This window comes from Nansenia antarctica (assembly GCF_963989245.1).
Source record: "Nansenia antarctica genome assembly, chromosome: 1".
NCBI classification, from domain to species: Eukaryota; Metazoa; Chordata; class Actinopteri; order Argentiniformes; family Microstomatidae; genus Nansenia; species Nansenia antarctica.
Genome location: NC_137674.1, coordinates 104,498,444 through 104,569,305, shown reverse-complemented (window position 1 = coordinate 104,569,305; position 70,862 = coordinate 104,498,444). Strand labels below are relative to the sequence as shown.

At 45.6% G+C, this 70,862-nt stretch overlaps 11 protein-coding genes across 12 annotated transcripts; 2 read left to right on the top strand and 9 right to left on the bottom strand.

The window, feature by feature from the left end:
• Positions 1-197: 197 nt before the first annotated feature.
• Positions 198-830, bottom strand: LOC308175704 (histone H1-like; the record flags this gene model as incomplete). The annotated part of the gene is made up of 1 exon (XM_080550259.1): positions 198-830. The coding sequence occupies one exon, from the start codon at positions 828-830 to the stop codon at positions 198-200; it is 633 nt and encodes a 210-aa protein (XP_080406385.1).
• A 2,187-nt stretch (positions 831-3,017) lies between these two features.
• Positions 3,018-3,392, bottom strand: LOC308155673 (histone H2B-like; the record flags this gene model as incomplete). Its single annotated transcript, XM_080529047.1, has 1 exon — positions 3,018-3,392. The coding sequence occupies one exon, from the start codon at positions 3,390-3,392 to the stop codon at positions 3,018-3,020; it is 375 nt and encodes a 124-aa protein (XP_080385173.1).
• Positions 3,393-4,025: 633 nt separating this feature from the next.
• On the bottom strand, positions 4,026-4,337 carry LOC308175750 (histone H4; the record flags this gene model as incomplete). The annotated part of the gene is made up of 1 exon (XM_080550298.1): positions 4,026-4,337. One exon carries the CDS (start codon positions 4,335-4,337, stop codon positions 4,026-4,028), a length of 312 nt encoding a protein of 103 aa, XP_080406424.1.
• A 20,196-nt stretch (positions 4,338-24,533) lies between these two features.
• On the bottom strand, positions 24,534-27,648 carry LOC308155662 (histone H2A-like; the record flags this gene model as incomplete). The annotated part of the gene is made up of 3 exons (XM_080529036.1): positions 24,534-24,732; positions 26,478-26,602; positions 27,379-27,648. 3 exons carry the CDS (start codon positions 27,646-27,648, stop codon positions 24,534-24,536), a joined length of 594 nt encoding a protein of 197 aa, XP_080385162.1.
• Positions 27,649-30,629: 2,981 nt separating this feature from the next.
• On the bottom strand, positions 30,630-50,577 carry LOC308175657 (histone H1-like; the record flags this gene model as incomplete). 2 transcript variants are annotated; one of them, XM_080550254.1, is made up of 2 exons in its annotated part: positions 30,630-31,004; positions 50,320-50,577. In XM_080550254.1, 2 exons carry the CDS (start codon positions 50,575-50,577, stop codon positions 30,630-30,632), a joined length of 633 nt encoding a protein of 210 aa, XP_080406380.1. The 2 variants fall into 2 exon arrangements, with proteins under 2 accessions (XP_080406380.1, XP_080406379.1); XM_080550253.1 differs by lacking the exon at positions 50,320-50,577 and having other exon boundaries at positions 30,630-31,262.
• On the bottom strand, positions 33,604-33,981 carry LOC308175757 (histone H2B-like; the record flags this gene model as incomplete). The annotated part of the gene is made up of 1 exon (XM_080550305.1): positions 33,604-33,981. The coding sequence occupies exon 1, from the start codon at positions 33,976-33,978 to the stop codon at positions 33,604-33,606; it is 375 nt and encodes a 124-aa protein (XP_080406431.1). The 5' UTR covers positions 33,979-33,981.
• LOC308175749 (histone H4) lies at positions 38,421-38,732 on the bottom strand (the record flags this gene model as incomplete). Its single annotated transcript, XM_080550297.1, has 1 exon — positions 38,421-38,732. One exon carries the CDS (start codon positions 38,730-38,732, stop codon positions 38,421-38,423), a length of 312 nt encoding a protein of 103 aa, XP_080406423.1.
• Positions 47,448-47,858, bottom strand: LOC308173380 (histone H3.2; the record flags this gene model as incomplete). The annotated part of the gene is made up of 1 exon (XM_080548396.1): positions 47,448-47,858. One exon carries the CDS (start codon positions 47,856-47,858, stop codon positions 47,448-47,450), a length of 411 nt encoding a protein of 136 aa, XP_080404522.1.
• On the bottom strand, positions 48,839-49,225 carry LOC308173363 (histone H2A-like; the record flags this gene model as incomplete). The annotated part of the gene is made up of 1 exon (XM_080548376.1): positions 48,839-49,225. One exon carries the CDS (start codon positions 49,223-49,225, stop codon positions 48,839-48,841), a length of 387 nt encoding a protein of 128 aa, XP_080404502.1.
• Positions 50,578-65,878: 15,301 nt separating the features above from the next.
• On the top strand, positions 65,879-66,514 carry LOC308175637 (histone H1-like; the record flags this gene model as incomplete). Its single annotated transcript, XM_080550251.1, has 1 exon — positions 65,879-66,514. The coding sequence occupies one exon, from the start codon at positions 65,879-65,881 to the stop codon at positions 66,512-66,514; it is 636 nt and encodes a 211-aa protein (XP_080406377.1).
• A 1,017-nt stretch (positions 66,515-67,531) lies between these two features.
• Positions 67,532-67,915, top strand: LOC308161764 (histone H2A-like; the record flags this gene model as incomplete). Its single annotated transcript, XM_080535835.1, has 1 exon — positions 67,532-67,915. One exon carries the CDS (start codon positions 67,532-67,534, stop codon positions 67,913-67,915), a length of 384 nt encoding a protein of 127 aa, XP_080391961.1.
• Between the last annotated feature and the right edge of the window lie 2,947 nt (positions 67,916-70,862).

Below are 70,862 nucleotides of genomic sequence, written 5' to 3'. Positions count from 1 at the left end.
GAGAGGCCGTTGTAAAGCGCTTTGGATAAAGGCGCTATATAAGTCGGTCCATTTACACTGGTGTAAAATACTTTCTAAAATAAACACTCGACTTGTTCTGTCGTCATGGATGATAATGCGTTTTTACGAAAATGTGGGTGGCTCTTAAAAGAGCCTTTTAGTGGTACAAATTGTGTCGGAAAGAACACTTTGAATGTTTACTTCTTCTTTGGGGCTGCCTTCTTTGCCTTGGGCTTCACCGTTTTGGGTTTGGCTACCTTGGGCTTGGCTGCCTTGACGGCCTTTTTGGGGCTCTTAGCCGGAGCCTTCTTGACCGGTGTGGCCTTCTTCGCCTTCTTGGGGCTCTTGGTGGCCTTCTTGGTGACTGCCGCGGGCTTCTTTGCCTTCTTGGGAGACTTCTTGGCCGCAGCAGCGGGCTTCTTTGCCTTTTTCGGAGACTTCTTGGCAGCGGCGGGCGTCTTTGCGGCCGCCTTCTTGGGTTTCGGGGCGGCGGCTTTCTTCGCCGGCTTCTTGACCGCCTCGGTGGCTTTCTTGTTGAGTTTGAAAGAGCCGGAGGCCCCGGTGCCCTTGAGCTGGAGCAGAGTGCCCTTGGTGACGAGGCTCTTGACGGCGACCTTGACGCGGGAGTTGTTCTTCTCCACGTCGTAACCACCGGCCGAAAGCGCCTTCTTGAGCGCGGACAGGGACACGCCGCTCCTCTCCTTGGATGCGGACACGGCCGTCACGATGAGCTCGGCGACGCTGGGGCCAGCTTTCTTGGGCCTGGCTGCTGCCTTCTTCTTGGGGCTCTTGGCCGGCGCGGGGGCTGCTGCTGGTGCGACTTCTGCCATGTCTGTAGAAAGTCTCGTTCGTTCCGGTAAACCAACTAGTCTGCAAAGCTGCTCTGTGAGAATGAAGCTCAACCCGGAGCAGGGGGCTGTCCTTAAACGCGGCATGAGAACCGTGTAGACTCAACCATCCCTGCTCAGCAGTCGCTGCCGAAATGTTCGGGCGCCTGTGTTTTCTCCCCGCGAATAACGGGCTAAAAGTCACCGGTGGTGCCAAGTTGAGGTCCAAATGCAAACGAGCCAGCGAGCAGACTTGACTCCGGTTAGAATAAAGTCATGTGAGCCGCGAAGGCCTCGTGAGTTTTGTTGTGACTCGATCAAAACCCCACCGTTGCACCGTCGGAGGGAGCGGTGCGCACAGCTTTTCCTGTGTTATTTGTCTCCTAAAGTGGCTAAAAGTGCATATGATTGCGACCAGCACTCGTTGTCCAGGTAGCCAGGTTGTTTGGCAATGGAGTACAAAGGTTGAGGGTCCCCCGATGTGGTGCGGGGTGTTATAAATATGAGCTCTTTTGGTGGTCGTGAAACACAGTCGCGGGGATGGGGCTGAGAGCTTGTCCCTATAGGTGATTTTTCAGATGGTGTCCCTCTCCCTCCTATTAAATCTAGACAAGACAGGTGAAAGCCATAGATAGACTATGGACTATGGTTGCTGCATGTCGACTCTGAGGAATCAATTGCGATATTATCACCAGAATTGTGTCGAGGACATCAGCAGCCTTATGATGAATATGTTCGGCTACTAAACTAGTTGGTAAGCTGAAATTGCAATCATAACTTTGTTTGTAAATAAATAAATAATAATAGTAATAAGTAAATTCAATAAATTAAATGTGCTTATGTATGTGTTGTTTATCGATGGTGAAGTAGTCAGCCTGCCTCCTCTCTCTCCATGTGTTTGTGGGTCTTTGTGGACCGGGGTGTTTAAATTACATCACATTTGTAATGTAACATAATATAATATAATGGTTCTGCCGCTGCTTGGCTGTCCTTGAGCCTCGTATTAATCGTATTAATATTCACCAATAATACAATATGCTTATGACACTGTTGTACAGTATGCTATTGCCCCCACGACTGACCAGGCTCTTTCTGAGCTACAGTCTGCATTCACTGTCCTGCAGAGAGCATTTGGTGGGCTGAGAATGAGAATGATACCTAATGTTGGAAAGATAACAATCTATGTTCTACCATATCACAATGTGTTTTTATTTGATTCATGTTTGCATCTTGGGTGTGTCCCGCCACCTGGGCAGTTCGTTCATGGCGGTGTTTGATTATCGCTTTATCATAGATGATAGTTGTTATCCTCATCATTGCATTCTGTATAAATGGCTGGCTGGACCGTTAAATCCTGTAGATCTATTCATAACTCATTTTTGTATATAAAGCCCTACTACATAAACAAAACCCGCTACCTAGTGGTATTATTACAATTCAAAGACATGCATGACCGAACTCGTTCACATCATTGGTTCTTGAGGTTCTGTCCAGGTAGCTGACTAGTGAGCCTGCATCAACCTTAATGCTATTCAAGTGCAAGAAGATTACATTTGTCTTCGCCGTTTAAGATACACACATTCATCTGCTGTGGAGCAGTAGCAGGCGGTCTGATTCTCCCTGGAGGTGATGGTAGATCCACATGTGAACGCCGTTTAAACTATTATTATATGTTATTATTTATTTTAAATCCACCTGTCCCGAGACATTGGCCATGCGTATGTATGCAGTGTAGTCACTCCTGTCCATTATATTAATAGAGGAAACCGTTTTAGACAACTAGTGAGCAACAAACAAGTGAGGAACAAAAAAGGCGCGCAAAACCTCCTGCGCGTTCAAGGACTGGAGTCTTTGAAAATTGTGAAATTGATATATTATGCCTTATACATGCTTGTTATGTTATGTATGCTTTCTGCCTGTTTTAACCTGCTGTGACTTTCACTCCTGTATTACTATGTTTTATTTGTGTTTTATTCCTTGTTATGTAAAGCACTTTGAGACCCTTGGTCTGGGAAAGGTGCTGTATAAATACTGTATAATGTTACTTACTTGTTACAATCAGTACAGCATATACATTCGACTGATTTGTAGCACGCGAGGGCATCTCACTATGGAATTGCTTTCTTTTTTGATAGGGTGGGTGGCTCTTAAAAGAGCCTTTTGGGGTAAGCAGTACAGACGAAAATCTGTTTACTTGGAGCTGGTGTATTTGGTTACGGCCTTGGTGCCCTCGGACACGGCGTGCTTGGCCAGCTCACCGGGGAGCAGCAGACGCACGGCGGTCTGGATCTCCCTGGAGGTGATGGTACGACGCTTGTTGTAGTGGGCCAGGCGAGAGGACTCGCCGGCGATGCGCTCGAAGATGTCGTTGACGAAGGAATTCATGATTCCCATGGCCTTGGAGGAGATGCCGGTGTCGGGGTGGACCTGCTTCAGGACCTTGTACACGTAGATGGCGTAGCTCTCCTTCCTGGACTTTCTGCGCTTCTTGCCGGTTTTGGTGGCGGTCTTGGTGACGGCTTTCTTGGAGCCCTTCTTGGGCGCTGGCTTGGCAGGTTCTGGCATGTTGATAGTGGCTCGTTACTTCTCAGAAACGAATGAAGAGGCGGCAAACGCACACCCGTAATATAAAGGTGGGGCTATGCAAATTAGGCGGCTGCTGACATCCACTTCCAAAGCTCTAGTCTGCCTCGCGTGTAAATACATTATCTGCGCACGCGCGGGCTCCTCCCCCCACCCCTTCCTTACTTTTTCACCCGGCTGTCGGGTTGCCTTGTTTCCGATGGCGATATGAACATGAAAACGTCAAGAGGAAGATTGAGAATGATATACATAGAACACCAAGTCCCCCAAACTACCAACCAGCCTAGCGATTACTACCAGGAATTGTCCTTTTGGGATGGTACGACAAGGGCATGCATTATTATTATCACTACATGCGCAATAGAAAAAGGGGCTGCACTGTGTTGTGTGCATAATACAGGCGCCCATAATAACCATTTTCTTTCTAGGGTGCACATTTACTTGCGTTGACATTGATTTGGCAACGTATGTTTTTTTTCACGACAGCTAAACCCGTTGAATGTACAGGCCTGACAAAATGTGTTATAATAATGGAATCAACTCTCTTGTGTGGAGATGGGTGGCTCTTAAAAGAGCCGTTGTTTTTTGTAGGGGGTGGTTGAGTTTACGAATAGTTTAGCCGCCGAAGCCGTACAGAGTACGTCCCTGGCGTTTCAGAGCGTATACAACATCCATGGCGGTTACGGTCTTCCTCTTGGCATGCTCGGTGTAGGTGACGGCATCACGGATAACGTTCTCAAGGAACACCTTCAGCACACCACGGGTCTCTTCGTAGATCAGACCAGAGATGCGCTTCACACCCCCACGGCGAGCCAGGCGGCGAATAGCGGGCTTCGTGATCCCCTGGATGTTATCACGGAGAACCTTGCGATGACGCTTGGCGCCTCCTTTTCCGAGTCCCTTTCCTCCTTTGCCTCTGCCAGACATGTTGAGTTCAGTAAGATTATGACCTCGGTGAAGTTGTGGGGTGAATTTATCTCAGCTACGAGGACGTGATTGAGACCAGGCTGTACAGGAAGCGCGCGCTATCGCTTGCCTCTTTTTTTCTTTTTTCTTGTGGGGAATTTTTGTAGAGGGAGGAGCTTCTGCTAGGGACAACGTTTGGCATTATGGGCACTCCTTAAAGCAAAAGGACATCGCACGCACACACACACACACACACACACACACACACACACACACACACACACTCACGATCAGTAAATGAACATAACATTAATCAAGATGTTTGGAATGGTCTGATAAGATTGACTCCTTACAACAGCACATGGTCAAATTTAGACACTATTATGACTGCAACCATTTCAATCTTTTAGCAATGTTGTAGTAGGAAATGTAGGCTCAACTGTTCTATTATGTGGAGCTCTGCCCCATAGGAGAGCTCTGCTCCTATTGGTTTACTCCTATAGGTAGCCAATGACTGAATTATTTATTGATTTATTCAGGGGGGGTGAGAGAGACTTTTTGCCCTGCCCAGTAAAGACAAGGGCACTCTGAGAGGAGATCGCGAATCTGCTGGCAAAGGGTGCAATGGTCCTAGTCCCCAGGGACCAGTGGTTTGTACTCCCCCTCAATCTGCTGGAGCTTGAGGCAGTCAGACTGATTGCTCAGCTCAACAGCTAAAAAAAAACACTTCCCACCTACACTTAATTTCCCGCCTATTTGCACACGCCTTATATGGCTCTCCCACTCTATCTCTTCTGATCTCTTCTTTCTCCTCCCAAAATGAGAGAGAGATAGAGATGTACTAATTAAAAGTCACTCAGACCAGTTGCAGCCTGGAGTCATCCTTAACTAGCCTAAACCTGTCATAGCTGACCATTAGAAGAGGGGGAAAGCACACACTGAAATATCTTATTTGATATAGGCTCCTACAAGGACAATTTAAGGATTTACTAAACTTCTGTGCAGGTAACAGCTGCCGTTATAAGCTGTTATCCAACTTTTTATTGTCTGTGTGCATCTTGCTCTGTTATCAGTTCAAATAGCCATACCTTTCAGATACACATTTAATAGATACACAGACAGCTGACTGCACCTTACATGAATGTACCCGCTTTGTCTCAGTGTTTGTGAGGTCAACATGAGCCCACGTTCTTCAGTACAGGGCCTATTGTAAATGCAAATTCCCAATAGTTGGTATTGTAAATGTAAATGTAAATGTATTGCAGATCAGACTTGGGTCGAAATAATTGTGTATTTAAGTATTTGTAGGTACAATTGAGATCCACAATTGAGATCCACATTGATAATTTGAAAATAAAAACCTAAATCAATTATACCTCTTGATTACCTGACACCTTTGCTGCAGAGAGGGGAGGTGGGATTTCCTGGGAGATGAAACTATGTTTGTGAGGCGCGCGCTCGCACACACACACACACACACACACACACACACACACACAAGAGAAATGTGAGACATGGTACAGCAACACATGTAAAAGATGGCTATAGCTGAAAAGATTGGATACTCACCCAGTTCCGAAAGGCTCAGCCCTTTCAATCTCCACCTGGACAATTAATGGCCATATCCGAAAAGATAGTGAGAGGAACAGAGTAGAGGGAGGGGCAGAGATAAAGAGACAAGGAGTGAGAAGACATGATAAGTGATTACATAACTGATTCAGATCAGAATCTTCTGGGAATCAAAAAACTGATTTGCAGCATGTCTATATAGTGTATACTCACCAAGTCAAAACGCTGCCTGTGAACTCCAGATCAACCAACACAAACGGAAAAATACCTTTTGTTCCACTGGATGCATGCAATTCTTTGCTCTTTTTAATGCACTCCTCAAGATGCTCTTTGAGGCTAACATTGCACTTTCCTATTATAAGGATGAGCTCCAAAAAGTTGCCATGATCCAGGGTACTGTCGTCCCACTTGTATGCTGCCTCGTTCTCCACATGCCTGTAGCTCAAGCCCCTCTTGCCTATCACCTTCACCACATCCACAACACACTCCAAAACCTGGCGTTTCTTTCTTACTTGCTGCCTATGAGCAGACATCTGACTGCCAGCAAACTTGCTCTGGATATCTCCTTTTCTACTTCTTAGAAAATAGGCTTCAGCACACTTTCGGTGTGTAGCACTCTTTTCATGCTCCTCCACATTCTGTTGCGCACGTCTCCATCCTGTCATTCCAGTAATACATTTTCTGGGGTCAGTGCTATTGCCAAATGCCATACAGACAAAACAAAACAATGTATGCTGTTCTTCGCAATATGTGAGCCACTTCCTACTGGTGCCATCTGCACATGTGAAATACTTTTGTGCCGCTGTATTTTTGGTTCTCTGCTGAGGGTGGTAATCTAAAAAGTGATCTAGCATGGAAGGCTCAGGACAGGCAAAGTAATTGAAGTCCTGAACGTGGCACTCTGTTTCCTCTGTTTCATCTTTTTCTCTCTCCTTTTCCTCTCTTTCCCTGACACTCTGCTTTTCTGGGGAGGGCAGCAGCAGCTCAACCTGGTTCAACAAGACATGGACAGAGAAGTAAACTAACTGGTTGTCAAAATCAGCAAAGTTCTCATTTACATGTACACACAGGCTGCATGATTGCATTATGTTACACCAGAAGCCCAGTCATTTCAAATGGAAGGTTGCAAGACAACATTATTGGGTTGCAGACTGCATGAGTTTTATTTCTCCATGCAATAAAAAGCATTCATTAGTTCTGAACTAGGCTAGTGTAGATTTTTAAAAAAATATATTTTTATTTTCAAATAAAAAGTATTATTAACACCCATTGTTGGTATTGCATTTATGTCAGTGACAGTGATACCTCAACTTGCTAGCTAGCAACAAAATAGAAAGTCACAAAATGCAGAACACCCCCATCTAACGTTAGCTATAGAGTCCACAGCCAAGCAGCACTAACGTTACACCACGAGAGAGATCACTGTGTGTGCATGAATTCCAGCCAAGTCCTGGTGAAGCGCAATGCAATCATGCTGCCTGTACGGGTTAGCATAAGTCATAAGACATTCTCTGCTGCTGCTCCCTTAATCTGGCCAATGCAAGCGACTAACATAACTTTGCTTTTGTAAAACCAAGTAACAACATTGCTTACCTCTCTAGCTGTGTCCTCTGTCTCCTCGATCAATTGCTAACGGCACATCAGTGCTAACGTTAGTTAGCGGTAAAGATGTTGCTGTGGCAGCCGCAGCTGTAGTAGGCCTAGCCCCCACAGTCGATGCAGAGAACATATCTGTCAGTTTCTGACATTTTGAGGCATCCTCTGCTAGCTTCTTACTTTTTTTCTGTGACCTTTTTTAGGTTCATGACAGCTTCTGTAATTAAATAAAGCAAAAGAAAAGTTATTTTCACAGAAGAATCCCATTTAAAACTTTAAAAAGCTAGAGTAAAGAGCCAGATAAATTGTGGATTGCCTACTATGTGCCAAAGAAAATGTAATATGCTTGAATGTCTGGTGCCCTGTAGCTCTTGTTCCTATAGTGAGCAAATGTTTGACACTCGCCACAAAATAATCTGTAGTATGCTACCACCCACCCTAGACCCCCGTGTATGGATAGTAGAGTTGAAGCCGTTGCTATAGACAACAAACCTTTAGTGCACACCTTTTTGATCAAGTCAAGTTAGCTGATGACGGTGCAGGCCTGATCAACAACAACATGGCGGCCTACAGTACAGAGATCAAAGTTCTAAATTGGAATCGAATTCATAAGTGGACAATTCTAATGCATTTAACCAGGTTTGATGTGTGTTGAAGATCAGATGTCTGTGAGCACTGAAGACAGCTGGTCTGCACAGCGCTTCACAGAGTACAAACCACTTAACACAAATGGATAAAACTCCATATAGCCATGTAATTACCTCATTGACAATGTTGTTACTAGTTATAGTACTATACCGGTATAGAGGTTATTAACTTACTATACGGGTATAGAGGTCTTCATGTCAAATATAAGGCTTTTGTTTTGGACGCATCCACCTACTTTAGTGATGATGCCGGTAGGTATATTTAGCCAAAAATAGCTAGTGTTGTGTATTTATCTTACTGGTTATGAATCAAAGAACAGTTATTGAGTTTAAGACGATTTAATGAAAGTACAAAACATATACACGGATACATACAGTTGGAGCCCGGTGGCTGGGCTGGTGGTCTGCTGGTCGGCTGGAAAAAAGAGGCCGAACTCCTCTGCCCTGCTAGTTTTGTTCCCCCTTCTCTTATGCAAATATCTACCAGTGGTCCTATCAGTCTCCTAGATGTCAAGAGGGCCGTCCCCTGTGATGTCACTATGGCCTCAAGTCAGGGGGCTGGTCAGATTACAAGAGCCATTGCACAACACTCAGGGGGCTATTTGCACAACATTGCACAACACTCCCCTTCAGCATATATATGGCCCCTATCATACTATCTATGCATGTGTGTGTGGTTAAGTAGAAATATACGACACATCCCCCCTCGGACCACCCAGAGGGTGTTCCGAAAGTAAACGACCACAAAACAAAAACAAAAACACAAAACCCCACAAACCGCAACTAAGACACCAAAGAATTTTTTTTAAAAAATAAACAACAAGACAGAAAAACTACACCAACACACAACACAAGAAACAAAATCCTAAAAATAACAATACAAATTAATCTAAACACAGTACACCTTTCCTAGTCAGGAGCTTATTCTTCGTTGCGCTAGGAACAGAACTTCTTTCCTATCTTTGTATAACCACCACATCACTTCTCAACTGACCTCAATCACATACGATATAGAAACAAACAAACAATACACAAATAATGACATTCAGTTATCATAACACATAATTCCCCAACAGTAAGCATAGGACAAAGGGAATGCATTAATGCATAGATCTTCACCTCAGGTGAGGACTAGTCTTCTGAAAAGTTCATCAACGTGGACTGAGTGACTGATTTTCCAAAAACAGTCAATGAGGCCCTGTCTCCTAAGAAAGTCAAAAATCATGTCTGCTATAATAGGTGCTCCTATCTTAGCAAAATAAGTTTCCCATGCCCCTAAGACCGTTTCCAGCCATGCTATCATCTGCTGTCCATTCCCGTCGTTCCCTTTGATCTGCTGCTTCACTACCCTATTCATAGTCTTTAATCTTTTCCTAACTGGTCGTCGTCCGTCAGTGTCATTGAGGTTCAGGCAGCCGCCTGGTCCCCTCCCACGCTGATCAAGGTCTGGGGAGTTGCCCTCAGCATCATCTGAAGCATGATGCAGGCACTCGCCAGCATCCCCAGTAGCACAGGTGTCCAGGCTTTGGACACCCCCAGGCTGGACCTCCAGACTGTCAACACTCTCTGCTTCGTTGGTTTCTGGTTTATTGGCATCTGGACAGCTTTCCACTGTCCCCTCGGCTTCAGGCATTGCCGGTAATATCAATGGCTGTAACGCTGGCATTGCCACTGGCTCAGGCAACACCACAGCATCTCGTCGTAGCTCCTCCTTCTCAGGTTCTCTGGGGACCTCGGCACCTGTTGGCACAACATCCTGCCTACTCTGTACATCCACCCCCCTGTCCACCACCCGTGGCCCTATTGGGGTAGGGATATGCCCAGACACCACTGGTGTACCCACTCTGATGTTGTTTCTCCAACAGACCCCACATTGACCTAAAGCATGGTCAATAAATCCTCAAGTGTGACCATGCCCTGTAATTGCTTTTCATGTGTGACCAGAAGACCTTTACCTGCCTTGTCTGCTCCTGCCTTGTCCTGCTTCTGATCCGGGTCACGGCACCAATGCTCTTTCTTACAAAACAGACTTATTACACTTTATCAAAACACAATTTTACACACACACTCACGATATTCCGTAATACCATCCAAACAATAACTATTAGTTACCAAACTAATATCTTAACACCATTTTTACACAAAAAAGCGAATTACCAAATTCGGCTCTCTCCCCAACCCCAGCTTAAAGACTATGATCTATTCCAACAAGATACTCTACTTTAAGGTTGTTTTAGTCACAAAGAAAATGCTTGAAAACACAGCTGTTGCACACGCGCCCCTAGCGGTTTAAACAGAAAATAGCGCTATTTTCAATTTTACCGTCTTCAGAGCCGTGGTTTCAGCTTAAGTTTTCAAACGTAGGTTCCTCTTTATAGACCTCCTGGCTGGCTCGCCATCTATGTTGTGTATTTATCTTACTGGTTATGAATCAAAGAACAGTTATTGAGTTTAAGACGATTTAATGAAAGTACAAAACATATACACGGATACATACAGTTGGAGCCCGGTGGCTGGGCTGGTGGTCTGCTGGTCGGCTGGAAAAAAGAGGCCGAACTCCTCTGCCCTGCTAGTTTTGTTCCCCCTTCTCTTATGCAAATATCTACCAGTGGTCCTATCAGTCTCCTAGATGTCAAGAGGGCCGTCCCCTGTGATGTCACTATGGCCTCAAGTCAGGGGGCTGGTCAGATTACAAGAGCCATTGCACAACACTCAGGGGGCTATTTGCACAACATTGCACAACACTCCCCTTCAGCATATATATGGCCCCTATCATACTATCTATGCATGTGTGTGTGGTTAAGTAGAAATATACGACACTAGCTAGTTAAAAACAAGAAGACAGAGTGGTCTTGGAAGTTATATAACTCCACAATGTTGACATATAGAAAAAGCAAACAAGCCAATGCTAAGCCGAAAGACTTGATAAATGTTGATAAAAAGAGTAGATACATTTTAGTATAGCTGAACTAGCTACTCACCCTGGGAGAGGTACTGCAGCGCAGACAGGAACGGGTCAGCCTCGTTCTTTCTTCTTTCTTCCAATCGCAAACTTCTGTTACTAGTTCGACTAGAAACGGACAGATTGCTCTCAGATGATGAAACCAATTCTGACCTCGACAGGTTAGACATAGTTTTCTACATAGTTCCATTAAAAATCCATTAAAATAGGCATTCATATTATGACGGTAAAATCTCTGGCCAACAACATTCAAATCTTGCGCGCGACCGTTTGCTGGCTGTGCGCAGGCGCAGTGTAGTAGTTCCATGAGTACCCGCGGGTAGGTAGACGGTCGTTGTAGTTCTCAGCCTCTTTGTTGTAGTTCAACGTCACTGCATCACTGATGTGCTATCAAATAAATCGTGTGGAATTTATCATTTGTTATGAACGGAATGCAAATGATCCGCCATTTTCACGTCCACTGTGTTTTAAATGTTTTGTAATAATGCTCATTTTAATTGAACTGCAAAAAACACAGGCCACATGTTACTGTAAGAGTTAGCTGTTAGTTATTGTACACTGGTACACTGTTATTTAAGGTCGACGTGACCTGTTATTGATTTGTGTTTGCTGCCGTTTGGTCTAGTTGTTTTAACCTGTTATAGCCTACTGAATAAACGCCGGAGTCATGGCAAGAAGGGCTAGCTGTGTCGATTAGTGATGGGCGAAAATGAACGAACTAATCTTTTTGAACGACTCTTTTTAGTGTCCGATACGTGCCGAACAGTTTGTCAAACGTCCGAGTACTATTCCCACCGTTATTAAATCCCTCTAAACTGTCAGAATACGTCCCAGACGAGTTGATACATCCAATTGTACATATATGTGTGCTGGGCTGGCGCTGGCAAAAAAGTATCAAAACTCGAAAGGTTCGATACAATTGGATGTATCAACTCGTCTGGGACGTATTCTGACAGTTTAGAGGGGTTTAATAACGGTTTTAATGCATTTGAGATAAGTAGAAAATATGTTTAGACACAGACCGCATTTATCTGGGTTAAAGGACAGCGATGTATAGACGCAATTTAAACCACCTCTTCTGCATGAATAACTATGCTAGACTACATGGAATCTCAGACTAAATGACGGTCTGGTACATCTTTTGACAATCTACAGGCGTTTAGGGTATTAATTTAAACTCAACGTGCTGCTAGACTAAAACAGGTTTAGACACAGACCGCATTTATCTGGGTTAAAGGACAGCGACGTATAGACGCAATTTAAACCACCACTTCCGCATGAATAACTATGCTAGACTACATGGAATCTCAGACTAAATGACGGTCTGGTACATATTTTGACAATCTACAGGCGTTTAGGGTATTAATTTAAACTCAACGTGCTGCTAGACTAAAACAGGTTTAGACACAGACCGCATTTATCTGGGTTAAAGGACAGCGACGTATAGACGCAATTTAAACCACCACTTCCGCATGAATAACTATGCTAGACTACATGGAATCTCATACTACATGACGTCTGGGACGTATTCTGACAGTTTAGAGGGGTTTAATAACGGTTTTCATGCATTTAAGATAAGTAGAAAATATAGCCGTAATATAGCTGGTTTATATTGGTTTATATTGTAGAAGCGAGGTTGAAAAGACGTCTATTGCTCACTGGGAAAGGTGAACGCTTGACGCAAACATCTTTTCTTGAGCGTCCAGTTCAAAAATGTGTGGTACTAGTGGAGAGTTCCTGAACTATCATTGAAATAGTAACAAAACGGAAGCCGTAAACATTTAGAAATAATGGGTTGGTTAATTGAAAGTTAATTTCCATCTTATAGGAAAATTACAGGATTTATTGATAAGGTAAAACATGTGGTTAAGAAAATATTTGTAATTTGGTAGGCAGTGTAACTGTCATAGTAAAGAATCAATTTTCTTATTTTCTTAAATGTAAAAATATAAAATATAGAAATGTATATGTTATTATATGTAAGGAAATTGTTATTGTTGTAAAATTATTGTTTTATTTTGTTTATCTAAACTTTGTAATTGTGAGGTGTTGATGACACCTCACTGTTCATGTACTGTGGTCACGTGATAAAACTAGATGCGCATATATTAAAAGCTAAATGTGAAAGGGTTTCCGTCACTGTCTGAAGATAAGTTTGAAGTTTAAGACTGTACATAACTATTCTATCTACTCCTGAGGTTCTGAATAGAAGGCGCACACGGTATGTCGTTGTTTTGTTTGTTACTGTTTGACTGTGCATTTTGATTTGCCGTTTTCTCAAGTAATTTCTCACGTGTATGTGATGTCGGAATGTATTGCTAGCTAAAGAGGTGGTTAATATGTTGAGTGCGTAGCCTACTCGACGTAGCCTCATTTTGGTTTCATTGTGTAATCAATACTTTATTTCACATTGCAGTTTTTCACGGTGTTTGTGTGTACGGTGTCTGCACACAAAAAATAAAGAACATCAGTATCAGAATCGTGGGTTGCTTGTCTAACAGAAGAACACCTTCGGCAAGCCCGGATTATCCATATGTTGCATCGGGTGAACGCCCTGGGGCACCAGCCAATGGGGGGGCACCAAATTATTCGGACAATGAAGAGACCTTCATTTTGCGCACATTTTTAAAATATAGGCTATATTTACTGGAAGTCATCCACACAGGTACAAAACTAACGGTTATATTTAGGCTATCATGTATAAAAAGATAAATAATTGCGAGTTCGGTGTAAGTGCCCCCCCCCCCAGTCACAGACAAGTGCGCGATGACGCAGGGCCGTGTGTGTCTACGTCTGATACAGCATCACGAAGGTGAGCAGAGCGGCAGAGAGAGGCGCTGTTTATTTCCATAATACCTGTAGTACGCTTCATTAATGCTGACAGAAAATATGTTCTTATTCTTATATGCCTGCAACAGTCGTTATTGGACTTGGTTGGTATTGAGCTTGTTTTATTGTAGTATACAGTATGTGCATTTCCCCCCTTTGTTATGGTTTAGCATGTAGTCTCAGGCCATTTATGATGGAAATAATTAGCCTATATTTAGAAAGTCGTGTTGCATTGTGATGTGAGTTGCATTCAGATTTGAGCATCAGCCTGTACTGTAGTTATATGCTCTTGTAAATCTATGGGTTTTGTAACCATAGTAAATATCACACTTTCACTTGCAAAGTAGGAGGGTGTGTGTGTGTGTGGGGGGGGGGGGGGGCACACATCAAGTCTGGTCACCCTAGGGCACCCTAGGGGGTTAATCCGGGCCTGACCTTCGGGAGCAGTTATACTCCCTCTCTCCTTTACTTTCCTTCCTCTGATTTCCCTCTCTCCCTCAGTTGTTAGAAGCAGGAAGGACTCCTGACCTCAGTGCCTCATAAACCATAACCATAAACAAGACAAGTACAACACCACTATGGGGTTGAAAGTCCCCTCTGTGCTGTGTTCCAGGTAAAGGTGTGTGTGTGTGTGTGTGTGTGTGTGTGTGTGTGTGTGTGTGTGTGTGTGTGTTGCGTGTGTGCGTGCGTGCGTGCGCGCCTCACAAACATAGTTTCATCTCCCAGGAAATCCCCCCTCCCCTCTCTGCAGCAAAGGTGTCAGGTAATCAAGAGGTATAATTGTTTTAGGTTTTTATTTTAAAATGATCAATGTGGATCTCAATTGTGGATCTCAATTGTACCTACAAATACTTAAATACACAATTAGTTCGACCCAGGTCTGATCTGCAATACATTTACATTTACATTTACAATACCAAATATTGGGAATTTGCATTTACAATAGGCCCTGTACTGAAGAACGTGGGCTCATGTTGACCTCACAAACACTGAGACAAAGCGGGTACCTTCATGTAAGGTACAGTCAGCTGTCTGTGTATCTATTAAATGTGTATCTGAAAGGTATGGCTATTTGAACTGATAACAGAGCAGGATGCACACAGACCATAAAAAGTTGGATAACAGCTTATAACGGCAGCTGTTACCTGCACAGCAGTTTAGTAAATCCTTAAATTGTCCTTGTAGGAGCCTATATCAAATAAGATATTTCAGTGTGTGCTTTCCCCCTCCTCTAATGGTCAGCTATGACAGGTTTAGGCTAGTTAAGGATGACTCCAGGCTGCAACTGGTCTGAGTGACTTTTAATTAGTACATCTCTATCTCTCTCTCATTTTGGGAGGAGAAAGAAGAGATAAAGTGGGAGAGCCATATAAGGCGTGTGCAAATAGGCTGGAAATTAAGTGTTTTAAAAATTAAGTCTTCCCCAGGCACATCCGTATTCATCCTGACAGCACTTGAATAGAATCCCCATGACCAGGGTAATCCAAGTGCCTTCCCCACTACATCAGTCATCAGCAAAACTGAGGACAGAATGAGAAAAGGATGAGGAAGAAATATCTTTCATGTAATACCGTATAAAAAGTGATGGCGACAACCAAGACGCCGCCACACATATCTCCTCCACTCCCACTCCCCTGAGAATGGCCACTGATGTGGCCATGCCCCTGGTGGAATGAGCCCGAATGCCAGTCGGCACGGGCTGCCCCTTCGATTCGTATGCGAGGCTAATAGCCTCACAAATCCAAAGGGACAGCCTCTGTTCGAGAGTGGTGTCCCGGCTTTCTGTCCGCCATAGCAGATCAGAAGCCGGGGAGAAGATCTCAGTCCTGCCGTGCGCTTCACATATTGTGCCAACGCGCGCACCGGACAATACAATGTAAAACGCCTCTCCCTCTCTCCGTCGTGAGGAGGAGGAAAAAAAGGCGCTCAGAGCACAGCTCTGAACCCTTAACCCACGATTAACCGTAGGGATAAAAGCCGGGTTAAGGCGTAATACAGCTTTTGTTTCGTCATCAGATATGATCAAACAATCTGCCCGTGACGAGAGAGCGCACAAATCACTCACTCGCTCAGCCGTAGTCAAGGCGAGGAGTAGACTCGTCTTGAGAGACAATAAAACGCAACGACACAGTGACAATGGGTTCGAATGGGGGCACGCACAGCGCCTCTAGCACAATCGACAGGTCCCATTTTGGCATTAGAGTCCTATGAGGGCGTCTAAGCCTACACACTCCAGTCAAAAAACGCTTAACCAGCGAATGACTGAAAAACCAGTGTCGTTGTCGCAAAACCCTCATGACAAGCTGAGATGGCAGCCGCGTAAACTTTAATAGTTCCCGCCGCCAATCCCTTGTCAACAGCGACTGTAAGAAGCACAAGAACGTTTCGACCCGACAACAGACAGGGTCAACGTCCTGTCCCTCACACCACTGTGTAAAACTCGCCAGCGCGCCGCATATCCCTTTGCAGTGGATTGCGCGCGCGCACTCTGAATGGTCTGAATGACCGCGTCTGTCAGACCCCTGCGTTCTAACAATCCCTCTCAGTAACCAGGCCATGAGGGGGCCCCCCTCATAGGCGGCCCCTTCACCAAGCCTCCGGCTTGAGAGAGTGCATCTTGTCGATGAGGTATGGGCCATGGGCCCTCTACCAACATCTCCATCAGTTCCGGAAACCACAGGGCTCCGGGACGGTCCGGGGCTACAATAATTAACTCTAGCCTCTCTGACCTCACTCATGCCAACAGTGGGAGGATAGATGACAGGGGTGGGAACGCGTATAACAGGACCCTCGGCCATGGGTGGTGTGCGAATGTATCGACTCCCAATGGCGAGTTGTCCTGTTCGCGCAGGGAGAAGGTGACACTGCGCATTCGTCCGTGACGCAAACAGAACCACTTCTGCTTGCCCGAACCGTGCCCAAATCAGCGACACAATGGAGGGTGCTAACCTCCAGTCGTCGTCCCTCGGGCCTCCCCGTGATAACAGATCTGCTCCTTCGTTGAGCAGACCTGTAATGTGGAGAGCTTTCAGCGAACTCAGGCGACTCCGCGCGGGTCTCCCCAGTAGCTCAGGTCGGTTTTGACCGATCTCTGTATTACAATCAACTTGCGATGGCGTCTCACTGGAACCAGTCGCAGTCGTGCGAACCGCCTCTGCAGTCCGCGCATGTGTAACAGGCCTAATGGGACCACTACATGGGCTGCAGACATCAGTCCTAGTAAGGACATCATTGACAGAGCGGTGATTGTATTTGTCACTCGACACACCCGGAGAGCTGACGTCAGTGTCGCTCTCCGTGGTGCCGATAAACTGGCCCTCATCTCGGCAGTATCCAACTGAATGCCTAGATAGGAAAACTGTTGAGCCGGCCACGGAGCACTCTCTGTCCAGTTTACAGCTAACCCCAGCTGAGTGAGGAGCTGCACCAGTGAGGTTGCGTCCCGAATGGCTCGATTTGGGCATTGGGCCAAGACCAGTAGGTCGTCGAGATATGCTAATATGCGTATCTCGTTTCGCCTCAGTGGTTCGAGTGCTGTCTGCACGCATTTGGAGAAAAAACGAGGAGCAAGCGCGTACCCGAAGGGCAGGCGCGTGTACTCGTAAACCTTCCCTTGGAAAGCAAAACGTAGGAATTTCCTGTGCCACTCTGTGATTGGCACCCGAAATACGCGACCCTCAGGTATCTACGGAAGGGGCGTTTCGCCACTCTCTCGTTGAGGACCCTGAAATCTAGTATGGGTCTCATGTCTCCCGAATTCTTTGGGACAAGGAAATACGGGGAGTACCATCTCATGTCCCACTGGTCCCTCGGAACCAATGTCACTGCGCCCTTTGTTAGGAGATTCGTAATCTCCTCCTGGAGCGCACGTGTCTTTATCGGGCAGGACAAAAAACAGTCTCTCTCACGCCCCTGAAGGGCGGAGGAGGCTGAATGAACTGTAGTGCATATCCCCTCCTCAATGTCCTTTCTAGCCAGCCCGACAGAATACCTTCCCCTTCTAGCCATTCTGCATAATGCAACGACAGCGGCTGGGCCGTCTGTTGTGGTGCAGTCGACAGAAAAAAACTTGAATTTCTGTATGATCCCAGCCGCCGCTGCACACCGAGGAGGTGGCACAGCCCAAGGTGGGGTCATTTCGAAAGGGATGGGCTGCCGTCTGTAAAGAGTGTTTGTTATGTGTAACAATGCTCTTTATTGACGCAGGTTTATTATGCCTGATAATCAAAGAACCGGCCGCACGCTCATGAGCTGGGCCAGGTCTTGATAGACATGGAGGGTTTTTTGATGTAAATAACGGTCCCTCTATACGGCTACATACAGTGGTGTTTAATCCGCTACGTGTCGTGATAGGGGTAAGTCCGTTAGGCAGAGAGCTGGCCACACGCCGGTAAGCTGGGCCAGTCTCCGGTTTGTTTCTAACCGGTAGCGAGTCGACCACACTCTGACAAGGCAGGTCGATCTCCGCTCTGGTAGATAACGGTCCCTCTATACGGCTACAGACAGGGGTGTTTAACCCGCCTCGTGTCGTGATAGGGGTAAGTCCGCTAGGCAGAGAGCTGGCCACATGCCGGTAAGCTGGGCCAGTCTCCGCCTTGTTTCGAACCGGTAGCGATTCGACCACACTCTGACAAGGCAGGTGGGTCTCCGCTCTGGTAGATACCATGGAAAATCCTCCTTAGGGATGGTTTGCCGTCTGTAAAGAGTGTTTGTTTTGAGTAACAATGCCCTTTATCGACGTAGGTTTATTATGCCTGATAACCAAAAAACTGTCCGCACGCTCATGAGCTGGGCCAGGTCTTGATAGACATGGAGGAGTTTTTGATGTAAATAACGGTCCCTCCATACGACTACAGACAGGGGTGTTTAACCCCCTTTGTGTCGTGATAGGGGTTAGTCCGCTAGGCAGAGAGCTGGCCACACGCTGGTAAGCTGGGCCAGTCTCCGCTTTGTTTCTAACCGGTAGCGATTGGACCACACTCTGACAAGGCAGGTGGGTCTCCGCTCTGGTAGATAACATGGGAAAATCACCTTTACTGAAAAAGTAAGGTGGGGATTTTCCTTCCTTTGCCTCTTCTTATGAGGTAGCAGCCATGAAGAGGAAAAACTGTGGTGGGGTCATTACCGACCCCTCCGCCCGTGAAACCGGGTCACGCTGCCATGGGGGACCGTAGCGGGCCCTCCCAGTGGTCAGCGTGCGGGGGCTGGGGATGCCGAGTGGGGCATGGCTCCGTCGGTAGAGGTGGAGCCAGTGCCGCATCACGCCGAAAACTCCGTTTCGCAGCCGTTGACGGCCTAGTCGTCACCACGGCGGAAGAAGAAGAGGTGGAGCTTGCTCAGAAGCTCCGCCTCCGCTGCAGACAGACCGTTGGGTCGGTCTGTGGTGATTTTCGCAATGGCGGCGTTAAACACGGCGATGTTATTCGCCTCCTGCGCACCGAGCTCATCAGAGCTTTCTGATTCTGACACCGGCACCGACCACTCAGCTGGGTGAGGGCGGCGTGATGTCAGGGCCGGCTGAGCGGGCGGGACCATCCCTACTTGGGGAGGTGCCTGCCCAGAACGCCGCTCTGGGGCCTGTCCGGACGCATCATCGGCAGAGCTATTCGAGTCGGATAGCATCCCCGAGATAGCGCCCGCCAGGGGAACGCTCTCCTTGAACCAGGCCATCCTCTTTCGCCTTTCCGTGACGGAAAGGAGGTGGAAGGGGAGGCAGCTGGGGGAGGCGACCAACGCCGCCTCGGCATGTTCGGGGCCGAGGCAGACGTGGCAGAAGTCGTGCTTGTCCTCCGCTGCTAGGAAATCGCAGCGGCAGGAGTCCCGGAGGAACTTCTTCGTGGTCGGCGGCGGACGATCCATCGCTGAAGGGAAAAGTCTCCTCCGCTGAAAAGTGTCCTCCGCTGCTTGGAAGTCGCAGCGGCAGGCGTCCTGGAGGAACTTCTCCATAGGCGGCGGACGATCCATCTTGAAGGGAAAAGTCTGGCGGGTCCTCCAGTCTTAGTAGTCGTCCTTCTCAGTCTTCAGATATAAACCCGTGCTGAACTTTTTGGGAGAATGATGGATATGATGATAGTTCTTGTTCATGATTGGACAGCTCAGGGCTTGTGCCCTTTCCTATCCATCGTTTCGCTTGGATGTGGAGGTGTAGATGGAGGGGAGGAGCGGTAGCTGAGCCAATGGTAGATGGAGGGGAGGAGCAGTAGAGGAGCCAATGGCTTCCATAGGAGTTTTTTTTTTCTTTTTTTTTCTCTTGATAGAAGATAGAAGAAGACAACAGGAAAAAGGCCAACATTGCTCAATAGTGCTTATGGGTGGATGCATGGAGGTTATTATCTAGTAAATGAAATAAAAATATAAAATCATAGAATCATATTGTCAGTCAGGATGTTGATGGTTATGGTGGATTGTTTTGCAGGATTATGGAGAGAGGTGTTCCGGTGGTCCATTGTGCTTCTTGAATTAACTGCGTCAGTGATGGATTGTTGATTGCTCGTTGGATATATTTCTGAGTGAGAATGGTGTTTCTTTGTTTGATGGTTTGGAGTCCGGACATGCTGTGGATGTATTGAGTGCTGATGTACATCGGGAGTCTGTATGCCATTTTTATTGCCTTGTTTTGGATGGTTTGGAGTCTGTTGAACTGGTGTTGTGAAGCTGTGGTCCAGGCTGGTGCTGCATATTCGAATAGTGATCTGATGTATGATTGGTAAACTTTGAGGATGATTTCTGGTGATGCTCCGTGTTTGTGTCCGCTGAGTGCTTTGAGGTGGTTGAGTCTTTGATTTCCTTGTTTTTCCAGGTTATTGATGTGAGTGGTCCATGACATGTTTCTTTGAAAAGTGACTCCTAAGAACTTTGCCTCTTTGGCCAGGGTGATGGGGGTGTTATAGAGGGTGAGGTGGACGACAGGTTTGAGATGGGGTTTTTTGGTGAATAATATGAGCTGTGTTTTGGTGGGGTTGAGTTTGATTCTCCAGGTGTTGGACCAGGTTTCTATTGTAGTGATGCATGATTGGAGTTTTTTGGCAGCAAGTGGAATGGATTTTGAATGAGTCCAGTAGCAGAGGTCGTCAGCAAATTGTGAAACATGTCCAATGGTGGGTGGGGGGTAGTAGATGTCTGAGATGTAGACGAGGAAAAGGAGGGGACTGAGGACTGCACCTTGTGGAACACCAGCTTCAGGAGTGAAAGGGGTGGAGAGGGACGTGTTGACTTTGACCTTGATTTGACGATTATGAAGAAAGCTTGATATTATGTTGTAGATGGGAAGTGGTAGTTTGAATTTATTGTCGTGGAGTTTGAAGAGTAGTCCGTTGTGCCACATTTTGTCAAATGCCTTTTCTACATCGAAAAATATTGCCACGGTGAATTCTTTTTTGGTGAAACTGCGGGTGATTGCTTCTGACAGCCGAAGGATATTGTCAGTGGTGGATCTGTTTTTGCGGAAGCCAGCTTGGTGAATGCCCAGGAGTCCCGTGTGCTCTATGTGCAATGTGAGGCGTGCAGTGATGGTGCGTTCAAACAGTTTCCCGATGTGACTGAGGAGGCTGATGGGTCTGTAGCTGGTGGGGTTTTTGGGGTCTTTACCTGGTTTGTGGATCATTATGACTGTGGCTGTTTTCCAGGGTAAGGGGAAGTGCCCGGTGGTGAGACAGGTAGTGAAGAGGAGGGAGAGCAGGTTCAGGTAAATATCAGGTGCTTGTTTGATCAGGATGGTGTCAATATTGTCTTCTCCTGGTGCTTTATTTTTCATTTTTTTGAGGAGGGCTTTGATTTCGTGGGGGGTTATTGGTTGTGACAGTGGGTGGTCAGCTGCTGGGATGAGAGGTGGAGAGGAATTGGTTGTGGCCTTGTCAACAGTTTCTTTCCAGTCCTGGTTGAAGTGTGGAGCTGAGGGACATGTGTGGATATTTTGAAGGTGGTTTCTGAATATATTTGCTTTTTCTTGATTGCTGTCGATGATTTGGTCTTGATGTGTTAGAGTTGGTATATTGTTTTGGCTTTGTGAGCCATTCATGTTTTTTATTTTTTGCCAGAAACTACGTGGGTTGGTTTTGTAATCATTGTCCATTTTTTTGTAGAATGACTTCCATTTTTCCTGTTTGCGTAGGGTGAGCTGCTGTCTGATTTGGTTCTGGAGCCTGTTTATTTCTGCTTTGGTGTCAGGTGATCTGTGTTTGAAGTAGTGTCTGCGTAGTTTTCTTTTCTTTTTGATCAGATGTAGGATGTGGGCTGGGAGCTGCTGCAGTGGTTTGGAGGTAGTGTGTAACGGGATGCATGTGTTGCGTGCCTTGGTGAGGATTGATCCAATGTGTGTGGCCAGCTGGTCCAGTGAGTGGTGGTCGTGTGGGATCTGAGTGATTTGTGTGGTTTGTTCGGTGATGTATTTCCTGTAGTTTTCCCAGTTGGCTTTTTTGTAGTTGAACCGTGGTTGTTGTGGTATGTGTTGGAGTTTGAGGGAGAAAGTGGTTAGGATGGGGAGGTGGTCGCTGCCAATGTCGTGGCTAACAGTGAAGTTTTGGAGAGTGGCTGAGAGGTCTGGTGATGAGAGAGCCAGGTCCAGTATGTCCGTGGCGGAGTTGGCAGAGTGGATGAATGTGGGTTCGTCATTGTTGAGGATGGTGAGGTTGGTGGTGTCCAGTATGTCTTTCAGTGCTGTTCCAGATTTATTTGTGGTATTGCAGTTAAAATCCTTGTGCTTGGCATTAAAATCTCCCAGTATGAGTACATTTCTGTTGTTATTAGTGATGGTGTGGATAAGTTTTTCAGAGGGTTGTGATCCAGGAGGGCAGTAAATGGAGGTGATGAGAAGAGTAGTGGATGGATTTAAAAACAGTGTGGCTGCCATGTATTCGTTATTAGAGAGTTCTTCTTGTGTGAGGTTAAAAAGGGTTTCCTTGTATTCTGTACCCTGTTTGATTAATAGTGCCACCCCGCCCCCATGGCCTGCTGGCCGTTCCGTCCTTAGAATATTAAAGCCGTCCATTTTGAAAGGTGTGTCTTTACTGAGGAGGGTTTCATTGATGGAGGCTACTGTGACCTGTTCCTCTGCTAGAATAACTTTCAATTCGCTTTTGTTTTTCCTTATTCCCCTGATATTAATGTGTAAAAAGGTGGTAGCCATAAAGTAAGGTTCAAAAACTTAAATAAAATAAGTTTAATGAGCAGGTTAAAAGACAGGACTGTTTAAAAAGCTGGTGTTCTTTCTAACGCTTTCCAGGATTTTAAAAATTGTGTTCTCATCCTTGCACAACAGTCTGAGGTCATCCTGTAGCTTGGTGAGGTTTGTGCTGGGGTCTTGGGGGGTCGGTGGTATGGTTTGGGGATTTAGTGGATTGGCGGTAGTGGGGGGGAACTGGAAATTTGAGTGATTTTGTGGCCGGGAACTTCTTGGTGCAGTGGTGGTGAGGGCTAGGTAGGTGGGGCAGGTCTTGGAGATGGAGGGGTGCTTGCCACCACAGTTTGCACATTTGGAGTCTGATTTGTTCTTAGTGCATTGTTTGTGGTGGTGGTTACCTGAACATCTGAGACATGTGACTGGGTTCTTGCATTGCATTGATGTGTGGTTGAATTGTTGGCAGTTGAAACACTGCTGGGTGGATGGGGGTGGGTGGGATTTCTCAATTCTGTAGTGAAAGTAATTCATGAAGAAACCTTCTTGGAGGAGGCCAGGTGCATCTGTGGGGTTTGTGAGGTTAATCCTTATGAAGGTGGTGGGTTGTTGAGTGGCTCTGCTGATGATCCGGTGTGCTTTGGTGATGGAGATGCCTTGTTTTTCCAGTTCTTCTTTAATTTCTTCAGTGCCGATGCCAGTGTTGACTCCTTTGATGATCAACTGTTTGATTTGTTGATGATGAGTTGTGGTGGTTGGTGTGGCGTTTCTTGCTGGGCGGTATGTAATTGTTGAGTTCTGGAATGAGTCTTGGGGCCAGGGAGAGAGAAGGGAGTTTATGGAGTGTATGTCGTGTGTGAATATGAGGATGCCTCCTCGTTGCATGCGGACTAATTTTTTTATTTTTATGTCTGGTTTGCATCGGATCAATTCTTCGTAGATGGATTTGTTGGTGGTAAAGGTGCCGTGGTTGATATTGTCTAACACTACTGGTATGAGTGAGGGGTTTTTGGGTGACTCTGGGTGGTCTGGTTTTGCTCTCTTCTTGGGGTTGGATGGGAAATTATCACTATATTTGTCCTTGTTTTGGTGAACAGTCTCTGAGTAGGTGGGCAGGTGGGGGGGTACGAGGGGTGTCTCCATAGGGTTGCCATTCACCAGGGTTGAGCTCATGTGTCCAACTATGTTTTGGAGTTGAGGGATGTAGTGGGCAAGTGGGGTTGATTGGATGTTCTTGTTGAGTTCAATGTGTTCAATGAGTAGTAGTTGGAGTTTATCCAGCAAGGCTAGGACGTGGGTTTCGGCAGAGATGTGGGGTTGAGGGGTTAGTGCTGCATTAGTGCTGGTTGGAATGACAAGGGGGGTGGGGAATGCTGGTGTTTCCTTAGATGCTTTGGTCACTTGTAGTTTGTGGGTGCTCTTTGCTGGTGCAGTGATTCCTCCTGGTGGTGGGATGGGTAGTAGTGAATCCAGATCTTTGAGAGTTGCTATAATAAAACTGTCTACTGAGGGTGATCGGTCTTTGGGGGCTTTTGGTCTGGTGGCTTGCTGCTCACGGCGGGGCAGGCGTGGGCCTTTGGGGGGTTGAGTGGGTGGTGGTTGTTGTTGTTGTTGTTGTTGTTGTGACAGTGTGGTTTTCTGCTGGTCTCCTTGTGGTTCCTGTAGTGATTGTGATCTATTGTGGTCTCTGTGTTGATGTTTCTCAGGTTTGGAGAGGAGCATTTTGGGTGATGAGTGAGGAGGTTTTTCTTGCTTTGAATGCTTCCTTGCTGGTTTCTCCGGTACGAATGCCGTTTTCCATACGCTCCTCATCTCCTCCTTTGAGAGTCCTCCGGCCGCCATACCGCTCCGTGAATGCCGATAATTATATGTGTAGAAAATAATATGTGTAGGAAATAAAACAGGGGATTTAACCCTAACCCTAACCCGGGTGACGGTGTCCGGTAATAGTAATACTAGTAATCTAGAATGACTTCGGTGAGAGTGATACTCTAAAAGGGTGGAGGTAGTCCACGAAGTAGTCCACTGCCGTAAGTCAACTCCTGCCGTAAGTCTCTAAGTCTAATGAAATGGATCGAATGGGAGAATGATGGAGCGAAGTACGCCCCTTTATATAGCACCCCAGGCGGGCGCAGGCATTGAAAAATTCAGTCATTGGCTACTTTAGGTAGCGGGTAAACCAATAGGAGCAGAGCTCCCCTATGGGGCGGAGCTCCACGATATAGAACACAACCAGACCATGTCAGAAACACAACCAGACCATGTCAGAAACACAACAATGCATCAGCTGAGTTAAAGAAAACCAACTCTTACCTTTGATGACAGAACATGAGCCGTGTTTACCCGTACCTCCGCCTTGCCCCGCGCATATTGCTATGAATAGTTCGAAGATAGGTGCTTGCACGTTAGGTGCGAGGCTGCTTGGTTAACCCATTAGCGGGAACATTATTAGTTGCACCAAATAGGCTGATTTAATTGACCATGAACATCAGAGACAGACATTACGAATGTTCATTTAAAATACTCCGGAAGCCCGAAGTCCGGAAAACCGGAAGTCGGGAGTCCTCAGCATAATGCATTGTCTGCAATACAACCGGAGATGTCTTGGCCAGGGCGCACAAATGTGCGTCCTGGCCAAGAAATAGAGACAGCCAATTGGAGCGCTGCTACAGCTCACGTGTAAGCGAAAAGTATTCGTCCTGGCATAGACTTGCAAAGACCGGCGCCCCGCGTTCTCCCCCTATGTATTTTAACAGTTAGTTTTACACACACACACACACACACACAGATAAAAATGTTTATTGTATTGGAGGATTTTTAATGAATGCTGATAGGCGCCGACAGAATATCAGCCGCATTTTGTGAATAAACAATGTTTATTTAAAAAAAAAACGTTTACAAATCGCAACTAGGAAGTGAAGGTGGGGGCGGCGCCCCAGCGCCCTCTATCGGCCAGCCGCCACTGCCGCACTACTGGATTACTTGTATGGAATGGAATGGAATGTATACCATTGGAGTAAATTAATACCGTATTATATTATATTGCATTTCATATCATCGTACTTTGCACTATTGAAACCACTGTACTTTATTACTTTAGCAATGTATGATTGATGTATGACTTACTTTACTTATTATTATCGTGTTTTGTGTCTGGCCCATGCCTACTTGTAGTACAATATGTAATAAAAGCGATTCTGATTTTAAAACCTCATGAAGGAGAAAACATTCTGAAAGTGACATAACGAGGAATGTTTCTGTAGCCATGTGTATTAAGGTGCGTGTCCTCTGCCTCATCTACGCGCACATGACAGAATGAGGACATTTCACAACATGAGACTCACAGCGCAGACAAACAGAGGATGGAGTGATGCATTGCTCTTTTGGAGAGAGGAGTGGTTGGCTCTTAAAAGAGCCTTTGGGGTTGAGGAGGTGAAGTCGTTTACTTTTTGGCGGCCTTCTCGGTCTTCTTGGGGAGCAGCACTGCCTGGATGTTGGGCAGCACACCGCCCTGAGCGATGGTCACACCGCCCAGCAGTTTGTTCAGCTCCTCGTCGTTACGGACGGCCAACTGCAGATGACGGGGGATGATAGATAGATAGATAGATAGATAAATACTTTATTTATCCCCGTGGGGAAATTCATTTTGCCACGCCACTCCACTAAAAACCACACATAACAACACAACACAACATAAAGGACAGACAGCAACACTGGGCCAGCCATGTACAGTATATAAAAAACAGTGAGATCTGATATAAAAGTGGATTAAAAGGATGGCTATAGTTATTTATATTAAAATACTAAAAAAGTGATGATGGTGATTAAAATAAATAATAAATACAGATTCAGGAGCCTTGACCCCGACTGCTACTTTAGTTGCCATTGAACAGTCTTAGTGCAGCCGGGATAAATGATTTTTTATATCGCTCCGTCCGGGAGCGGATCGTAATGAACCGCCCTCTGCGGCGGCTGCTGGTTTGCCCAGCGAGGACATGATGGAGGGGGTGGTTGGGGTTGTCCCTGATGGACAGCAGCTTACTCCTAGTCCTTCTCTCCACCACCGTCCCCAGAGAGTCCAGGCTCCTTCCCACCACTGAACCCGCCTTTTTTACGAGCTTGTCCAGCCGTCCGGTATCCCTCTTGGTGATGTTTCCCCCCCAGCAGACTGCAGCGTAGAAGAGAATGCTGGCCATGACAGACTGGTAAAACATGGCCAGCATCTCTCCACACACTTCAAAAGACCTAAGTCTTCTTAAGAAGTACAGCCTGCTCTGACCCTTCTTATAAAGTGCCTCTGTGTTGGTGGACCAGTCCAGTTTGTCGTCCAGATGCACCCCCAGGTACTTGTAGGTCTTCACCACCTCGATATCCTCGCGCGATACGAGTCTTCTTGTTGTCGCGGGCGGCGTTGCCGGCCAACTCCAGGATCTCAGCAGTCAGGTACTCGAGCACGGCGGCCAGGTAGACCGGTGCGCCGGCGCCCACACGCTGGGCATAGTTGCCTTTGCGTAGGAGCCTGTGGACACGGCCCACTGAGAACTGAAGCCCAGCGCGAGAAGAGCGGGTCTTTGCCTTGGCTCTGGCCTTGCCTCCGGTTTTGCCTCTTCCTGACATGGTGACGGTTTAGCGGGATCTCAAACTAAATTAGTTAACAATCTACCACCCCACTCAGGGCGTTATGGTGTAGAGCACATCCGTGCGTTCTACAATAAACTGGGTGTACGCAAAGATGATTTTAAACTCTCCATGGTGTCAAACGATGAGGTGTTTAAAAAACTGGGCGCTCTACACTCAGAAAAGGCCACGGGCCATGACAATATTCCAGCCAGATTTCTAAAAGACTCAGCTGCCTCCATTACCCCAATCATCACCCACATAATAAACCTCTCCATCAAACAGGGACACGTCCCCCTTGACTTTAAAATAGCAAGGGTAACCCCACTGTATAAAAAAGGAAGCAAATTAGACCCAGGCAACTACCGACCTGTTTCTATTCTTAATTCCATCTCGAAACTTATGGAAAAAATAGTTTATGAACAGGTTGATAGGTACATCAACCATGAGGTGGACTCGGGCAAGTACTGCGGCATGGTCATGCTGGACCTCCAGAAGGCCTTCGACACAGTAGATCACCACATATTGTTAGATAAACTGAAAGCAATTGGGTTCGATAGAACATCGGTGAGCTGGATGCAATCCTACTTAGAGGGGAGGGAACAGGTGGTTAGTGTGAACGGAACACTGTCCCCCCCCCTCCCAGTGACCTGCGGCGTTCCACAAGGAAGCATATTGGGACCTTTACTGTTCCTAATATATGTGAATGACATGTCATCAGCATGTGATTGCAATTTGTTCCTGTTCGCGGATGACTCGGCTCTGCTGGTCTCTGACAGGGACATATTGCAGGTGGAAAAAGCGCTAAGCACTGAACTGAGTAGAATCTGCATCTGGCTAGCTGACAATAAACTATCAATACACCTAGGTAAAACTGAAACCATCCTATACGGATCCCCATCTAAACTCAAAAAGGCTGTAAATTTCAAAATAAAAGTGGGTAACATTAATATCACAAGAAAAGAGGATATTACATACCTGGGCTCCATCTTAGAGGCAAATCTTTCCGGAGATAAAATGGCAGCAAAAGTAATCAAAAAAGTGAACCATAGAACTAGATTATTGTACAGGATATCCTCACTTGTCAGTAAAAACACACTGAGGACCCTATCAGGAGCTCTCATTCAATGTCACTTCGACTATGCCGTAACATCATGGTACTATAGAACCACAAAGGCCCAAAAAACAAGACTCCAGACAGCCCAAAATAAACTGGTTAGGCTTCTGCTAGGCCTCAACCCTAGGACACATCTAACCGCTGCTCATTTTTTGAGCCTTGATTGGCTACGAGTAGTTGACAGAGTGCAGCAGCTTGCACTGGGCCTGGTCTTCAAGATACGCTACACCACAAAGACACCCAAGTACCTGTCAACATACTTCCAAAAAGTGAACAACGTCCACACATACAATACCAGAGGAAGCTCCACGAACCACGTTCAACCGCGTTCCACCACAAACAAGGGGTTAAACTCGTTTGCAAACTATGCAGTAAAAATGTGGAACGCCCTTCCTATAATCTTAAAGGAGTGCAAAACACTGCCCACCTTCAAAACCACTCTCAAAAAACATTTACAGGAGGCTGCAATCCGTAACTGGACCCTCTAAATCAAAAATCTGATTAAAAGACCCGAACTACCCACTGTACATACTTTGTGTTTTGTCCCCCGCCCCCACCTGTGGTGTATGTCCCCACCTGTCCTACCCGCTGTACATACCTTATGTTTTGTTGTATTGTTCTTCCCATGATGGATGTATGTTTATCTTGTAGATAGTACTAGTTATTTGTCTGTATTATCTTGTAGATAGTACTAGTTTTTTTGTCTGTCTTACATGTAACGATGAATTGAGAATCAAGGACCCCAATTTTAATAAGCCAGTGGCTTTCTTGGGTTTTTATCCTGTTAGTTGACCTTGTATGTAATATGTACTTTCATGTACCTACTTCTGCAAATCTTCTAATAAAGTTTTCAATCAATCAATCAAAAGAAGCTGAAGAAAATAATTTCAGATAACGGTTCTGCCGCTTGGAGTGTTGTTCTTATAGCTCGCCTTGACGGCGTTCATTGGCCACTGGGTCGACATCACCTCATCCAATCAAGAGACAGAGATTGTGGATACATTGTGAATATTGAAGATTGTCTTTCCCTCGCGCTCCATAAATCGAAGTTCAAATCAAACTCGTCCCACGTGACATAATCAATATACTAAAAGTAGTATATGTCATAATATAATAATATTAATAATATATAATTGATACGTATATAATTTATACATTGTGAAGTTCATTCCCAGCTCTCTGTAGTACGTTACTCCTGTCTGAGCGAAAAGTGTTATCACCCGCCTTTCTGTCCAAATATAACGTAATGGTGTAACGGAAAGAGTATCTCATAACTATCTGTATATGTTGATATTATATGCAACTTTATGGACACTGTCATACCCCCATCATCCTCTCCCGCACACAGATCTACCGAGTGACACTTTATAGCGTCAAAGTGTAAACTAGACCTAGATGTCAAATCTCTCATTACTGCTCATTATTTAATTTAATTTAAGTAAAAACATGATTGTCGTGTTTGTAAGTCCGTGCTTGACACTGACACTGGGGGCGGCTGTGGCGGAGGTAGAGCCGCTGTCTACTGATCACAAGTTTGGCAGATCGGCGGTTCGAGCCCCAGCTGGCCACATGTCGAAGTGTCCTTGGGCAAGACACTGAACCCCAAATTGCTCCCAGTGAGCCGGCCGGCGCCTTGCATGGTAGCTTGCCGCCATTGGTGTGTGAATGAGAGGCCGTTGTAAAGCGCTTTGGATAAAGGCGCTATATAAGTCAGTCCATTTACACTGGTGTAAAATACTTTCTAAAATAAACACTCGACTTGTTCTGTCGTCATGGATGATAATGTGTTTTTACGAAAATGTGGGTGGCTCTTAAAAGAGCCTTTTAGTGGTACAAATGGTGTCGGAAATAACACATTGAATGTTTACTTCTTCTTTGGGGCTGCCTTCTTTGCCTTGGGCTTCACCGTTTTGGGTTTTGCTACCTTGGGCTTGGCTGCCTTGACGGCCTTTTTGGGGCTCTTAGCCGGAGCCTTCTTGACCGGTGTGGCCTTCTTCGCCTTCTTGGGGCTCTTGGTGGCCTTCTTGGTGACTGCCGCGGGCTTCTTTGCCTTCTTGGGAGACTTCTTGGCCGCAGCAGCGGGCTTCTTTGCCTTTTTCGGAGACTTCTTGGCAGCGGCGGGCTTCTTTGCGGCCGCCTTCTTGGGTTTCGGGGCGGCGGATTTCTTCGCCGGCTTCTTGACCGCCTCGGTGGCTTTCTTGTTGAGCTTGAAAGAGCCGGAGGCCCCGGTGCCCTTGAGCTGGAGCAGAGTGCCCTTGACGACGAGGCTCTTGACGGCGACCTTGACGCGGGAGTTGTTCTTCTCCACGTCGTAACCACCGGCAGACAGCGCCTTCTTGAGCGCGGACAGGGACACGCCGCTCCTCTCCTTGGATGCGGACACGGCCGTCACGATGAGCTCGGCGACGCTGGGGCCAGCTTTCTTGGGCCTGGCTGCTGCCTTCTTCTTGGGGCTCTTGGCCGGCGCGGGGGCTGCTGCTGGTGCAACTTCTGCCATGTCTGTAGAAAGTCTCGTTCGTTCCGGTAAACCAACTAGTCTGCAAAGCTGCTCTGTGAGAATGAAGCTCAACCCGGAGCAGGGGGCTGTCCTTAAACGCGGCATGAGAACCGTGTAGACTCAACCATCCCTGCTCAGCAGTCGCTGCCGAAATGTTCGGGCGCCTGTGTTTTCTCCCCGCGAATAACGGGCTAAAAGTCACCGGTGGTGCCAAGTTGAGGTCCAAATGCAAACAGGCCAGCGAGCAGATTTGCCTCCGGTTAGAATAAAGTCATGTGAGCCGCGAAGGCCTCGTGAGTTTTGTTGTGACTCGATCAAAACCCCACCGTTGCACCGTCGGAGGGAGCGGTGCGCACAGCTTTTCCTGTGTTATTTGTCTCCTAAAGTGGCTAAAAGTGCATATGATTGCGACCAGCACTCGTTGTCCAGGTAGCCAGGTTGTTTGGCAATGGAGTACAAAGGTTGAGGGTCCCCCGATGTGGTGCGGGGTGTTATAAATATGAGCTCTTTTGGTGGTCGTGAAACACAGTCGCGGGGATGGGGCTGAGAGCTTGTCCCTATAGGTGATTTTTCAGATGGTGTCCCTCTCCCTCCTATTAAATCTAGACAAGACAGGTGAAAGCCATAGATAGACTATGGTTGCTGCATGTCGACTCTGAGGAATCAATTGCGATATTATCACCAGAATTGTGTCGAGGACATCAGCAGCCTTATGATGAATATGTTCGGCTACTAAACTAGTTGGTAACTAGCTGAAATTGCAATCATAACTTTGTTTGTAAATAAATAAATAATAGTAATAAGTAAATTCAATAAATTAAATGTGCTTATGTATGTGTTGTTTATCGATGGTGACGTAGTCAGCCTGCCTCCTCTCTCCATGTGTTTGTGGGTCTTTGTGGACCGGGGTGTTTAGATTACATCACATTTGTAATGTAACATAATATAATATAATATAATGGTTCTGCCGCTGCTTGGCTGTCCTTGAGCCTCGTATTAATCGTGTTAATATTCACCAATAATACAATAATATATATGCTTATGACACTGTTGTACAGTATGCTATTGCCCCCACGACTAACCAGGCTCTTTCTGAGCTACAGTCCGCATTCACTGTCCTGCAGAGAGCATTTGGTGGGCTGAGAATGAGAATGATACTTAATGTTGGAAAGATAACAATCTATGTTCTACCATATCACAAATTGTTTTTATTTGATTCATGTTTGCATCTTGGGTGTGTCCCGCTACCTGGGCAGTTCGTTCATGGCGGTGTTTGATTATCGCTTTATCATAGATGATAGTTGTTATCCTCATCATTGCATTCTGTATAAATGGCTGGCTGGACCGTTAAATCCTGTAGATCTATTCATAACTCATTTTTGTATATAAAGCCCTACTACATAAACAAAACCCGCTACCTAGTGGTATTATTACAATTCAAAGACATGCATGACCGATCTCGTTCACATCATTGGTTCTTGAGGTTCTGTCCAGGTAGCTGACTAGTGAGCCTGCATCAACCTTAATGCTATTCAAGTGATTGATTGATTGATTGAAAACTTTATTAGAAGGTTTGCAGAAGTAGGTACATGACAGTACATATTACATACAAGGTCAACTAACAGGATAAAAACCCAAGAAAGCCACTGGCTTATTTCAATTGGGGTCCTTGATTCTGCAAGTAGATTACATTTGTCTTCGCCGTTTAAGATACACACATTCATCTGCTGTGGAGCAGTAGCAGGCGGTCTGATTCTCCCTGGAGGTGATGGTAGATCCACATGTGAACGCCGTTTAAACTATTATTATATTTTATTATTTATTTTAAATCCACCTGTCCCGAGAAATTGGCCATGCGTATGTATGCAGTGTAGTCACTCCTGTCCATTATATTAATAGAGGAAACCGTTTTAGACAACTAGTGAGCAACAAACAAGTGAGGAACAAAAAAGGCGCGCAAAACCTCCTGCGCGTTCAAGGACTGGAGTCTGAAAATTGTAACATCGAGTAATTGATACATATGCCTTATACATGCTTGTTATGTTATGTATACTTTATGCCTGTTTTAACCTGCTGTGGCTTTCACTCCTGTATCACTGTTTTATTTGTGTTTTCTTCCTTGTTATGTAAAGCACTTTGAGACCCTTGGTCTGGGAAAGGTGCTGTATAAATACGGTATCATTTTACATACTTGTTACAATACACACAATCAGTACAGCATATACATTCGACTGATTTGTAGCACGCGAGGTCATCTCACTATGGAATTGCTTTCTTTTTTGATAGGGTGGGTGGCTCTTAAAAGAGCCTTTTGGGGTAAGCAGTACAGACGAAAATCTGTTTACTTGGAGCTGGTGTACTTGGTTACGGCCTTGGTGCCCTCGGACACGGCGTGCTTGGCCAGCTCACCGGGGAGCAGCAGACGCACGGCGGTCTGGATCTCCCTGGAGGTGATGGTAGAACGCTTGTTGTAGTGGGCTAGGCGAGAGGACTCGCCGGCGATGCGCTCGAAGATGTCGTTGACGAAGGAATTCATGATTCCCATGGCCTTGGAGGAGATGCCGGTGTCGGGGTGGACCTGCTTCAGGACCTTGTACACGTAGATTGCGTAGCTCTCCTTCCTGGACTTTCTGCGCTTCTTGCCAGTTTTGGTGGCGGTCTTGGTGACGGCTTTCTTAGAGCCCTTCTTGGGCGCTGGCTTCGCAGGTTCTGGCATGTTGATAGTGGCTCGTTACTTCTCAGAAACGAATGAAGAGGCGGCAAACGCACACCCTTAATATAAAGGTGGGGCTATGCAAATTAGGCGGCTGCTGACATCCACTTCCAAAGCTCTAGTCTGCCTCGCGGGTAAATACATTATCTGCGCACGCGCGGGCTCCTCCCCCCACCCCTTCCTTACTTTTTCACTCGGCTGTCGGGTTGCCTTGTTTCCGATGGCGATATGAACATGAAAACGTCAAGAGGAAGATTGAGAATGATATACATAGAACACCAAGGGCCGGTTTCAGAGACAAGGCGTAATCCTAGTCCTGGACTAAATCACACTTTCAATGTAAAATCTCCATTGAAGATGTTTTTTAGTCTAGGACTAGGCTTAAGCCCTGTCTGTGAAACCGGCCCCAAGTCCCCCAAACTCCCAACCAGCCTAGCGATTACTACCAGGAATTGTCCTTTTGGGATGGTACGACAAGGGCATGCATTATTATTATTATCAGAGGCGCCCCGTCCATAGAGGCAACCAAGGCAATTGCTTGGGGCCACCAAACAAAAAGGGCCTCCAAATTTTTTTCCCCAAAAAAATTTTTTTCACTTTTTTTTTTTCCAGATGGGAGTGTTACATTAGTTTTCTTAAGATAGGATAATAAATACATCTGTTCAATGGGCATTTGCCAAAGTAGCCTACTGTTAATCAGTATTTATCCTGTATAGAATAGAATAGAATAGACTTTATTGTCGTTGTACAGTTGCCTATACAATGAAATTGTAGTGGCTCTTCCGAAGGTGCAAAAAAACAGAAAACATATTCACATATTCACAAACATATACACATATAAGATAAACATTTATGAACATGTCTTATGTCTACTGTTCAGTGTCTACTGTATGGTGTATATGAAGATGTTATGACGTTTTATCATGAAAATAATGAACAGCAAGCTAGATCCAAAACTAGGGCCGGTGGAGGAGGGCAATTGTCACATTGGACATTTATTGAATAGAACAGTCAAACTTGGCGACGTACAAAAATAATCCATAAGCGATCAAAACCAGAAAAATAACAAACAATGCGTATAGAATATGCGTATAATGCGGTCAACAAAAATACATCGCTCCCCTCTCTCTCCACTACCACCATGCAAGGTGCGCAGGTGCTTAAATTACCTTGCAATATCACCCCCCATAACCATATGACTTCTCAATACGGTGATCTAGGCAATAAACAAACAATCAAAGTAAACTCACAATAAACCCATTAGCCTGTTATACTAAATACCCCCTAAATCATATTCATACCTCCTACAACACCTCAGGCCTTTGGGTCGGGTGGTTCATGGAGGCAGACTGAAAGGACACACATTCATTGCCTATTTCATAAATGTTCTCCATATAACGACGTCGATCATTGATCGGCAACGACACTATATAATTGTTTGCCTGACTGGCAATCGGATTTGGGCAGTCTGGGGATTTACACGGCAAATCAAATGAAGAACTACAAATCCCTGATGACAGGGAGATGACGTATGACTGCTCTGATGAATCAACCCCTATTTCATTATTTTCTCTATATAGCGACGTCGATCATTGATCGGCAACGACACTATAATATAGTTTGCCTAACTGGCCATCGGATTTGGGCTCCTAATATCTAAAAAGCACTACGGTTTTCTTATGTTATCGGATTAAAGTAGCGAAGACCAGAAATTCCCATTGACCGCCAGTCAAACTTCTCCCCTTCTATCACCCAAAAAGGGGCGTGATCATTCTGATGACAGGGCGATGACGCGCAATTGCTCTGATGAATTGTAGTTTATTGATAGCTGGCTAGTCTCGCGGTGCCAGCCGTTTCCACTTCCGCTTTGCTCTCGCTCCAAACGTCTGGAGACCTTTATCCATAGAACGGATTCTATGTGCCGCCCGGAGCGAGCGGCAAATCTAGGACACTGATAGGCCGGACCGATGGGAAGCACCGCCCCCCCGTCCTTCTCATTGGTTCAGCGGGGCAGTTTGTTTTTTTAAAGTTAACTATTCATTTGTTACGTATTTATTTGACATCTGGGTACAAAATATAAATAGTTAATACATCATGTAGCCTATATTAAAGCCTTTAAAAATGATTCATGATAAGATCCATCATTTACATGCATCATTTACATGCTCCATGTTGCATGTAATTTGTATGCTACTTGTGGTCCAGTATGTCGCAATGTGTACTAGGTGTGCTACTGTACCTGTGGTCATGTACTGTTTTTACTGTTTTTATGTAATGTGCTTTGCATGTTTTTATGTGCTTTTATTATGTCAAATGTAATTGTTGTATTGTGGCTGTCTTGGCCAGGGCTCCTTTGTAAAAGAGACGCTAGTCTTTCAGACTGTTTTTTTTTACTTACACACACACGAGCGCGCGCATATGCGCGAACTTCGTAAAACCGTATTATATTTTAGTGTCAGGGAAATAAATACATTTTAAAATGTCCACATCGTCACCCGCCTAAGACCCTTAACAGGGGCCTCCATAATGTTGTTTGCTTAGGGCCCCCAAAAGTCTAGGGGCTCCACTGATTATTATCACTAGATGCGCAATAGAAAAAGGGGCTGCACTGTGTTGGGTGCGTAATAATGCATAATAACCATTTTCTTTCTAGAGTGCACATGTGGGATGGTCATTTCTAGTCGTGGAATGCCAAGAATACGCATTTACTTGCGTTGACATTGATTTGGCAACGTATGTTTTTATTCATGACAGCTAAACCGTTGAATATACAGGCCTGACAAAATGTGTTATAATAATGGAATCAACTCTCTTGTGTGGAGATGGGTGGCTCCAGTGGTGTAGTCTAGTTTTTTCTAGTGGGTATACTGTGATTTTGCCCTCCCAGTCAGAGCGACACCTGTCCCGTAGCGACACCCCATACGCACCACCACACTCACTTATGCATACAGTATGCATCTACACCAGTGTTTGCTGCCTTGGGGGGGGGGGGGGTGGCATGGACTGTACTTGTACATCAAGCTGCCTCACGCTACAGAAACAGGAGATAGGCTCCTGCCCCCTAAGGGCCGTTAGGCTCGAGAACCATCGGTTCTCAAGGCTACTTACGTGGTCTTGACTACATGTCCACTTTCTCACCTGGTTCTTGCTCTCTCTCTCTCTGGTGTGCCGACACCATCCTGCTCTCTCTCCTTCTCTCCCTCTCTATCCTCCTCTCTCCCTCTTTTGCTGTCACCCAAAAGGCAAATATAACAACCAGAGTATTTATAATTTAATAAGAGGTATACATTGAATTCATATAAAACCATAACATCATTCTAATTGAATATTGGGTTGCTGTGGGCAATAGAGTCAGATACTGTCTTTAATTACTCTCTCACCTGTAAGAAAATCGTATGTCCAACTACAAAAAACAGACATTTCCAATGAGTGAGGGTTTGTTCCAATGCTTCAATCCACTGTCCATGTACTGTAAATATGCCATTATGGTATTACCATAAAGCCCAATTCTAGCAGAATAAGAAAGATTGTATATCTACTTTAAGTAAAATAATAAAGTGCCTCCAGTTAGCTCTTTAGCTGGCATGTGTGCAGCAGACTAGCTCATCTAATCACCTCTGAGCTAGCTAGCTAGCTTGCTAGTTCTTTGACACTATTATTCACACCATGAAACTATAATCAGACACTTGAATGAATGAATGAATGAATGAATTAATGAATGAATGAATGAATCGTCTTTATTGTCATTGCTACAGTACAGGTACCAAACAACGAAATTTAGGAGGGGTGGCTCCCCTGGTGTTAGGAAAGGGGAAAAAACACTTTTAAAAAAATCACAAGAAGGGAAGGAGCTGGTTTACATAAATAAAGGCTATGTACACTATCCACTATACTATACTGTACAGATAGACGACTAGGGTTGTCATATTGCACAATAGTGTTATTGCACATTTATTTAAAGTGTCGCAGTTTGCAGGCTTGAAATGTACATATTTGTGCCTCAGCACTACACCTGATTTTTTCAGTCCAGCTGGCTGGCGAAATGAGGGAGTGCTTCGCCAACCAATCAGGTAGCGGTATTGCCCTGCCTCCCCCTACCATCCTAGGTTTCGCAAATTCGCGGCCCGCCCACCCCAAGGCTCTGTAGGGGAAATACTGAGACTAGCATTCTGAACGACTGGTTATGTGATAACAAACATGTCAGAAAGTTCGAAGTAAGTGCTTCGTAACACAGGTCTACGGGGTGAATTTTATGAATGAAAGTGAAAGTTCTGTCACAAAACGCCGTTACGTATCCTCGCGCATTTTCTAGTGGGTATACGCAAATCCTTGGCCTTTCCTAGTGGGTATACGGCGTAGTCCTGCGTATCACGTAGACTACACCACTGGGTGGCTCTTAAAAGAGCCGTTGTTTTTTGTAGGGGGTGGTTGAGTTTCCGAATAGTTTAGCCGCCGAAGCCGTACAGAGTACGTCCCTGGCGTTTCAGAGCGTATACAACATCCATGGCGGTGACGGTCTTCCTCTTGGCATGCTCGGTGTAGGTGACGGCATCACGGATAACGTTCTCAAGGAACACCTTCAGCACACCACGGGTCTCTTCGTAGATCAGACCAGAGATACGCTTGACGCCCCCACGGCGAGCCAGGCGGCGAATAGCGGGCTTCGTGATTCCCTGGATGTTATCACGGAGAACCTTGCGATGACGCTTGGCGCCTCCTTTTCCGAGTCCCTTTCCTCCTTTTCCTCTTCCAGACATGTTGAGTTCAGTAGGGTTAAGTTACTATGACTTCAGTGAAGTTGTGGGTTGAATTTATCTCTGCTACGAGGACGTGATTGAGACCAGGCTGTACAGGAACCGCGCGCTATCGCTTGCCTCTTTTTTTCTTTTTTCTTGTGGGGGATTTTTGTCGAGGGAGGAGCTTCTGCTAGGGACTACGTTTGGCATTATGGCAGGGGAGGCTGGTTCATTAGGGGCAATTGGACAATGCCCCACCAAAGGGAGAAGAGAGAGATTTTTTTTCTATGACTTCTAGACAGTGTTGCTTCTGAATATCATAGTCCAATCAGCTAGTGTTCTGTGGAGTATATCATAGTCCAATCAGCTAGTGTTCTGTGGAGTATGTTCCAATCAGCTTCAAGTCCCGCCCCTTTCAGGGCAACTTTCAGTCTACTCGAAGTTGCACTAGGCTGTTCTCGTAGACTTGCATGTAAAATCTATTTTGGTAACTTCAGGCCATTCGGTCATTTGTCTATGGGGTTTTGGGACATGCACAAAGAATCGTACGTGCTTACGTCATGTCCGGCGTAGCTTTAGACGAGCTAGCCAATTAACCTTCATTTCAGATCACGTTCGTTCACCATGGCAATGGCGGCTAGTAATGTTCTGAACAACTCGGTTGAATCCTTAAAAGAAACACCGTTCAGCCGTCGTAGCAACCAGGAGAAATTAACAGTAAAGGAATTAGGACCACCCAGACCAAATTTTATTATAAAGCAAGTTTAAACAAAGGCAGGGAAAATTGGAAAATCGTATAACCGAGGATTTACGAGGGGTTGACATTGACGCAGTCTTCATAAAACATGCCGTCCACAAGCAGCATGCAGGCCATAAGGTAAGATCAAAAAATATAGTTTGTACCTTCTCCGTAATATAGAACTTTGTAATAATCAAATGTATGCATGCTATGATGAATGGGAAAGGCGCCGGTAAAACTAGTAGGCTTATATAACAATGAGTTGAATTAAAATTAGGGCTTGCCCGAGTAATTGGAGTAGGATATTCCACTATTCATTTGGTAGGTTGCTATGCGAAGCTTCTTTTTTGCAACAAAACTTTGCATTTAATGTATTATGTTACATTATATTAATATGTAGTTACTTAATGTAATGTAGTATATTACATGTATCAAACAATACATTTTGTCAGCGAATTACAACTAAGCATTTTTTTTGATATATGTATTAGGCTAATATATAGAACATGTCTAAAAATGTCTGAGGTTTAATTTGTGAATAGATAGACCTACATATTTATATTCAAGAATAAGCATATCTACCTAAATAGCTCCAAGATATCTAAGTGGTCGGGAGTGACTCATGTGCACAGCCTGTTAAAGCTAAAGTCAACTGTTATACTTAAAACAGATCCCTCTCTCCTGGAGACCTTAAATCATCGTTAGACTACATTTCAGAAATTACTGTAGATACAATTACAACTACAAGACAGCAGATTGTTCAGCTACATTTTCTTATTTGAAATCTTAACACTGTTGGTCTGTCTGCCTTCAGGGACCAAAGCTCATCTCAAGAGCAGCAGCAAGAAGCCACAGGAACCAGAACATCAAGGAGGGTCTTGGGAGAAGAAGAGAAGCAGAGGCTGTCTAAAGAGGTAGGTCCAAGTTTTGAAACACAGTGTTGGAAAATCACCACCAATCAGAGTTACATTCAGGGATGGGATGGTAGCAGCCTTTATTCAGTGTTGTACTTCCAAAGTGCTTATTTCCACATTTTCTTTCACACCCCATACTTTTGACAGATCTGCGACACAATCCTGGCCCACTCCAAAGAAAGGTTTTCTTTCACCAACCACCTTGTGAGTGCCACGCTGCTCCAAGGAGAGATGTTCCAACAGCACTGCCATGCATTCCCTGTTGAGGCTCTGAACACCACTGTCAAGGCATACCCCATGCTGAACCAGGTGAAGCTCAAGACTGAGCTGTCCCTTGTCTATGAGAGTGCTGAGTTCAAGGGCTGCTCTGGTGCACTGGCACTGTACCAGGTTATACACAGTTACAACCTCCAGGAGACTTTCTCTGAGACTGTAGCTCTGTTGAACATCCTAATTACTACTCCCATGACAACAGCTGAAGCTGAGAGGTGTTTCTCGACCCTTAAGAGAATCAAGAACTTCCTGCGAAACACAATGGGCCAGGAGCGCCTGAATGCACTGGCCATGCTTTCAATGGAGAGGGAACTAGTCAGGAAGATGCCTGATTTTAATGAGAGGGTCATTGATTGTTTTGCTGCTTTGAAAGAGAGACGAGCTAAATTTCAACACAAGTGAGCAGTATGTATGCCGTCCATATTTTGTATTTTGTAGTATGTAAATAGTTTTATCCATCCATTGCACATTATCAGCCCCTGTGCCACTGCCCTTTATCCTGGATTTGCTGCACCTAAAATAAAATATGTGATAACTGAATACCAATGGCTGTGAGAGTCAATTTATTTAAGCCCGCTGATTTAGGTGAATTTACCCTTGAACGTGTCACCTTAACCATCAACGCAACAATTGCCCCCCCTGAGAGATTTGGCAGGAGCCGCCACTGCATTATGGGCATTATTGAAGCAAAAGGACATCGCGCATACACACACACACACACACACACACACACACACACACACACACTCACAATCAGTAAAAGAACATAACATTAATCAAGATGTTTGGAATGGTCTGATAAGATTGACTCCTTACAACAACACATGGTCAAATTTAGACACTATTATGACTGCAACCATTTCAATCTTTTAGCAATGTTGTAGTAGGAAATGTAGGCTCAACTGTTCTATTGTGTGGAGCTCTGCCCCATAGGAGAGCTCTGCTCCTATTGGTTTACTCCTATAGGTAGCCAATGACTGAATTATTTATTGATTTATTCAGGGGGGGTGAGAGAGACTGTTTTGCCCTGCCCGGTAAAGACAAGGGCACTCTGAGAGGAGATTGCGAATCTGCTGGCAAAGGGTGCAATGGTCCTAGTCCCCAGGGACCAGTGGTTTGTACTCCCCCTCAATCTGCTGGAGCTTCAGGCAGTCAGACTGATTGCTCAGCTCAACTGCTAAAAACAACAACTTCCCACCTACACTTAATTTCCCGCCTATTTGCACATGCCTTATATGGCTCTCCCACTTTATCTCTTCTGATCTCTTCTTTCTCCTCCCAAAATGAGAGAGAGATAGAGATGTACTAATTAAAAGTCACTCTTTTGCAACACTCAGTTGCACCCTGGAGTCATCCTTAACTAGCCTAAACCTGTCATAGCTGACCATTAGAGGAGGGGGAAAGCACACACTGAAATATCTTATTGTACGGCTCCTACAAGGACAATTTAAGGATTTACTAAACTGCTGTGCAGGTATCAGCTGCCGTTATAAGCTGTTATCCAACTTTTTATGGTCTGTGTGCATCCTGCTCTGTTATCAGTTCAAATAGCCATACCTTTCAGATACACATTTAATAGATACACAGACAGCTGACTGTACCTTACATGAAGGTACCCGCTTTGTCTCAGTGTTTGTGAGGTCAACATGAGCCCACGTTCTTCAGTACAGGGCCTATTGTAAATGCAAATTCCCAATATTTGGTATTGTAAATGTAAATGTAAATGTATTGCAGATCAGACCTGGGTCGAAATAATTGTGTATTTAAGTATTTGTAGGTACAATTGAGATCCACATTGATCATTTGAAAATAAAAACCTAAAACAATTATACCTCTTGATTACCTGACACCTTTGCTGCAGAGAGGGGAGGGGGGATTTCCTGGGAGATGAAACTATGTTTGTGAGGCGCACGCGCACGCACACACACACACACACACACACACACACACACACACACACACACGCGCACACACACACACACCTTTACCTGGAACACAGCACAGAGGGGACTTTCAACCCCATAGTGGTGTTGTACTTGTCTTGTTTATGGTTATGGTTTATGAGGCACTGAGGTCAGGAGTCCTTCCTGCTTCTAACAACTGAGGGAGAGAGGGAAATCAGAGGAAGGAAAGTAAAGGAGAGAGGGAGTGAGAAGGAAAGAGAGATAAAAAGACATAGCAAAGGTAAAAGAGAGATAGGGAGAGAGAGAGAGAGAGAGAGAGAGAGAGAGAGAGAGAGAGTGTGCGTGTGTGTGTGTGTGTGTGTGTGTGTGTGTGTGTGTGTGTGTGTGTGTGTCCTTAAGTGTTCAGTGCTGCTTTGCCCCGAAATATTTGATTCCCTGTTTGTATAATATAATTTGTGGAACCAAATAAAGTATTCAAATGTGTGTGTGTGTGTGTGTGTGTGTGTGTGTGTGTGTGTGTGTGTGTAGCAGCATTTAGAAACTCTACCCTGGCTTCCTGTTAAGTTCAGAATACATTTCAAGATCCTTCTGCTTGTTTATAAAGCTCTCACTGGCACAGCACCAGAATATCTGAAAGATCTTTTGCTAGTATATCAGCCCAATAGAGCTCTCAGGTCTTCTGACGCTGGTTTTCTCTGTGTACCACATGTACAAAAGAAGAGATTTGGTGAGGCTGCATTCTCATTTTATACTCCCAAATTGTGGAATGCACTGCCAGTTTACATTAGGGATGCAACCTCAGCAAATATTTTCAAGTCAAGACTAAAACCCCATATTTTTTATATTGCCTTTAAATGACTAAATGATTAAATGATGATTATATAATGATTGGAGCATTTTGAGCTGCAACGTTTGCAGGAAAAGCGCTATACAAATAAAAGTTATTATTATTATTATAAGTGGACCGGTTCTGGTGGCCATACGTATGCCTTTTTCATGGCAAAGATCAGGCTCAGTTATGACTGCTCGAGTTGGTCCCGATTTGTCTTCCTTTGCTTGAGATCTGTGTTCTTGTGGCGGGCCGGATCCGGTCCATGGGCCTTAGTTGGACCACGTCTGCTCATGTCCCTTTAACTTCAGACCAAGGTCCTAATCATCACTTTGCTCTAGTCCCTTTAACTTCAGACCAAGGTCCTAATCATCACCTTGCTCTAGTCTAGTCCCTTTAACTTCAGACCAAGGTCCTAATCATCACTTTGCTCTGGTCCCTTTAACTTCAGACCACGGTCCTAATCATCACTTTGTGTACAGTAATGATGTGTGTGTAATATGACATGATGCGAATGTTTTCTCTCTCTGTGAATGTGTTTGTGTGTCTGTAGTGAATGCAGTGGATGTTTTGCTACATGCTTGTAGACTAGAGCTCAGAGCAACTGAGAGGAAATGGAGAAAAACTGGCCTTTCTGATGACCTTAACCTCTATCACTCTCTCCTTGCCAACTACGCCTCCTCGGCATCAGCTGCTAAAACATCCTACTATCATTCAAAAATGCATTCCACTGCCTCTAATCCTAGAAAACTGTTCTCCACTTTCTCTTCACTCCTTAATCCACCTCCTCCCCCTCCTCCTTCCTCCCTGTCCGCCGATGACTTTGTCACCTACTTTGAAAAAAAGGTGGACGACATCAGCAGCACCTTTCTCCCCCCACCGCTCCCTCCTCCCACTAACAATGCTAACACCGTTCCCACTAACAATGCTAACACCCCTTCCAAACTCTCCCCTCGACACTCGATCTCTGGATTGTCATCTTTTTCCCCCCTCTCCCCCGATGATATTCTCACACTTATCACATCAAAGCGGGCAACCACATGCCCTCTTGACCCCATCCCCTCCCCTCTTCTCCAATCCATTTCCGCCGACATCCTTCCTTACCTTACCACCCTAATCAACTCCTCCCTATCCACTGGATCTGTCCCAGCGGCCTTCAAAATAGCCAGAGTCAAGCCTCTCCTCAAGAAACCTACCCTTGACCCATCATCTGTCCACAATTACAGACCGGTATCCCTTCTCTCCTTCCCTTCCAAAACCCTTGAACGCGCGGCATCTAAACAACTGACTGACTATCTCCGGAAGATGGATCACTTAGACCCCCACCAATCCGGCTTCAAGGCTGGGCATTCCACTGAGACTGCGCTCCTTGCTGTCACGGAAGCCCTCCACTCTGCCCAAGCTTCCTCCCTCTCCTCTGTTCTCATTCTCCTTGACCTGTCTGCTGCCTTCGACACAGTCAATCACCAGATCCTTCTCTCCATCCTCTCAGACCTGGGCATCTCTGGCACCGCACACTCCTGGTTTTCTTCCTACCTGGCGGGCCGCTCCTACCAGGTGACCTGGAGAGAATCGCTATCTTCTCCACGAACCCTCTCCACTGGAGTTCCCCAGGGTTCCGTCCTAGGGGAATGTCTCTCGCTGACATTTCAACTTGGATGGCTGACCACCATCTCAAGCTCAATCTTAACAAGACCGAGCTCCTCTTCATCCCCGGGAAAGCCTGCCCTCTCCAAGACTTCTCCATCAAAGTGGAGAACTCTACTGTAACCCCCTCCCTGACAGCCAAGAACCTTGGAGTGATCCTGGATAACCGACTATCCTGTGCGGAGAACATTGCAGCAACGGCTCGCTCCTGCAGATTCCTCCTCTACAACATCAGAAGGATACGACCATTCCTTACCAGAGAGGCAGCGCAACTCTTGACCCAGGCACTGGTCATCTCCCGCCTGGATTACTGCAATGTACTCCTGGCTGGGCTCCCCGCTTCAGCCATTAGACCTCTGCAGCTCATCCAGAATGCTGCTGCCCGGCTGGTATTCAACCTCCCCAAATACTCGCATGTCACCCCTCTCCTTCGCACCCTGCACTGGCTCCCGATAGCAGCTCGCATCAGATTCAAGACCCTGGTGCTTGCATACCAGGCAGCTAAAGGGACAGCCCCTGCCTACCTGAAGGAAATGGTAACCCCCCAAACCCCGCTCACTCCGTTCCTCCACCTCGGCTGGCCGACTGGCCCCACCTCCTCTACACAGCAGTCGGGCTGCCCGATCACGTCTCTTCACAACACTGGCTCCCCGCTGGTGGAATGAGCTCCCCACGACTGTCAGAACGGCAGAGTCACTACCCATCTTCCGTCGTAGACTGAAGACCCATCTCTTCAGGTTACATCTTAACTGCTCCTCCTGAGACATCTTCCGACCCTCACCACTACGTCTCCTAAAGACACCCGCTTTCCCCTTTACTGTGTCCCTAAGAACTTCTACTGCCCCCCTTGTACTGTTTCTCAGTTTCTCCAGTAAAAAAATAAAATAAAATAAAAAACGTTTTAGTAGAAGGCGATAATAGGGAGAAGGTTTTTCTTTCTATCAGTGGCCCCGGGCCCGAGCTAGAGTACTCTTCCTGCAACGAATAGTGGACTGCTGATTCACATGCTTAGTATTCAAATGTATTGATTGTAAGTCGCTTTGGAATAAGGCGTCTGCTAAATGCCAAAAATGTAAATGTAAATGTAATGTTTTACTGCCACCAGAGCCCAAGACCTAGGGCATCAGCAGGGGGTGGCAGGGAGAGATCCCTCTGTCCTCCAGAGTAGGAGTGTACCTGGATCACAGGTCAGGTACTCTGTCCTTCTACACTACAGCGTCTCCTCTGACACAATGACCCTCCTCCACAGAGTCCAGACCACATTCTCTCAGCCCCTCTATCCTGGGTTTGGGCCTCATTGGGGTGACAGTGCTGAGCTGTGTGATCTTAGAGCTCCCCATAAGTGAGTGATGCTTTATTATAAGCTACTATTCTGTAGAAATATATTTCTCTGTGATTTGGTTTTAAGAGTTTATATGTAATTATTTCCCACTTCAATGAATCTCAGAGGGTTGACTCTCAGATTGAGCTCTCTCTGTGAAGTCTAGAATCTGAGATTATTGGATCCCAATCCTGTGATGGTGTCAACAGTCAGAGGATGTTCATATCTGGTCATACTGGAGCTCGATTACATATTCCAGGGTTCATGTCTGGTGAGGTTGGACCTCTATTACATATTCCTGGGGTCAGGTCATCTTCATTTGAATGATCCAATGATCGCAAATAGGACATTTGTTTTCAATGTTTTCTCAATAAACTGTAAAAGAGATTTTTTTTTTGAGAGATTATTATTATTATTTTCTACATTTAAATGTTTTCCTTGTACAATGTAAATGACCCTAACCATCAAATCAGATTAAACTTTATTTACAATACATACTGTGGCACATTTCATTTACATATGCAGTATAGTCTAACGTGTTTTAATAACCCTGACATATTTAATACAATACAACATGCTTTTATAATGTGCTCATTTTGTGTGGATTTATGACAAATTCTTCTAATTTAATCCATTTTAAATTGAGTCTATAACACCACATAATGTAGAAAATTGAAGTGGTCTGAACACTGTATATATACATATACTATCTATTTTAAGAACAGCCTATGGGGGTACCGCATGTTGATGTCCTCCCTAAGCTTTAGCTGAAGTAAATCAGACCTTGTGTGGAGAAAATCCGTGATCTACAGAACACACTGACTGACCCTGATTTACGTCGGATTATTTTACGTAAGGAGTGCTTATCATAGTTAGACCATCACAACGAATTCACACATTAAGGCCTTATGCTGTTGTGAATTGTCCTACATGTATTTCGGTTACCGAGATAGCACGGTCAGCATCCCTGCAGGCTACTCATTTGAGTCGTATAACCTATAGATTAACGCACTACACGGGTGGTAAATGGAAACACGCCTTTGAGGGAAATATTGAGGTGGCTCTTAAAAGAGCCTTTGGGGATTTCCTCTCAGATCGGTGTGGTCATCTTAGGCGCGCTCTCCACGGATACGGCGGGCCAGCTGGATGTCCTTGGGCATGATGGTGACTCTCTTGGCGTGGATGGCACACAGGTTGGTGTCCTCGAACAGACCGACCAGGTAAGCCTCGCTGGCCTCCTGCAGGGCCATCACAGCAGAGCTCTGGAAACGCAGATCGGTCTTGAAATCCTGGGCAATTTCTCTCACCAGGCGCTGGAAGGGCAGCTTGCGGATTAGCAGCTCGGTGGACTTCTGGTAACGACGGATCTCCCTCAGAGCCACGGTGCCGGGCCTGTAACGGTGAGGCTTCTTCACGCCGCCGGTGGCCGGGGCACTTTTACGGGCAGCCTTGGTGGCGAGCTGCTTCCTTGGGGCTTTGCCGCCGGTGGATTTACGAGCGGTTTGCTTGGTTCTGGCCATGACGATATCTTCCTTCGTTCAGTTGGAGTATAACCAATCTCAACAGAACGTTGTACATTTATAAACCCCCAGTCGTGCCCCGATTGGTTGGCGACTATAGACGAGCTCATTGGCTCGTTTGCGCCTCCTTCTCCGGCTGCCATTGGACACGAGCACCGTCCGCGCCATTGCCGCCACAAATTCAAACACTTAAACCCTGCCGCGCGCTTCCTTTGTTTGGCCCCTCCCCCAAACCGTTGGCTTCAAAGAGATGTAATTCCGATAACTTTTGTCAATGATAATCTATCCTTTAAATTATTATTTTTTAAAGCCAAAACAAGTGTGAAGATACAAAAAAGTATGTAATGTACGACTATATGAATACAAATGAACAAGAACAGTGTAAACATGATGTACAGAGATCAGCGTGGTGCAGACACTTATTTTGTCACCGGTTGTGTTCCATTGGACGTCCTTTAATCTCGCTGCTGTTGTGGACATTATTGTCCTCTATCCTTAATCTATAACTTCATCATTGTTGTCCTCTATTCTAAATCTATAATTTCATCATTGTTGTCCTCTATTCTTAATCTATCATTTCATCATTGTTGTCCTCTAATTTTAATCTAAAGTTTCATAACTAGTTGTCCTCATCCAGTTCATACAAATGATGAACCAAACAAACGCAAACTATAATTATGGAAGAACAAGGTCCACTACACAAGGAAGGGGTGATGTTTAAAACCTTATGAAGGACTGAACGTTATTTCTAATGCTGAGGCAGTGACATCACGAGGATGTTTTCTGCCCAACCCTGAGTAATATGTATGGTGCGTTCTCTGCCTCGTACATGAAATCATAATTAGTGTTCTTCACAACATGAAACACTCATAACGCAGACAAACAGTGGAGGGAGATGGACTGCACTTTTGGAGAGAGAAGTGGTTGGCTCTTAAAAGAGCCTTTGGGGGGTTTGAGGAGGTGAAGCAGCGGTGGGACGTTTACTTCGCCTTGGCGGGCTTCTCGGTCTTCTTGGGGAGCAGCACTGCCTGGATGTTGGGCAACACACCGCCCTGAGCGATGGTCACACCGCCCAGCAGTTTGTTCAGCTCCTCGTCGTTACGGACAGCCAACTGCAGATGACGGGGGATGATACGAGACTTCTTGTTGTCGCGGGCGGCGTTGCCGGCCAACTCCAGGATCTCAGCAGTCAGGTACTCGAGCACGGCGGCCAGGTAGACCGGTGCGCCGGCGCCCACACGATGGGCATAGTTGCCCTTACGCAGGAGCCTGTGTACACGGCCCACAGGGAACTGGAGTCCAGCCCGAGAGGAGCGGGTCTTTGCCTTTGCTCTGGCCTTGCCTCCGGTTTTACCTCTTCCTGACATCTTGAAACTTAAAGCGAGTTCTGTGCAAGTTAAAGAAAAAGCAGATACTACTTGCTCGCTTGGGGTGGTGTTCTTATAGCTCAGCCTGACCAGCGTTCATTGGCCACCGGGCCGATGACACCTCATCCAATCAGCAACCCGGATACGCGCTTCTCTTCCCGCCGCCCAGCGATTGGGCGCTGTTTCACTCGGCCTTTGTGAGTTTCCCTCGCGCGCCAGAAATCAAAGTTCAAATCAAACCAATAATTTCCTAATAATATACTAAATAGCGAAACAATACTCCTTATTGGCATTACAGCGAAAAGTTAAGTGCATTAGGCTCTCACAGCTCTCCCCATACGCAATGTAGTAGGCTACTACTAGAGCGAAAAGTTGACCATTTCTATCCAAATAACATTATATATAGCAAACTACCGTATGTCGATATTGAAAGGTATTTTGTGGAGTCTAGCATAGACCCCCCCCCCCTCACGCAGAGACAGAGTGAGACAATATATATCGTTTGTTAAAACATGTTTGTGTAAAGTATTAAACTCTCATTAAGGCCATTTCAATATTTAATATAGCTATTATTCTCGTGTGCATAGGTCAGTGATTGAGACTGGTGTAAAACGGACCTTCTTATTTGAGAAAGTTCCGTTATGTCGACATGGATGAAAATGCACTTTTTATGGAAAGGTGGGTGGCTCTTAAAAGAACCTTTTTTTTGTGGTGTCAACATGAACACTGTCAACACAAGTTTACTTCTTTGGGGCTGTCTTCTTTGCCTTGGCTGCTTTGGGCTTCGCTACCTTGACGGCCTTTTTGGGGCTCTTGGTCGGGGCTTTCTTGACAGGTGCGGGCTTCTTAACCTTCTTGGGGCTCTTGGCAACCTTCTTAGCGGCGACGGGCTTCTTTGCGACTGCCTTCTTGGGAGACTTCTTAGCGGCGACAGGCTTCTTTGCAACGGCCTTTTTGGGAGATTTCTTAGCGGCGGCGGGCTTCTTTGTTACTGCCTTCTTGGGTTTTGCGACGGCGGCTTTCTTCACCGTTTTCTTGACCGCCTCCTTGTTAATCTTGAAAGAGCCGGAGGCACCGGTGCCCTTGGTCTGGACCAGAGTGCCTTTAGTGACGAGGGTCCTAACGGCGACCTTGACACGGGAGTTGTTCTTCTCCACGTCGTAACCACCGGCAGACAGCGCCTTCTTGAGCGCGGCCAGAGACACGCCGCTCCTCTCCTTGGATGCGGACACGGCCGTCACGATGAGCTCGGCGACGCTGGGGCCAGCTGCTTTCTTGGGCCTGGCTGCTGCCTTCTTCTTGGGGGCCTTGGCCGGAGCGGCGACGGCGACGGCTGGTGCGACTTCTGCCATGACTGTAAAAAGTCTCGTTTGTTGCGGGCTACAAATCACTCTGCGATGCTGCTCTGTGATAATGAAGCTCAACCCGGAGATGGGGGCTGGTCTTAAACGCGACATGAGAACCGTACAGACTCAACCCTCGATGCTCGGCAATCTTGGCTGACAAAATGTGCTGGCGTCTGTGTTTTCTCCTCGCCAATAATGGGCCAAAAGTCACCGATGGAACCGGCTTGAGGTCCAAATTTGAACGGACCAGCGACCAGACATGCCTCCGTTCAGAATAAAATCATGTGGGCCGCGAAGGCCTCGTGTATTTTGTTGTGATTCGCTCAAAACCCCGCCGTTCCACCGTCGGAGGGAGCGATGCGCACAGCTTTCCCTGTGCTATTTGTGTCCTAAACTGGCTAAAATGTATACGATTGCGACCAATACTCGTTGTCCTGGTAGCCAGGTTGTTTGGTTGGGAGTTACAAGGTTGAGGGTTCCCCAATGTGGTGCTGGGCGTTTTAAATGTGAGCTCTTTCGGGGGGCGTAAAACACAATCGCCTGGATGGGGCTGGGAGCTTGTCCCTGGGTGGTGATGGTGGTGACACACACACACACTCACGATCAGTAAAAGAACATAACATTAATCAAGATGTTTGGAATGGTAAGATTGACTCCTTACAACAGCACATGGTCAAATTTAGACACTATTATGACTGCAACCATTTCAATCTTTTAGCAATGTTGTAGTAGGAAATGTAGGCTCAACTGATCTATTTTGTGGAGCTCTGCCCCATAGGAGAGCTCTGCTCCTATTGGTTTATTCCAATGACTGAATTATTTATTGATTTATTCAGGGGGGGTGAGAGAGACTGTTTTGCCCTGCCCGGTAAACAGGCCCGGATTAACCCCCTAGGGTGCCCTAGGGTGACCAGACCTGATGTGTGCCCCCCCCCCCAACACACACACCCTCCTACTTTGCAAGTGAAAGTGTGATATTTACGGTACTATGGTTACAAAACCCATAGATTTACAAGAGCATATAACTACAGTACAGGCTAATAAGAAGGGTTTGTGTAGCTGTTGTGTTATTCCATCTGCTCTGTCTGCCTGGACTGACACACAGCTTGATTGACAGGGCTGGTCATCACCTGAGCCAGCTCGGAGGGACAGCACCCCTGTCTACAGTCATTAGCCATCATCCTGTTTGACTTCACTTAGCTCCTCTCACCTCTGCTGCTTCTACCCAGAGACACCGTAGTGAACCTTCAGCCCTCCACGCCAGGCTTGACTAGACACCGTGGTGAACCTTCAGCCCTACATGGGAGGCTTGGCTAGCGTAGTTAAGCAGGTCACCAGGGTTGCTAGCGTAGTTAAGCAGGTCACCAGGGTTGCTAGCGTCGTTAAGCAGGTCACCAGGGTTGCTAGCGTAGTTGAGCAGGTCACCAGGGTTGCTAGCGTAGTTGAGCAGGTCACCAGGGTTGCTAGCGTAGTTAAGCAGGTCACCAGGGTTGCTAGCGTAGTTAAGCAGGGTTGCTAGCGTAGTTAAGCAGGTCACCAGGGTTGCTAGCGTAGTTAAGCAGGTAAGGGTCAGCTCACAATCTTTCAATACTATACTTTAAGCTGCGCTTGATTCGATAGTTTCATATCGTAACTTGATGTTGAAACAGAACTTGATCTCCCTACAACCCCACAACCCATACCACAACCCCACAACCCATACCACTATGGAGGGTGTATCATGCCTGATTTAAATACAATACAAACATCGGAATGCAATACACACATCGGAATGGAATACACGTGTAACACCAAATACAATGCAAAAATACGGAATGTTTGTGCCAAAATAAAAGCAATGTGTATTACATTTGAGCGCAGCGTATTCCATTCTAGCGTGTGTATTGTATTTGGTCACGAGTGTATTGTATTTGGTCACGAGTGTATTCCATTCTGCATGTGTATTACATTTGAGCGCTGTAGGTATTATGGCACTCGCAAATACAATGCAAATTAGTATCCGCCCATATGCAAATTAGTATCCGCCCATAGGTTCTGCCCTTTCCGGCCATAGGATTCGCGATGCCAACGATGACGACAGTTTCTGTAATAGCTTATTAATAAAGATTCGAAAAATTATGCTGACCATCGTATTATCTTAGTTTAATGTCATTTCAATGAATCATATAACTTTTATTTACAACAAGCACAACACAAAAATCGCTATTATGCACCGTCTTTGTCCGCGAATAACACCGGCTGTGTTAACCGTAAACTCGATGAACCGGGAGTTCACCCGGCCGCTGCTGCTCGCAGCACCGCTTGTCCAGTTGACAGCAGGGGCAGATAATATTTCTACCCCGGAATTCCATTCAAATGCCCGCGTCAGTTAGCCTTTTCCGTAGAAATACATCGCTCCGTTATATATCTAACGTTACATGTTTTAAGGCTGATTTGTGCATGATAGTGCTGCATTATGTTGATCTATTTATATCGATCTATAAACGCGGAGATTGGAGCCCCAGACAGCGCTGCACTCGTATCTATCAGCCTGTCTGTATAATGATGTCGTTGAATGCCGATGCTGTGGTACTGTGCTGAATGAACCATTCGCTGACTGTCTTAATAAATCAAGTACAGAGATTCCAACCTGTGTTGAACATTCTATTTCCTTGTCAAATCGTGTATGCTGTCATTGCTGTGCACCATGAGATGACAAAGCATTTAAGATCACAATCCTCAATAGATTGATTCCATATTTCCGTAGAAATACATCGCTCCCTGTATAACGATATATATCTAACGTTACATGTTTTAATAGTAAGGGCATTTTACCAGATATTTGACCAATCTGCGAAGTAAATCGTTACCAAGAAATGTCTTCACCAATGTGTTTCTAAAGGTGTGTAATAACATGTCCTAAAAGGTTGAAATTCAACTCCTGTGGGAAACCTCATAAAAAACTGCTCAAAGTTGGGGTACCGATAACCGATTTTCGAAAATTCGAAAATGCTTAAATTGGACTTGAGTAACTTTTGAGGGGTCAAACTAGGCATTTTTCATGATTCTGAGTTGATTGCAAGCATTTATTTGTCACCAAGAGCACTTCCTGGTGCAACCCCCAAACCCCCCCCACCCCCATTGATGGTTGGCATTCAAAGTGAGGAAGTTTGGAGGTAACAGGTAACATTAGACAACATTAGACAGCACCAGCAGAGAGGCACTATCATGGGCATGGACTCTTAGTCATAGGCCTCACTACATGTGGAACAATAGAACCAGGCTGCTTGAGCTACTCACACAGCCCAGCAGAGAGGCACTATCATGGGCATGGAAACAGAGTCATAGGCCTCACTACATGTGGAACAATAGAACCAGGCTGCTTCATTTACTCACACAGCCCAGCAGAGAGACACTATCGTGGGCATGGAAACAGAGTCATAGGCCTCACTACATGTGGAACAATAGAACCAGGCTGCTTCAGCTACTCACTCAGCCCAGCAGAGAGACACTCTGCTGGGCAGTAACTTACCTGTTATGGAGGCCTAAAAAAAGGGAGATGAAAGTGAAGCTGAATAGCTTCACTCTCACCTCCCATTGTGGAAGAGATGTACCAACATGAGATGTACCAAGGACTACCAGAGGTGTTCAGCTAGACACACAGCCCAGAGACAACACACCTTCCATGGGTGCTGTGACTAGGCCTGTGGCCCTATGCTGGAGGTCACATGAGCTCCAGGGCCTAACTGCTACTCTGTCAGTCCGATTAGGAGTGCTCTCACTGGGCCTAGCTGTCTACCATTCACCCCTCATCTGGAGCTCTGACCTCCAGGGCCTAACTGCTACTCTGTCAGTCCGATTAGGAGTGCTCTCACTGGGCCTAGCTGTCTACCAGTCACCCCTCTTCTGGAGCTCTGACCTCCAGGTACTATGTGATACACTGCCAGTCCGATTAGGAGAGCCCTCACTGGGCCTAGCTGTCTACCAGTCACCCCTCTTCTGGAGCTATGACCTCCATGATAGTGCCTCTCTGCTGGGCTGTGTGAGTAGCTCAAGCAGCCTGGTTCTATTGTTCCACATGTAGTGAGGCCTATGACTAAGAGTCCATGCCCATGATAGTGCCTCTCTGCTGGTGCTGTCTAATGATTGATTGATTGATTGATTGATTGATTGAAAACCTTTATTGTCCCCAATGGGGAAATTTTGTTGTCAAACAGCTCAGTTAGGGCAGAAAACATTCAATACAGAAAACAGAAGACATTCAATAAAATACATAAAACAGTGCAGGCTCAATAAGTAAAAAGTTCCAAAAGTTCCAGCTCCAGGTCTCCCCCACCCTGCAGGGCCTGGTTGTAGAGTTGACTCTACAACTCTCTGGTTGTAGAGTTGGTTGTAGAGTTGTAGAGTTGTAGAGTTGTAGAGATCACAGGACGGTTGGTGAAGGGATGGGGGCGCAATTGGCACCGGCTGATCACCAACCGTCCTGTGGCTCCCCCTGCAGGTCGGAACGCGCCATGTTCCCCACAGTTACGGTCTGATAGAGTTGATATGGAGGTCAGATCCTGGTGGACGTAACAGTTAGTCACTGGGTCAGATAGCTATAGCTAACATTATTACCTAGCAAGGTATTACCTAAGCTAATTAGCCAGCTTATCATTATGGAGGCTTTATGGTTGTTGTAACTATTATTCTTTTAATGATACAAAAAAGTCTTGAATCAGAAACAGAATTTATTTTAATAACATGCTGTGCAAACACAAGTAAACAAGTAATGATAAGTAATAACGTTTTGCCAGTCGTAGCATTGAACAAGCACGGTGCCATTCTCCAGGCCTACAAGCTGGGGGATGTTGCCGTGTTTCACTGGAGAGCTGTCCCTCACGACTCTAGCAATGTCATCCAAAGTCTAGCTCAACAGGGTAGTCAAGACTTCCAGTGTTTGCAAATACAAGTGCACCCCATAATCTTTCACTGTGTTATCAGGATGAGGGAGCTGGTCTAGCTCTGCCTGAGAAAGTTGCCGTGACAGTTGAATCTCAGGCACTTGAATTCCAGCAGCGTCTTCTCCAGGGTCACTGGGTCCAATCCAGTCAATGCCGTAGTTAATGTCCACCTAAACATCAGGTTAAACAGAATGGATAGGGTTATTGGTTTTGAGAGGTATCTGTATGACAGATGACGTCACAATCTCATGCTACAACCGGACACACACAGACGGACACATGTCATGTATAGAAGTGGCTGCACCACTTAAAAAGACGGTTACATTTTTAACAGTGATGTAATATGAGAATGTCAGCCTATTTCAGCATGAGTTGAAGGATCTTCCATTAGTGATCTACTGTTTCCAATAAACTCCAATGACAACAACTGTCTATTTTGGTATGATTTTAAAGGTATATAAAAACAGTGTATCCGCTCACTGTTTCTGTTGCTTGTTGGTTGTTATTTTATGTTGTATGTTGTATGTTTTTATAGTATAAATAAATAATAACAACATCTTTTTTTAATTAAGTGCTGCTTTTCTTGGCCAGGGCTCATTTGAAAAAGAGGCTACTGTCTCGATATGACTACCCTGGTTAAATAAAGGATTAATAAAAAAGTATAGAAACCTGCTGTAGATCTGGAGCGCCTGGGCTGTTTCGGAACCTGTGCCATAGCTGCATGGGTGACTGATTTCGGGCAGTGCGGATTCCATGGTGGTTCCACCCCTGGACAAAGAAGTCCAGGTGCATCTGAATCCTGGGCAGGAACACCCATTGAAGAGCAAAGAGGTGTGTCTCATCGTCTGGACACGAGTCCTTCACACTCCAAGTGCCAAAAGAGTGAGTGGAAGAGCTCTGTCACACCGATGAAGACATCCCTCCAGAGTCTCTCTATTCTGTTGGGGGATAAAATATACACCATATGTATGGTGTAAACCACAAAGAGGGATGCATATATCAAAATATACTGCATGGGTAGGCTGCTCATTAACCCTACCCATGAAATATATACAAACGCCTCAGAGTGCTTCATACCATGGTCACCATTACAATAATATGGGTAATAGGTGTTGAACAATTGTAATTGGTGTAAGGTGTTACAGAGTATTGTTACAGAAATATGACTACTTGTGAAAGAAATACCTCTGGTTATGCACACTTCTCCCAGCAATGTGGGAGTGTCTGTCGATACCTCTGTTGGCCACCATGTAGCTTGCTACATCCCAGTTCTCGCCCCCTTTATCGCTGCGAACCCTGGATGGCAAGCCGTGTGCATGGACAGCCTCAAGAAAATGGGAACAGACTGTCTCGGCACGGTTGTTGTTGGATGCTTTCAGAAACACAACCATTCTGCTGAAACCATCTATCCCTCCATGGATAATGATGCGCCACCTTCAGAAAACATAAGAAATGAGACAAATTTATGATGAATATGATTTTGTTTTTCTCAATTACTTGTTATTCATCACTTCTGACCAATATTATCTATGGATACCTGATAAGCTTATGATTTCCATCAATGTGCCACAAGCAGTTTGGTGCGGGGACACTGTACACCCTTCTTCTTATTGTGTTCAGACGTAATGTACGCTCCAATACTCCCTCTGGGTCAATGCGTCTCATTGCTTGTTGGACTCGGAGACCTATGATCATAATATCCAATAACAGTGATCATTAATACAATTTAAAAGGACAATATGGTTACAAAATACATCACATAACCTTGTTTTGTGGGATTTGGAGCTTTGTATACTGTTCTGCACTAACAACACAAGCTACTTTCCAAATCCCCCTCCCTCAATACACTGTATACAGTCATGCTTGAAAGTCATCATCAGACTATGGGACTCATATGAAGATCAAATAAAAGCATAAAATGTGTGGAAATTCCAACAGGGTTCACAAGCGTTCAAGCATGATATACGGATCCTGCTGTGGACTCATTTTCACCATCGACCTTTTTCAATGATTGTCCATTGGATGTAAACATGATTTAAACTTTCTTGATGGCAAATGTATTCATGTGATAAAACCTTTGGTGCCAAGATAGCTGTAGGTTTGCCAAACTCTGAATCAGACTACATACTCTGAACCCTGATGCCTCTCCCTTGAAGATGTCCTCGCACCATCTTGTACCCACAGTTGGGAAACATATGCTGGATATCAGAAATAATGGTGTCCAGGTGCTCATCTTCCACATCAGAATAGAAATCTGATACCCTATTGTGAAAAAAAGATATATTGTAATATTTATGACATACTTATATGACGTTACATAAAGTTTACAGTGATGTCTGTGTGTGTCCGTTCGTAGGATTGATTGGACAAGAGGCATTCCATGACTGCTGATCAGATTTCCAGAGCGAATTTACGAACGCAGCCGAGTACCCAAGTACCCACTCGATATAATAAACAGCAGTTTAACGATCACAAAATACTCATACTTTGTGGATACGTTCGTTTGGGGCTGTGTGATCATCTAATTATGTGTAGTTATGTGTTTCTAGCATGTCGATGTTCTATCAGAATGTTGTGATGTTATCAAAATTAAGAAGATGAATGGCTGAAATGGCGCAAAGCGGGGAAAAACAGATACGACATCTAAAGTCTGGATGGAACGATTATATTTCAAAACAAACTTTAACTCCCCGAGGGCTCCGACTACTGCCAAGTCTATCTGGGTTTATTTGCAAGGACCTTCGCCTGTAGGCCTACAGTGTTATGGAAAACGAAGGTTTCTGCCGAATGCTGCAACACTGGAACCACGATATTACATACCAGTTAACACAGATATCTGCAAAATCATGCAATGCCTACCAAATACTGACATGTCAATCCGGACGGTAATATAATTATCAGAGTTTGGTTTTAGTTTTAGTATTCAGTTCAATGTGTGACTGACCTCATGTCGTTTTGCTCCATTCTTCTTCTGATCGTCCTCAGCGAAACATTGAGTATACCGGCAACATCTGTCGCTGATATGCCCAAGCTGACGTAGAACTCAATTAAACTGAACGGGACGTCCAATTTTGGACGGCCCGGTCGGCCAGTGGTGATGATCCCAGTCTCGGGTGCTGTTGCGTTTGGCATCGTTAATGTCAACAAATGTTCCTGTTGAATGGTCATCAAGGCGGTTACCGTTACTTGAGGAAATTCTACACCCATAGCAGCAGAGATTTGCCCCATTCTATCCAACAGCCACTCTACGCGGTAGAACACAAAATCGTTAGACACTGTGTTTTGCTCCGTCTGAAGTTGGAGGCCACGGATTTCTCGTCGTACAATCTCAAATGTGTCCATGTTGTTAACCTTATGATATGATAAAGGCTAGGCTAATACTATAAGGCTATTATAAGGAAAAGGCTCGTGGAAAGGCTGGAGACACACAACAGGCAACACGTGCAGCAATTGATGAAAGGGCAAACTCTACAGATGTCACAGTTTTTATACTCTCTTGAAGCTCCCATAGCGAATCACAGCGCCACTTATGGCCGGAAAGGGCAGAACCTATGGCTGGAACCGGAAGGTTGTATTCCATTCCGATGTAGGTGCCATAATACCTACATCGGAATGGAATACAATGCAAATTAGATCGGATTTACATAGGATATCGAAAAGCAATGCAAATGAGTAACCGGATATCGAAAAGCAATGCAAATGAGTACCCAGAACCTATGGGCGGATACTAATTTGCATATGGGCGGATACTAATTTGCATTGTATTTGCAGCATTGTATTTGCAAGTGCCATAATACCTACAGCGCTCAAATGTAATACACATGCAGAATGGAATACACTCGTGACCAAATACAATACACATGCTAGAATGGAATACGCTGCGCTCAAATGTAATACACATTACTTTTATTTTGGCACAAACATTCCGTATTTTTGCATTGTATTTGGTGTTACACGTGTATTCCATTCCGATGTGTGTATTGCATTCCGATGTTTGTATTGTATTTAAATCAGGCATGATACACCCTCCATATACCACAACCCCACAACCCATACCACAACCCCACAACCTATACCACGTTTTTTCTGAAAAAATTGAGAGACTGCTAACAAGATAACAGTTTGAGACCAGGGCTCCATTAGCGGAAAAAAGTTAAACTCTGCTGATTGAAAAATATAGCCTTGACAACAACATCAGGAATGTCAGCATCTAACAACAACAGGAACGTCAGCATCTAACAACAACTACAACAACATCAGGAACATCAGCATCTAACAACAACAACAACAACATCAGGAACGTCAGCATCTAACAACAACAACAACAACAACATCAGGAACGTCAAGTATAATTTTAATAATTATTCAAAGGCACTCTGCAGTACATGTACACAATGGTTTTGTAAATGGCAACATTTCTCATTTCTTATACAACAGCATGCAGCTGTATGTCAATAACAGAGGCCAGTGGTTTTCCGGAACATCTTTGGATTATTTACTATGACAGTTACACTGCCACCAAAATTACAAAGATTTTCTTAACCAAATGTTTTACCTTATCAATAAATCCTGTAATTTTCCTATAAGATGGAAACCTCATAGGAGCCAACGGACCCCCATGGGGATCCGAAGTGATATAAAGAGTTTACCTTGATCAATTCTCTTCATCGATATCACATTTTTTTCACAACTTTGCATGCTATACGATGCCACCATTTTTTTTCCCGAGACGGTAAACACGGCCTAAGTCACATCCAGTTTTCTCCAACTGGAGAATGTGTCATGTCCGGTTTCAACGCCGAATTTCCATACCATTGGTAGGCCAACCCCAAAAAATCCCCCCCCCCCCAAAAAAAAAGAAAATAAATCTGATACATGAGAAAGGTCAAAGGTCAAAGATGGTGCCAAAATATCTCCAAATGGCCTAAACATATAGGTGTCCGCCTAAACATACCTGTACTAAAACAGGTACAAAGTTGCATTTGCTCACATTATTAGCATCGACTTTGGCACAAGTACTAATAAGACCCTGGAGTACTGATTCCTAGATGATTTGGGCTTCGTTATCAGGTTTCCAAGGTGATATTCACTGTAAAAGCTGTTGTTTTTTTAGGCGGAGACTGAATTTGAGATGTTTTATAATGTTCTAGCTCTATTTGCTCTGACACAGTAACATATATTTTGATTCTGACACTTCTACAGCCACCCCACAGGTGTTAGCTTTCATTTGATAACAATATCATTATGAAGGCCCTTGTGATTGTGGAGATATTCTATATTCACTGTGGGCATGTCATTTCGAGCAGAAAACCAGAAAAATGAGGTGGATAAGATCTGGGCCATATTCCACTAACGGTGGCTTAATATAGCGGCGCTATAATTAAATGCGGCGCTCAGGGACCTCGAGATTGGTATTCAAGCCTCAGGTGATTCCTCGAATGAGGATCAGCCTTGTGTCATCAGTGTTCACAGAAGACAGGCTTACAAATCTTCGATATGGGCGCGTGCACGCAGACATACGCAGCCCAGAAGAGTCGATCTGTCGAAATGAAGATACTCCACTCTGCAGGGGTACTACATTTGCGCAGCATTCCGAATTATTGATTTTTTATGAAGACGGAAAAATAAGATGTAAAATAGTGCAATACTGCCGCAATTAACAAGGCGAGGGAAATGGTTTGGCAAGAAATTGCTGACCGATTAAATGCGTAGGTCATACTAGCCCCAGTTATTGTTATATGTTCATATTTTAATAAATGAATATTTACTACTGTGGTGATATCAGCAGCAGGCTACAAACCGTCATATCGCCACAATGGCCTAGTGGTATCGACCGCTGCCATAGGATTTATTCGTCATTTTATATCGGTGGTTCAAATCCCTCTTCAGGCGCACTTTTTACTGCATTTCGTTGTCTGAATCTAATCTAAAATCTCATCTAAAAAAGTATGTAGGCTATAAAATTATGGTGCAGGCTAATTTACAAGAACTGACACGATTACAATGGTGTTTGAAACCTTTGCATGAAATCTTCGGTTAAATGTAAAAAAAATAAAATGAATGACTTAGTCAAGTCTCGAACCCGCAACCTTTGGAACTCGAGTCCGCAGCCTTAACCACTACGCCAACCAGACCGCTATGATGACAGCAATGCAAGTTGAGATAATTACTTCTTTTTTTTTTTACACTCTTTTCTTTATCGATCTATCTATCACACTTTCAAAATATCAAGTTATCTATCACACAATCAAACTATCTATCGATCGATCACACTTTCAAAATATCAAATTATCTATCTATCACACAGTCAAACTATCTAATCAAACTATCTAATCTATCTATCTCGTGTGAAGTGGGAACTAATATTTCCTAAAAGACACATGAGGAACTTTCGTTCAGGGTTTAGTTTCCGCCTGTGAGCCTTTTTTGACGCACGGATGACTATAGCCTGTGTTTTAGCCTGGTCGGGACCAGGCTAATTATATCTGACTCAGAAGGAGCTCAACCAAGCAGCGAATTATTTGAGCCACATTGATGGCACCGAAAGCAAGCTAACATTTTCGAGGCTTAGAACTTTATCGAGGCTTAGAACTTTATCGAGCTTTGTGGAATATGGCCCTGGTTAACTTTCAAATAACCAACCCATTATTTCTAAATATTTACGGCTTCCGTTTTGTTACTATTTCAATGATAGTTCAGGAACTCTCCACTAGTACCACTAATTTTTGAACTGGACGTTTTAACCATTTACGTTGCCAGTAGTTTACAAGCGCTTCCACGCTCCCAACAGTCCTCATTTCCCTCCATGGAGACCTGGTCGTTTATATTTTGTCCGGCAAATATCTGCGACCATACATGTAATGCATGTCCTTGCAATGTACTGCCTCCAAAAGACAATTTATTGCGTACGTGCAAGCCTTATAGTATTATTTGGACTTATTCTAGGTATTCTAAACTCCTCAAAAAAAAGTTCGGAAACATTATTTTTGTCGATTATTATATATATATATATATATATATAATATTTCTCCCCTTTAATAATACCAATTGGTATTGTATGTTATATCGTTGGAAAGCCTGATTTTTCACCTTTACAACGAGGTACAACTTGTAAGGATAATGCATGCGTGGAAGGAGCAACACAGCTGAACGTGTGGGTAGCGGCCCCAATTTTTTTTTTGACAAAATCGCCTGCAATATTCTTCTGTTGGTATTCACTCTCGTTTTGAGTTGCTTGGTGGATTGGATGATTGCACTCCAACAGTAATATGGAAAAAAAATAAACATATTGGCCATTTTTACACTTTATTCATTTTACACTGTCAGGGACCTCAGTACCGTTTGGAAGATCCAAAGCCAGTCACAACAGCATGGCACCTCGTTGTAAAGGATGAGGAAGAAATATCTTTCAAGTAATACCGTACAAAAAGTGATGGCGACGACCAAGACGCCGCCTCACATATCTCCTCCACTCCCACTCCCCTGAGAATGGCCACTGATGTGGCCATGCCCCTGGTGGAATGAGCCCGAATGCCAGTCGGCCTCGCAAATCCAAAGGGACAGCCTCTGCTTCGAGAGTGGTGTCCCGGCTTTCTGTCCGCCATAGCAGATCAGAAGCCGGGGAGAAGATCTCAGTCCTGCCGTGCGCTTCACATATTGTGCCAACGCGCGCACCGGACATATACAATGTAAACGCCTCTCCCTCTCTCCTTCGTGAGGAGGAGGAAAAAAAGGCGCTCAGAGCACAGCTCTGAACCCTAAACCCACGATTAACCGTAGGGATAAAAGCCGGGTTAGGGCGTAATACAGCTTTTGTTTCGTCATCAGATATGATCAAACAATCTGCCCGTGACGAGAGAGCGCACAAATCACTCACTCGCTCAGCCGTAGTCAAGGCGAGGAGTAGACTCGTCTTGAGAGACAATAAAACGCAACGACACAGTGACAATGGGTTCGAATGGGGGCACGCACAGCGCCTCTAGCACAATCGACAGGTCCCATTTTGGCATTAGAGTCCTATGAGGGCGTCTAAGCCTACACACTTCAGTCAAAAAACGCTTAACCAGCGAATGACTGAAAAAACAGTGTCGTTGTCGCAAAACCCTCATGACAAGCTGAGATGGCAGCCGCGTAAACTTTAATAGTTCCCGCCGGCAATCCCTTGTCCCTCGGAACCAATGTCACTGCGCCCTTTGTTAGGAGATTCGTAATCTCCTCCTGGAGCGCACGTGTCTTTATCGGGCAGGACAAAAAACAGTCTCTCTCACGCCCCTGAAGGGCGGAGGAGGCTGAATGAACTGTAGTGCATATCCCCTCCTCAATGTCCTGTCCAGCCAGCCCGACAGAGTACCTGTCCCTTCTAGCCATTCTGCATAACGCAACGACAGCGGCTGGACCGTCTGTTGTGGTGCAGTCGACAGAAATAAGGTGAATTTCTGTATGATCCCAGCCGCCGCTGCACACCGAGGAGGTGGTACAGCCCAAGGCGGGGTCATTTCGAAAGGGATGGGCTGGCGTCTGTAAAGAGTATTTGTTATGTGTAACAATGCTCTTTATTGACGCAGGTTTATTATGCCTGATAATCAAAGAACCGGCCGCACGCTCATGAGCTGGGCCAGGTCTTGATAGACATGGAGGGGTTATGTAAATAAAGGTCCCTCTATACGGCTACATACAGGGGTGTTTAACCCGCTACGTGTCGTGATAGGGGTAAGTCCGTTAGGCAGAGAGCTGGCCACACGCCGGTAAGCTGGGCCAGTCTCCGGTTTGTTTCTAACCGGTAGCGAGTCGACCACACTCTGACAAGGCAGGTCGATCTCCGCTCTGGTAGATAACGGTCCCTCTATACGGCTACAGACAGGGGTGTTTAACCCGCCTCGTGTCGTGATAGGGGTAAGTCCGCTAGGCAGAGAGCTGGCCACACGCCGGTAAGCTGGGCCAGTCTCCGCGTTGTTTCTAACCGGTAGCGATTCGACCACACTCTGACAAGGCAGGTGGGTCTCCGCTCTGGTAGATACCATGGAAAATCCTCCTTAGGGATGGTTTGCCGTCTGTAAAGAGTGTTTGTTTTGAGTAACAATGCCCTTTATCGACGTAGGTTTATTATATCTGATAACCAAAAAACCGGCCGCACGCTCATGAGCTGGGCCAGGTCTTGATAGACATGGAGGAGTTTTTGATGTAAATAACGGTCCCTCCATACGGCTACAGACAGGGGTGTTTAACCCCCTTTGTGTCGTGATAGGGGTTAGTCCGCTAGGCAGAGAGCTGGCCACACGCTGGTAAGCTGGGCTAGTCTCCGCTTTGTTTCTAACCGGTAGCGATTGGACCACGCCCTGACAAGGCAGGCGGGTCTCCGCTCTGGTAGATAACATGGGAAAATCACCTTTACTGAAAAAGTAAGGTGGGGATTTTCCTTCCTTTGCCTCTTTATGAGGTAGCAGCCATGAAGAGGAAACCGGTGGTGGGGTCATTACCGACCCCTCCGCCAGTGAAACCGGGTCACGCTGCCGTGGGGGGCCGTAGCGGTGCAGTGGTCAGCGGCGGGGGCTGGGGATGCCGAGTGGGGCATGGCTCCGTCGGTAGAGGTGGAGCCAGTGCCGCATCACGCCGAAAACTCAGTTTCGCAGCCGTTGACGGCCTAGTCGTCACCACGGCGGAAGAAGAAGAGGTGGACCAGGTACATCGTCGCGGCACTGAGCTTGCTCAGAAACTCCGCCTCCGCTGCAGAGCTTTCTGATTCTGACACCGGCACCGACCACTCAGCTGGGTGAGGGCGGCGTGATGTCAGGGCCGGCTGAGCGGGCGGGACCATCCCTACTTGGGGAGGTGCCTGCCCAGAACGCCGCTCTGGGGCCTGTCCGGACGCATCATCGGCAGAGCTATTCGAGTCGGATAGCATCCCCGAGATAGCGCCCGCCAGGGGAACGCTCTCCTTGAACCAGGCCATCCCCTTTCGCCTTTCCGCGACGGAAAGGAGGTGGAAGGGGAGGCAGCTGGGGGAGGCGACCAACGCCGCCTCGGCATGTTCGGGGCCGAGGCAGACGTGGCAGAAGTCGTGCTTGTCCTCCGCTGCTTGGAAGTCGCAGCGGCAGGCGTCCCAGAGGAACTTCTCCATAGGCGGCGGACGATCCATATCTTGAAGGGAAAAGTCTGGCGGGTTCTCCAGTCTTAGTAGTCGTCCTTCTCAGTCTTCAGATATAAACCCGTGCTGAACTTTTTGGGAGAATGATGGAGCGAAGTACGCCCCTTTATATAGCACCCCAGGCGGGCGCAGGCATTGAAGAATTCAGTCATTGGCTACTTTAGGTAGCGGGTAAACCAATAGGAGCAGAGCTCCCCTATGGGGCGGAGCTCCACGATATAGAACGAGACTTTCTACAGACATGGCAGAAGTCGCACCAGCAGCAGCCCCCGCGCCGGCCAAGAGCCCCAAGAAGAAGGCAGCAGCCAGGCCCAAGAAAGCTGGCCCCAGCGTCGCCGAGCTCATCGTGACGGCCGTGTCCGCATCCAAGGAGAGGAGCGGCGTGTCCCTGTCCGCGCTCAAGAAGGCGCTTTCGGCCGGTGGTTACGACGTGGAGAAGAACAACTCCCGCGTCAAGGTCGCCGTCAAGAGCCTCGTCACCAAGGGCACTCTGCTCCAGCTCAAGGGCACCGGGGCCTCCGGCTCTTTCAAGCTCAACAAGAAAGCCACCGAGGCGGTCAAGAAGCCGGCGAAGAAATCCGCCGCCCCGAAACCCAAGAAGGCGGCCGCCGCAAAGAAGCCCGCCGCTGCCAAGAAGTCTCCGAAAAAGGCAAAGAAGCCCGCTGCTGCGGCCAAGAAGTCTCCCAAGAAGGCAAAGAAGCCCGCGGCAGTCACCAAGAAGGCCACCAAGAGCCCCAAGAAGGCGAAGAAGGCCACACCGGTCAAGAAGGCTCCGGCTAAGAGCCCCAAAAAGGCCGTGAAGGCAGCCAAGCCCAAGGTAGCCAAACCCAAAACGGTGAAGCCCAAGGCAAAGAAGGCAGCCCCAAAGAAGAAGTAAACATTCAAAGTGTTCTTTCCGACACCATTTGTACCACAAAAAGGCTCTTTTAAGAGCCACCCACATTTTCGTAAAAACGCATTATCATCCATGACGACAGAAAAAAATCGAGTGTTTATTTTAGAAAGTATTTTACACCAGTGTAAATGGACTGACTTATATAGCGCCTTTATCCAAAGCGCTTTACAACGGCCTCTCATTCACACACCAATGGCGGCAAGCTACCATGCAAGGCGCCGGCCGGCTCACTTGGAGCAATTTGGGGTTCAGTATCTTGCCCAAGGACACTTCAACATGTGGCCAGCTGGGGCTCGAACCGCCGATCTGCCAACCTTGTGATCATTAGACAGCGGCTCTACCTCCGCCACAGCCGCCCCCCAGTGTCAGTGTCAAGCACGGACTTACAAACACGACAATCATGTTTTTACTTAATGAGTAAATAATGAGCAGTAATGAGAGATTTGACATCTAGGTCTAGTTTACACTTTGACGCTATAAGTGTCACTCGGTAGATCTGTGTGCGGGAGAGGATGGTGGGGGTATGACAGTGTCCATAAAGTTGCATATAATATCAACATATACAGATAGTTATGAGATACTCTTTCCGTTACACCATTACGTTATATTTGGACAGACAGGCGGGCGATAACACTTTTCGCTCAGTCAGGAGTAACGTACTACAGAGAGCTGGGAATGAACTTCACAATGTATAAATTATATACGTATCAATTATATATTATTATTATTATTTTATGACATATACTACTTTTAGTATATTGATTATGTCACGTGGGACGAGTTTGATTTTAACTTCGATTTATGGCGCGCGAGGGAAACTCACAAAGACAATCTTCAATATTCACAATGTATCCACAATCTCTGTCTCTTGATTGGATGAGGTGACGTCGACCCAGTGGCCAATGAACGCCGTCAAGGCGAGCTATAAGAACAACGCTCCAGAACCGTTATCTGAAATTATTTTCTTCAGCTTCTTTGAGATCCCGCTGAACCGTCACCATGTCAGGAAGAGGCAAAACCGGAGGCAAGGCCAGAGCCAAGGCAAAGACCCGCTCTTCTCGCGCTGGGCTTCAGTTCCCTGTGGGTCGTGTCCACAGGCTCCTACGCAAAGGCAACTATGCCCAGCGTGTGGGCGCTGGCGCACCGGTCTACCTGGCCGCCGTGCTCGAGTACCTGACGGCTGAGATCCTGGAGTTGGCCGGCAACGCCGCCCGCGACAACAAGAAGACTCGTATCATCCCCCGTCATCTGCAGTTGGCTGTCCGTAACGACGAGGAGCTGAACAAACTGCTCGGCGGTGTGATCATCGCTCAGGGTGGTGTGCTGCCCAACATCCAGGCAGTGCTGCTCCCCAAGAAGACCGAGAAGGCCGCCAAAAAGTAAACGACTTCACCTCCTCAACCCCAAAGGCTCTTTTAAGAGCCAACCACTCCTCTCTCCAAAAGAGCAATGCATCACTCCATCCTCTGTTTGTCTGCGCTGTGAGTCTCATGTTGTGAAATGTCCTCATTCTGTCATGTGCGCGTAGATGAGGCAGAGGACACGCACCATAATACACACGGCTACAGAAACATTCCTCGTTATGTCACTTTCAGAATGTTTTCTCCTTCATGAGGGTTTTAAAATCAGAATCGCTTTTATTACATATTATTGTACTACAAGTAGGCATGAGCCAGACACAAAACACGATAATAATAAGTAATGTAAGCAAGTAAAGTAAGTCAATCATACATTGCTAAAGTAATAAAGTACAGTGGTTTCAATAGTGCAAAGTAGATGATATGAAATGCAATATAATATAATATAATATAATACGGTATTAATTTACTCCAATGGTATACAAGTAATCCAGTAGTGCGTGGGACGTATAATACTGTAGTGAACAGTTATAATACTGTAGTGAACCGTGTTGTTGTTTGGTTGATTGATTGATTGATTGAAAACTTTATTAGAAGATTTGCAGAAGTAGGTACATGAAAGTACATATTACATACAAGGTCAACTAACAGGATAAAAACCCAAGAAAGCCACTGGCTTATTTCAATTGGGGTCCTTGATTCTCAATTCATCGTTACATGTAAGACAGACAAAAAAAACTAGTACTATCTACAAGATAATACAGACAAATAACTAGTACTATCTACAAGATAAACATACATCCATCATGGGAAGAACAATACAACAAAACATTAGGTATGTACAGCGGGTAGGACAGGTGGGGACATACACCACAGGTGGGGGCGGGGGACAAAACACAAAGTATGTACAGTGGGTAGTTCGGGTCTTTTAATCTGATTTTTGATTTAGAGGGTCCAGTTACGGATTGCAGCCTCCTGTAAATGTTTTTTGAGAGTGGTTTTGAAGGTGGGCAGTGTTTTGCACTCCTTTAAGATTATAGGAAGGGCGTTCCACATTTTTACTGCATAGTTTGCAAACGAGTTTAACCCCTTGTTTGTGGTGCAACGCGGTTGAACGTGGTTCGTGGAGCTTCCTCTGGTATTGTATGTGTGGACGTTGTTCACTTTTTGGAAGTATGTTGACAGGTACTTGGGTGTCTTTGTGGTGTAGCGTATCTTGAAGACCAGGCCCAGTGCAAGCTGCTGCACTCTGTCAACTACTCGTATCCAATCAAGGCTCAAAAAATGAGCAGCGGTTAGATGTGTCCTAGGGTTGAGGCCTAGCAGAAGCCTAACCAGTTTATTTTGGGCTGTCTGGAGTCTTGTTTTTTGGGCCTTTGTGGTTCTATAGTACCATGATGTTACGGCATAGTCGAAGTGACATTGAATGAGAGCTCCTGATAGGGTCCTCAGTGTGTTTTTACTGACAAGTGAGGATATCCTGTACAAGAATCTAGTTCTATGGTTCACTTTTTTGATTACTTTTGCTGCCATTTTATCTCCGGAAAGATTTGCCTCTAAGATGGAGCCCAGGTATGTAATATCCTCTTTTCTTGTGATATTAATGTTACCCACTTTTATTTTGAAATGTACAGCCTTTCTGAGTTTAGATGGGGATCCGTATAGGATGGTTTCAGTTTTACCTAGGTGTATTGATAGTTTATTGTCAGCTAGCCAGATGCAGATTCTACTCAGTTCAGTGCTTAGCGCTTTTTCCACCTGCAATATGTCCCTGTCAGAGACCAGCAGAGCCGAGTCATCCGCGAACAGGAACAAATTGCAATCACATGCTGATGACATGTCATTCACATATATTAGGAACAGTAAAGGTCCCAATATGCTTCCTTGTGGAACGCCGCAGGTCACTGGGAGGAGGGGGGACAGTGTTCCGTTCACACTAACCACCTGTTCCCTCCCCTCTAAGTAGGATTGCATCCAGCTCACCGATGTTCTATCGAACCCAATTGCTTTCAGTTTATCTAACAATATGTGGTGATCTACTGTGTCGAAGGCCTTCTGGAGGTCCAGCATGACCATGCCGCAGTACTTGCCCAAGTCCACCTCATGGTTGATGTGGTCGTTCAAATAGAGAAGGCATGTGTCAGTGGAATGGGATGTTCTGAATCCTGATTGAAATTCATACATCAGATTTTTTTCGGTAAGGTACCTATCAACCTGTTCATAAACTATTTTTTCCATAAGTTTCGAGATGGAATTAAGAATAGAAACAGGTCGGTAGTTGCCTGGGTCTAATTTGCTTCCTTTTTTATACAGTGGGGTTACCCTTGCTATTTTAAAGTCAAGGGGGACGTGTCCCTGTTTGATGGAGAGGTTTATTATGTGGGTGATGATTGGGGTAATGGAGGCAGCTGAGTCTTTTAGAAATCTGGCTGGAATATTGTCATGGCCCGTGGCCTTTTCTGAGTGTAGAGCGCCCAGTTTTTTAAACACCTCATCGTTTGACACCATGGAGAGTTTAAAATCATCTTTGCGTACACCCAGTTTATTGTAGAACGCACGGATGTGCTCTACACCATAACGCCCTGAGTGGGGTGGTAGATTGTTAACTAATTTAGTGGCTATGGTTGTAAAGAAAGTGTTTAAGCACTTAGCCACATCCAGCTTGTCTGTAAAGAGAGAATCTCCAGATTTTATGCTGATGTTTGTAGACCTGGTTTTGAGTTTTTGACTGCAACCTAGTTGGCTATTAAGTAGCTTCCAAAGGTCACGTGGTTTGTTTAAGTTTTCTTCGATTTTGTTATCGAGGTATTTTTTCTTAGCAGATTTTGTCATGGTAATTACCTGATTGCATAGTTTGTTGCATTGTTTTTTAATTTTCTCAAAGTGGGTTTTGAGATCTTCGTTTAAGTGTTTCACTAATTTTGATTTGCATTTTTGAACTTCAGAGCATTTTAGGTCTCTGACTTTCATAG